Source organism: Oreochromis aureus, linkage group 9 (assembly GCF_013358895.1).
Source record: "Oreochromis aureus strain Israel breed Guangdong linkage group 9, ZZ_aureus, whole genome shotgun sequence".
Lineage (NCBI taxonomy): Eukaryota > Metazoa > Chordata > Actinopteri > Cichliformes > Cichlidae > Oreochromis > Oreochromis aureus.
The window spans coordinates 29,837,397-29,909,485 of NC_052950.1; the positions used below are offsets into that span (position 1 = coordinate 29,837,397).

At 40.4% G+C, this 72,089-nt stretch overlaps 1 protein-coding gene and 3 long non-coding RNA genes across 8 annotated transcripts; 3 read left to right on the forward strand and 1 right to left on the reverse strand.

The window, feature by feature from the left end:
• Positions 1 to 3,565: 3,565 nt before the first annotated feature.
• On the forward strand, positions 3,566 to 34,344 carry LOC116321264. Of its 2 annotated transcripts, XR_005614381.1 has the most exons (11): positions 3,566 to 3,620; positions 3,709 to 3,785; positions 5,867 to 5,919; positions 24,914 to 24,993; positions 31,148 to 31,338; positions 31,437 to 31,550; positions 32,313 to 32,518; positions 32,636 to 32,760; positions 33,220 to 33,409; positions 33,514 to 33,614; positions 33,757 to 34,344. It is a non-coding gene; the product is annotated as an uncharacterized LOC116321264 (long non-coding RNA). The 2 variants fall into 2 exon arrangements; XR_005614380.1 differs by having other exon boundaries at positions 31,437 to 32,518.
• LOC120441919 lies at positions 10,377 to 14,649 on the forward strand. Of its 4 annotated transcripts, XR_005614384.1 has the most exons (5): positions 10,377 to 10,397; positions 11,246 to 11,444; positions 11,529 to 11,640; positions 12,388 to 12,545; positions 13,913 to 14,649. It is a non-coding gene; the product is annotated as an uncharacterized LOC120441919 (long non-coding RNA). The 4 variants fall into 4 exon arrangements; XR_005614383.1 differs by lacking the exon at positions 11,246 to 11,444; XR_005614385.1 differs by lacking the exon at positions 10,377 to 10,397 and having other exon boundaries at positions 10,996 to 11,444; positions 13,916 to 14,649.
• Positions 34,345 to 46,874: 12,530 nt separating the features above from the next.
• On the forward strand, positions 46,875 to 47,673 carry LOC120441918 (serine/threonine-protein kinase/endoribonuclease IRE1-like). Its single transcript, XM_039617439.1, has 3 exons — positions 46,875 to 46,985; positions 47,089 to 47,261; positions 47,340 to 47,673. Exons 1-3 carry the CDS (start codon positions 46,877 to 46,879, stop codon positions 47,565 to 47,567), a joined length of 510 nt encoding a protein of 169 aa, XP_039473373.1. The 5' UTR covers positions 46,875 to 46,876; the 3' UTR covers positions 47,568 to 47,673.
• A 2,189-nt stretch (positions 47,674 to 49,862) lies between these two features.
• LOC120441920 lies at positions 49,863 to 52,865 on the reverse strand. The gene is made up of 3 exons (XR_005614386.1): positions 51,200 to 52,865; positions 50,752 to 50,887; positions 49,863 to 50,489 (listed from the first exon to the last, which is right to left on the reverse strand). It is a non-coding gene; the product is annotated as an uncharacterized LOC120441920 (long non-coding RNA).
• Between the last annotated feature and the right edge of the window lie 19,224 nt (positions 52,866 to 72,089).

The window sequence follows — 72,089 nt, forward strand, 5'->3', positions numbered from 1 at the left end:
ATCATGACCAATTGGCTAATCCACCACCTTTCATTGTTTACACCGTTACAAAAACAAACAAACAAACATAAAAATGAAAAGTCACCATCGGCCCACCGGGCAAATCCCCCTGTATGCCCAATGGCCAGTCCAGCTATGCGGTCAGCTGGTGGGTAACAGGATCTCCGAAAACATCAGAGCACTTTTGCAAATTTATGTCTTGATAAATGGAGCAGATATTTCAAATTTACACAGCACCATTCTCACCGGAAAATATCTTAAACGTTTACTTTATCATCCAGAAAGAGTAATATTTCAAACTCTGCCACTCTTCATTCCTTCGCCACTGCCTCGTTTGTAGTGATGTGCGAATCATGAACGAATCGTTCAACACTCAAGAGTCTGTTTACTGCAGGGGTCTCAAACTCACATGAGCCGCGGGCCACTTCTGGCACCGTCATCTAATTGGAGGGCCACTTTAGTGTCCAAGTAGTACAAAAAAACAAACAGGAAAACACCCACTAATATTTCCTAAATTGTAGTGCTTGTTTTATTTAATTCCAAATATTGTGTAAGAAAGACAAAATGGCAAACATGAACGGATTTTTTTCTCACTCTTAACTATCTGAAGCCTTTAAGTTTCATTTGTCATATGCAAGTTAGCACAGGATCAACATTGCAATGAAATATATTTGACGAGCAGAAGACAGTCACTCAGCAGTATAGTACAATATAGTAGACAGGGCTTCAAAATCGCTAGCCCGACGTCCCGGGCTAGTGATTTTCCAGTCGGGCTACCAAAATCTATCTCAGCCCTGCCCGTCGAGCTATCATAGGAAGAAAAAATATATGTCAGTGCTTTTGCATCCTTTCGGAAATGTAGCTGGGTAATTATGTCATTGGCATCGGTGAGCCACTGTCAATATGTGACATATTGAAATCGCATTTGAATTTGCGCTTGTTTTTTTGCTTTCACTTTGCGATCGCGCGAACTGTGTATAGAAAGCGGCAGTACTGATTTTTGAGTGACGATAATTTGCGCACCAATTCCTCTGACATCGTCTTATCACTCATTAGCTTACTATTCAAACCTGACAAGTGAAATCTCCCACAGTAAGCTTAAACATGTGAGAGGTTGATTGCGCAGAGGATCGCTGACCGTTATGTGAGTGCGTGTGCAAAAGCAGCAGGATATATATTTTAGTTCTGCTGAGCCAAATAAGGCAGGTCAGGGTGAAGAAGTGACAGCCAAAGAAAAGCCTACCACAAAACGGAAAAGTTATGACAAATCAGACTATGAGGCAAAAAGAAAGTGCAGCTTTATGGTTTAATGGACAAAAGAATGTCTGTGGCTGGAATATGACAAGCTAAATAACCAGGGGTGCACATAAGTGGTCCACAGGTGCGCATTCGCTGTCAAAATAAAAGACAAGCACCAGATAAGAAGTTGCAACGCGCGTTTGCGTACATAAGATTTTCTGGAGGAGGACAGACATTTGTTTAGAACTCTGAACCATAGGCTATGGTTCTTGGCCACAGGTGGCAGCAGTGGACTCACCTCCATTGGAGACTGCTCCAGCTGCTATGTGATAGTCAGTAGATAGATTCCAAATTGAAGATCATATGCAAGTTCTGGGGACTGTTTATTACCAATCACTGTGTAACTGCTGTAAATTCACAGTAACTGCCATCTCCTTACAAATGTTTATTGGATTAACCACACTTATACAGACTGTATATAACTACCACCTCTAAAATGTTTGTTTGCAGAGAAAAGACACAGACAGACTATGCTTACAGGATGTGATGTGACAACACTAATGAAATATTGTTGTGTCATTTTTGTTCAAGACGTTTTGCTTATGGGCAAAAAATATTAAGATCATGATGAACAGGGGTGGTGATTCCTATGACTTTGTGTGTATAATTTGGAAAAAATTTTTACAAATGTGGTCCAAAATAGATACATGATATCATTTCATTCATTTCAAAGGTTTCTTTGCATGACGCACAAACAGACACAATTGAAAGGTACAAATGTGTTGTGCATGAAACGAATTCAAACGTGGTGCAGATGTGTGTCACGAGTTGATCTGGCTGTAGGCTGGGGCACTTGACCAGAGGTGGCGCTGGTTGACTCGAGTCCATGTTGGTGCACACAAAGTAAACTGCTCGCTTTAGTTGTGCAGCAAAAACGCTGAAACCGGAGAAATAAAACTTGGGAGGGGAACGATAACGACAATAAGAGTCTCCCGATCGTTTACTCTTGCTGTCCTGTGAACAACACCGGCGTGGTGTTAATTGTTTGCGGTTTTCGCGATCGCGTCGCGCATGAGGATATCACCAGGTAAACTCGCGACATTTTTAAACATTTTGTTGTTCAACGGCATCAAGACTGACGGAGTGTGTTTGAGATAACCTCACAAGTTTTTTTTGGCGTTTTTTTGCTGGTTTGTAGCAGCTCCTTTAACGCAAGACTGCCACACATCTGTTCGACCAACGCCAGTTAATCTAAACGCCAGTAGATCTGGAACACCGGCTACGAGCCCCCAAAGTATTAGCCAGAGGTCTCCTTACCACGGTTTGGAGCCGCGGACCTGGCCGAGGTAACGAGAGTGCAAACATGTTGAGGGATTGGCTGTGTTAGTTCAGTGACAGATTTACGATGTACAGTCGAGTCTTAATAGCTTACTTACAACTGGGCTCGTCAGGCACTGTTTTTGGCTGCAGTGGTAATTTTTATATTTACATGCTTCCAGCTCCCGTTTCTGCTCGGTAGCACCTCGTACTTTTCGACTTAACTGTTTCTCCCTCCCTCACGCTCATACACACACAGCGGGAGGGGCGGTCCCACACGTTCTCCCTGCAGCAAGGACTACACTGCCCATGAGGCTACAGTCTTAAAGGGCCATGCCTGTAACACTCTACCATCGTATTAAATCATTTTTGTATAATAATTTAAAAAAAAAAAAATTCTTCAAATGCAAATGCAAAAACTGAGCGAGAGGGGCTGCTATTGTGTGTGTATATGGATAACAGCAAACACTGAAATACATTTTCTTGCACACAGCAATTAATTTTGCTCCCTCAAATTTAGCTTTTCTTCACTCAAAATAAATTTCTCCTAAAAATGCAAAACTGGCACCTGCAATTTTTTTTTTTATGTGCGTTCAGAATAGTGGTACAAATATAACGCCATACTTACACACACACCCAGCTGTGGTTTCCTGTTTTGCTACACTCTGAAGAGCCTCGCCTTTAACGGTCTTCTCCCACCCCTCTCACAGAGAGCAACAGAAAACTTCATGAACTCAAGATTGCCTGAACTCAGATCAATGTTACTTTGACACTTACCTCTAGACTAGATAGGCCAGAACAAAAAAACTGAGAAACAAACAGCAATGAGCAGGAACTCTGTAGCTGTGTCCCAATCCAGCAACCGCAATCTTCGTAGTATGCGCAGTTCGCGCAGTGTTGCCAACTCCTCAGTAAGGAAAATCGCTATTGGTTGTCCTAAAAGTCGCTAGAAGTCGCTACATGACGTCATCACCTAATTTGCATAACAACAAATTATGCATTAGGGTCCCCCTGTGCATAGCTGCACGGAATCTGAACAGCAATGGCACAAGCCACGGACAGTGGTAATTTAAATGAGGTTAAAGTTTTTGAATTAGTCCATGTTTACATATGAACAGCAACACCATCCATAGTAAATGTGTCTTCTGTTAGGGTGTGAAGCCAGGACCCATCAACTCCATGATCTTCACTAAGCCGGTACCAAATACGATGGCCCAGACTGGAGTACGGTAATTAGATTTTAAAATTTGGTTTCCTGTGTTACAAATGCATGTTGCTATTTGTTCATACATACATACATGTGTCAGAATAGGTATTAATTTACATACAACATTACACTTTCTGAAGACGGCTAACTCAGTCATGTACATATACATCCCAGTCTCTAACTTATGCCCACTGTTTTACACCTTTTAGTTTTTAGTTTAGTTGTTGTTCAGTATAATAACCTTCTTCCTTACATTATTGTCATTGAGGTTTTCTTTAGGAGTGGCTTCTACAGAGGCATGGTGGGTCCGTTACCAGATCCCTGCTTTTTCAGAATAATGGTGGCATATGCAAAATTTAATATTGAGGACAGACCACTTGTGACCACAATGAACATGAGACCTGATAAGCCCCTTGTGGAAAGTGCCTTTGGGCTGGTGCAGGAGGGCAGTGTTCTGTCATATTAGCAGCCGGTTTTGGCAACCCGGTACATCACACTACACCGTGATGCACCACCAACACCGCACTTGCCTCTGGAGGGTATGACATCTTGCCATCAGATTGTGTGTTTGTGTGCTCAGAAGAAGAGCTTCTGCTTCTGAAAAGCTTGTCTGTAACTCTGGAAATGGCTCACAAAATAGAGGAAGCTACACGTGAGCAAAGCTCTTCGCCTGAGTGGCATCAGCTCCGCAGGCCCAGAGTGACTGCCTCTAGGTTTCGGGAGGTGTGTCACGCCAGAGGCCAGAGCTCGGCAGAGTCACTAGCAGACCGTATATTGAAGGGAACAAGGCAGACAGCAGACATGAGGAGAGGAACTGAGATGGAGCCTGCAATAGCAGCAGAGTATAGTAGGCTAATGAATGTTAATTACTCACCCTGTGGTCTGGTCATTCACCCCATTGCCCCTGGCTTGCTGCATCTCCTGATGGTGTTGTTTTTGACCCCAATGAATACCCCCAGTTTGGCCTTGTCGAATTTAAATGTCCCAATGTACAAAACTTTATTGACTGCAAATATGTGCAAATGGAATGTGGTACCCCAAACTAAAAAGAGCCACGCATATTACTGGCAAGTGCAAGGACAACTGCTCATCAGTGGGATGCAGTGGTGTGACTTTGTTGTGTGGGCACAAGAGGACTACCTATTGCAGGGGTCGGCAACCTGCGGCTCGGAGCCGCATGCGCTCTTTAGTCCTTATACTGCGGCCAGTGGCGGTCCTAGCCTCATTGGCTGCAAAAAAGGTTTGAATATTAATTCAAATTGTGGGCGTACTCAGTAGCGACTTTTGATTTTATAAGTAGCTAAGTAGATTACATGGTGTAAATTGTACTCAAGTATGAGTAAAATTACACACTAGAAAAATTACTCATAAAAGTACAAGTACCCAAAAATCTACTTAATTACAGTAACGTGAGTATTTGTAATTCGTTACTTCCACCCCTGATTAAATGTCCCAAAGTAAAGAGATCTCTGTGAACCTTTAATTCGTCACCCTCTTGTGGCAGCAGCTCGCTACTGTTACTTCCACATGTGCATTGTGGTTTTTTATTATGTTATAATTTAATACAAAACCCTTATTTAAATTAGTGAGTTGAAGTAATATATGAAATATTAGTGTTAGGTAAGTCCCAGAGTTCAGTTTATTGGACATTAGCTACATTTAATAAGAAGATATGAGATCCAAATATAAGCTTATGTCAACACATGTTCATTTTGATTAAGTTTACTGAACAAATTTGAATCATCACAACAACCAAAATGTTAGCAACACATCATAAAGTTTATTATTATAACTATGGCAACCATGTTTATGTTTGTAGCCTGCTAACTCAAATACATTGTGTAGGTGTCACATTCTGAGGACTGTAAGTTCACACACTTTCAGACATTTGCAGAGAGAAGAAGAAGTGTTTTTGTAAAAATTTTACAAGTCAGACGGATTATTTGCTCAAACAGCAACCAGTGCAAACATATTTTGCTGGACTCTAAGAAGGAGAAAGGTTCAGCCTGATATGTCAAGTTTTTAATATTTTTTTTTTTTAAATGTGTTTTTGTGCAACACAGTTCTTATTTAATCACATGCTGTTTGATTTATTTGATTCAGAAAACAAAGGAGGATACTGTGGGTGTTGAAGAGGAGAAGGCCCCACTGAAAAAGTAAGATAATGATTTGTAAATGTGTATATTTGCTCAATATGTGGAGGTTCAGGTGACTGTTGTGATAATTTGTCCAAGTAAAAAATCCCAGAAATGTCATGTGACAACCTCTTTGGCTTCCAGAATTGTGACATCGCACCCATTTAGAATCTTACCACCACTTTGATCCTTTGAGCCTTTGATCCTAAAACCCATAAATAGGAGTGAGAAGCAACAACTTTTAGTTCGTTGTTCGCAGCATTTATGTTCGCAGCATTGAAACGTTTGACAGAGAAGCCTTTCAAAACAATTGGATCCTTTTCAGAGTGACTTTTACACATTCCAACATGTCTCTGAAAAAGCACACAAGAAAAGAAAAGTAAAGCCCAGCTCTCCTCTTCTGGCTCAAGAAGACAATATTCAAGTACAGAAGATGTGCTTGGAAGAAATGCATGAGGAAAATCTCATGAACAAGCACAACAAGCAACACCGCCCAGCCAGAGTACATCTATTACGTCTGGCAGAGTTTTTTTGAACAGCTTAAAGAAGATTATCTTCCTCAGAGAAGAAAATGAGAGAAAGACTGCTGAAGTAGATAAATTGTTCAGCCAGCTTCTTGAAAAGGAAGATATTCAGAAGGAGAAAGAAATGGAACTCCTAGACATGCGTGGAAGGAACTTTGAGCTCAAAGCAAAGCTTGATAAAGCAATAGAAAAACTCAAAGAAATCCTCCAGCAGAAGAAAAATGAGAAAGACAAGGACAAAAAGGATCGGGAGCTGCAATTAAAGCTTGATGAAGCTCTGCAAAAAAATACAGAAATCCTCCAAGAGAAGAAACGGCAGGACATAGAACTCCAAAACTTGGGGATAAAATACAAAGCATTGCTTCAAGAGAAAAAGCAACAACCGATCAAACAGAAAGAAAGCAAGCTTGAAGACTCGGAGGAAAACTACAGAGAGCTGAAAACAAAGCTTGATAAAGCACTGCAAAGAAATAACCAGATTCTTCAAGAAAAGAACAACTGGAAAGAAACCAGAGAGACATGCGGTGCCAACTCCAAAGCATGGAGGAAAAATGCCGAGTCCTGGAAGCAAAACTTGATAAAACTGCAGTGCACAAGCAGAAATATCAAGAGCTGCTTCAAGAGAAAATACAACAGGACATAAAGCAGAAAGAAGACAAACGTTTACTCCAGGGCTTTGAGAGGAAAACCAAAAGCTGCAAGAACTTTGCAAGAAAATGAACTCCAAAGCAGCCGAAATGGAAGGAGAGAAGGAGAAACTGCGAAAACAGTGCTCAGCGATGCAGAGTCAGCTCAATGACATGCTGACAAAAACACCAAACTCGAGGAACTTTCAAACACCTTGAAGTGCAAAAACACTGAGGTGCAGGTGATAAAGCAGCAACTCCAGAAAACAAATGAAGACCTGCAGTGCAAACTTCAAGAAATGGAGAGGAAAAGTCAACAGTTAGAAGACACTCACAACAAATTACAAGAGCGTTATACAGAGATGCAGGAGGCAAAGGTAATGCAGGAGGCAACTTCTAATGAGTTGAAAGAAAGGCTCAAGACAAACAAGCCGAATTAGAAGAAGTGGAGAAAACATGCAGGAGACTTGAGAAGGACAATACAGAAACAATCGATCAGCTGAGAAACCTGATCCTAGAGAAAAAGGTTCTCGTGGAAAAGCTCCTGAAAAGAAGAAGAAACGCTTCCGCTTCTTCTGGAGGAAGGACACTCATGCTTTGTCTGGTTTTTCCACTGCTGATGTCACCTCGTCTTCCTCCACCTCTGTTCCATCGTAATTTTGACCTCCCCCTCTGCTGCCTCCCTCTCTCCTGACACCTTGACACCTCTCCCTCCCTAGCTCCCTTGAACTCCTAACACCTGTCCCATCTCCTCCCCCCTCTCTCTTTTCACCCTCACCCCCAACCAGTCCCGACAGTTGACTGCCCCTCTAGAGCCTGGTTCTGTCATAGGTTTCTTCCTTTAAAGGGAGTTTTTCCTATCCACCGTCGCCTAGTGCTTGCTCAGAGGGATTGTTGGGGTTTTCTCTCTCTCTATCTCTTTCCTCCTTTCTACCCCTTTCCTTGACACCCCCCGCCCTTCTATTTCCTCAATAATTTAATAATAAACACAATTGGCTGCATTTTAAATGTGTCTGATCAATGTCTTCATTCAAGAATGAATTGTCTTTGTCACAGAGTCATGTGTATTTTGTGTTTTCCTCGGGCTGGTGATCCTCGCGGTCGTTCAGCCCAGGAGTCCAGATTATTCGTGTTTTAATCACATTTAGTGTTACATTTTAGATCACCACAATAGGATATCCACAATTTAGGATTCAGGCATTTGTTTTAGTTCGATATTGTAATCATTCTGTGATTAAGTAGTTTACAGAACCAGCAGTTAGCAGCAATAACTTCAAATCAATGACATTTGCAAGCATTTCTTTATACACAGCATTTCAGTCAGGTTGAGGTCTGGACTTCCATGCTGTAGATTTGCTGCTGTGCTTGGGGTCATTATCCTGTTGCATGGCCTAATTTAGAAGAAGCTTTATCTGTCGGACAGACAGCCTCACATTTGACTCTAAAAAACTTTGGCATACAGAAGAGTTCGTTGACTGCAAGGTGCTTTATTGCTTGTGTCTGCAGAAGAAGCTCAAATCACCACACTTGAACCAGCATATTTGACAGTGGGTTTGAGGTGTTTAAGTGTTTGAGTGTCTGAAATACTGACATGTGAATATAATGGTGAGATTTTAATGCTGGTTAGATTGCATACAGACTGCACATTATAAGGTTTTACACTTTTGCATCTGTGACCATTCAAACACCAGACAGTACTGAATGTTTCTTCTTTCTTTGTGCAACTTTACAATCTTAATGTCCATTTTTGGGTTTTTGGGTTTTTTAGGGAAAGAAGGGAAGTTTTATTTTTAATGATCAGTGTCAGTGATTAATCACTACAGTGACACAAATAAACTTGAATTATAGCCATAATCCTGATTATCAGTCAATACAAAACACATTCAGAAGTCATGTTTTCACAGATTTATTTTGATATTACATCATATTTTTAAGAGGAACATTCATTAGGTTTAAACAAAATCATACAAAAGAATTGTAACGCTTGCATATTGTTAACCTAGAAGCACTTTTAGTCTTTGTTAGGTTTATTGAAAAAGAATTTGGCAAACACCCTTTTTTGAATGTCATGCTCTTGCAGGCTGCAGTAACATTTGAGTTTTGTAAGTGCAAAGGTTCATTCAAACAGGTGGTGACATTACAATCCTTGGTTTATGTACATTTTGGAGCTTGTCAACTTTCAGCATTTCCAAAAGCAGAATAAAAATTTGAAAAAAAAATTCAGTAAGCCTGAAGATATATTTACATGTACATTTATTTTCCTTCCTTTTGGTCACACAAATTCTGCCTCTGATGCTTCTGACTTCAGATGTTAGTAAAAAAAAATATTGTTAATTGGGCAAAACTGTTTTTTTAAAAAAAAAAAACATATCAGGAGGTTTATTTTCCCTGACATCATCTAAACACAGGTCCTTTGCAATACTGATAAAGTTTCTCTGTACTTTGCCACATTATATTACAGCAGATCTAGAAGTTGTATCTAAATGGCGATTCTCCGTTAATGAATTTGTATAAGGTCAAGTATAAGGTCAAGTCCTGGATATTTTACTAACTGTAACAACAAACCACTGCTTCCTACTGTATGCATTATAATCTACAGCATCTACAAAGACACCTTCCAACAAACAGCTACACTCTATGATCTCAGCTATGATAATTAAAGGTTTGTGCTTTCTAGACATTCCCTGTAATGGAAAGAGGAGAGGGGTGTGGTACTTCATCACGGCCAGAAGGAGGCACTGTGTAACCATCAAACAAAAGACCCCAGTGTTGATGCAACACGTTCTCACTCCCAACTCGTCAAATGTGTAACGCATGGTCAGGCTCCCTCTGCTTCACTTATCGACGCGCAGGGTACCCCCCTCGCGTCGAGAATTGACGTGCAGGGTCTTCCTATTGAATACTATGCTGCTCCCTAATCGTTGTTTATCGACGAAAAGAGATTTCCGCGCAAGAGCCTGTTGTTCGTATATTTATATATTTCCGAAATCACATTGTAGTGACGTATACTGAACACAATATATTATATAATGTAAACAACTACCTGAGAAACAGCAGATACAGCAGATAAATTAATTATAGGCTATTACTTTTGCATTTATGGAGGGAGAGGTGTATGCTGGGTAATGGCACAGCTAGCGACTGGGTGACTTTATTCACCCGCTTCGGCTGTTATCAGTCCATACAATGGGCGTTATTAGCACAAATCAGTCCCATAGATATGGGCCATCCACCTGCTAGATTGTTCAGAAGGTTGTTCTCATCCATCCAGATGGAGGATCACTAACAGGAGCGTGGAAGACTCCAGAATCCACTCTGGCTGGAATCCGTGGATACAGCAGTGTTACAGGTAAGACCATTTAAACGGACAGCATTTATAGAATGACTATTAAAAGTCAGCGAGTGTCAATAATGTTAATGTGCTTATGTTAGTAATACAGCGAGTGCTAATATAACAGCTTTAAGATGCATTTGTAGATATTATTACGTGTTTTACCGTCTTTATGGTGCTAGCTTAAAGTTACGGTGTAAACGTTAGCTTATATTGTAGTAAAGCTGTTACTGTTTAAACGATGTTAGCACAGAAATATTAGCTTCTGTCATGACTGATGAAGTTACTAGTTAATAAAGTTTCCAGTAAAGTGATTAATCGCAGCCACAGATTAACAGTAAATATCCCGATTAGCTTCAATGCATCTGTAATAAATATGTGCTTCGTTTAAACTGTATGATACTTATACTGACCCAGGGTCAGTGTAAAATACAATCCTAGCTGTGTGAACAAAGCCTGGCTCCTTTAATCCTGCATGACAAACCTCAGGATGCAGGTTATTATTACTCTTTCCTGCTGGCACACCTGTCACACCTGAGAGTCAGCTAGAAACTTACAGTGACGTGGACATCATGCAAAGACTGACAGACTGTAATACTGTAAATGATCAGTGACTCAGGTTAACACTAAACTTTAAACAGTCCCTCTGTGTCTCTGTGTGTGCTGAACATCTAGGATTGAGTCAGGCTGCATTGACTGTGGGACTTTAATGTGTTAAAAGCAGGTTGAAGACGGCTCAGAAACATTTCACGATTAAAATTTACATTTATTTATTAATTCATTCATTTATGGCTGCTGGTGATTTGTAAAGCCTCTACTCAGCTGTATTTTTGTTACTAATTTATGTTTGTTGTTGTTTAACAAAGATTTCAGAAGAGCAAAGATGAGGACTCCTACTTCATCCTTAATAGTTTAACTGGATTGGAAATCAAAAAAATCCTGATTCTTCTTCCACAGAAGTTTCATTTGTCAGTGTGGATCTGCTGAGTCACCTGAAGAACTCATTTCATTCTCCATGATGTTGATTTACAGAAATGTTTCACAGGAACTGATTCCTCCCAAAGGGTGAACTAGTGTGTTTCCATAGATTATCTCTGTATGAATGTACTTCTTAAATGAAGGCAAGTGTTTGTCCTTTTTGTTCCTCAGGTACAGTACGTGATATTAAGGGCAGGCGGTCATCACTGGGGGAAGACAAGAAGCAGATGTACTTCCAAGAGGGAGCTGCAGTGAGGACACAGCCTGGTCACTGAGGTCAGAGGTCAGAATCTGAAACAGCTCAGGTTTATATTCTAGGGGTTATAAAAAAATTCAAATGTATTTATAGAGAAACCTTTAAATAATATTTCAAATAATAGTCATAATTATGATTATTATTAGAAATATCAAACATCTAAGTGGATTTTCTGTTACACGTATTGTCTTAGCCCTGCGATAACTAGCAGCCTGTCTTTGTCCTGTATCAGCTGGGATAGGCTTCATCCTCCCGCAACCCTGAATTGGATACATGAATTTTATTGAATTGTATCCCAATTATGTAATCTGATCTTTTACAAACTCAAGGTATCCAATCAAAATGTAAGTAATAATGATAAAAATGAGAAAGCAGAAATAAGTGTGACATGAATGTAAATGTGTTAGCTGACATAGAGGACAGCTACATGTAGTCTGAAAAACCTTTGTTGTCAAGTTTGCAGGTCTATCACGAGACATTCTTACATAGAAGAGACTGTTAAAGTCTCTAACTCAGTGAAGCATTATTGGTCCAGTCTGTTTGGATAAATATAGTAAGCTGATGTTTGTCCATTTATTGACATATTTTCTTAAGCGCTTATCCAGTTCAGGATCACAGTGGAGCTGCAGCTGGATGTGTTCAGTAAAGAAACCTTACAAAAGTTAACATAAACCTGCATCTCTGTACGTTGTTGTCCACAGGATGAGAAAATCAAACTGGAAGACTGTGGAACATGTTAATAAATGTTTGTGTTTATGCCTGTGTCTTTCACAGGAGGCGCTGAAAGGTTTCCCTAATAGTTCCTGGTGAATCAAAGCAGAACCATAAAGGTTGCTGGACTGCATGATGGCCTTACCCCTGAGCAGTCATCCTGTTAAAGGACCAACCAGTTAGAAGCTGTTTTCAAAGTAGCTGAGCAGATTTCATCTCAAGTAAGCGATTAACTGTTTGTTCATTTGTTCTGCCACTTAAAGAGCATTTAAGGACGTCTTTTGAGTGTCCAGTTGAATTAATTCTACTGGCTCTCATGGCTCTCATGGTCATTTGTGATTATGGACATATTTTTCATGTTTTCAACCATTTAGTAAATTGTCTGTGAAGGTTCTCAGTCATCCAGGTCATCGTAGTCAAAGGAGCCAGGTTTCACAATGGGCTCACCCGAAACCCTGGCTGATTAGGTCCCACACCCACTTTCACACCTTGGCGCATGTGATTAGAGGATCACCAGGGGGTCCTTTGTCCCTCCTTGGGGGGATACTCCCACTGGGTTTAAATCTGGGACTCTCGGCCATTTGACCTTAGAACTGAAGAAGCTTCTCGGATGAGAGGTGAAACGTCTTCAAGCAACTTAAAGAAGTCCAGACGCTTTTCTTTGCAAACTCCTTTGACTCATTTAGTAAATTCTATCTTACAGTCTGAGAAATGACAGTGTTGATATTCAGCACGAAGAGAAAAGCTCACTTGTTTGAATTTATTTACAATCATAGTTTTTATAAATTATGACTGTAAACAGCTTTTACAGCTTTGATATTGTTTGACACTCGATATCAGGTGATGGTATCTAATATAAAGGTTTCTATGTCCCAATGAGCCATTTACACTGACCAGTTCAGTTTAACTGTAACACATTCATTATTTAGATCCAACGTTTCTAAGAGAAATAACTGAATGTAAAAAATGGCAGCCCTCAGGCCAGGTTTAATTGATAGAGATATATGCATGCATTATGAAATTTATGTATCCCAGATCATTTTTATTCATCTAGTCATGGCAGACCCACCCCTTCCTCCCAAGTTAACTGCAACCCAAAAGAACTAGTGGGGGTATTTACACACTCACAACCAGTGTGGGGTAGAAAAGAGCCACCAAAACCTGTCAGCCTGCACAGCTACAGATGTGCTAAAAGCTATAAGACTTAGAAGCTCTGTTTATGGAGAAACCTTCTAAGCCTAACAGGGGACAGGTACTCCTGCCCAATTAACATGATATAACCCCACATACAGCCCAGCCATAAAGTGAACCAAGTCATTTGGTTAAAGACAGCATGGGACCAAATGCATGTAACCAGCCTGCACCAACCTGACATTTCTTCCTCCTGAATTAAATGAATGAATGCATGAAAGTTAAATGACTATCAACCTAAAGCCACTAGTTCCCACACTGGAGTTCCCTGACACTGTGTTAACTCTACTGAGCTTGTATCAACAGTTGTAACAGGCTAAGCTACCTGAGACACTGCATTGAACGATTGTTTCTATCTTAATGGTTTCAGCTCATATGTTCTGCTTTTTCCTTTCAGTAGATCAAAGCAGCTCGTGCTCTGTCTGCTTCCATTCTGATGGTAAGAAGAAGAAGAAGGAGAAGAAGAAGACTTCAGCGCAGTGGTGTTCATGGTCTCAGTGGACAGTCATGGTCACACACTGCATGTGGTTTTAAAAGCAACATGTCTGTTCACCACAACAATGGAGATGTGTAATATTAGAGCAGCTACGGTTTGTTCTTGAACATCAGTTCTGTTTTCTACTTTGACCACTTAGACCAAAAAAGTGTTGTTTTCAGATTCTTTCTTTTAAATCTGTAAAGCACCTGTTCATTTTTTATTACAATTAGTTTCACATAAATGTTAGTGTTTCCTTTATGGTCTTTTAATGCTTACACTAGACTGTACACGTCTACATTAGAGACATTTCTGTTACCTATGTATGAGACTGGGCTGCTTTACTACAATTTGGAAATGGATGCAAAATCGTGCTATTGTTTGTTTTTTAATATGATTCGATTCAATTCAATAAAACTTTATTGATCCTGAAGGTTGACCCCGAGGGAAATTTGGGTTAAGGCCAACACAGGACGTGTCTGACTAAGCAAAGATTAATCTGATCCCATTTCTACCTGTCTCTACTGTTTCAACTGTAACTGTCAGGATATATATTTATTCCAGCTCTCACAGGGCAAAGGAATGACTCAGACGTGTCAAATGTTCTTTGACTTGATAAACAATTTGAAGTTCACAATTTTCTTACAAATAAAACTTTAATGACAAACATGAACAGCTGTGCTTATTTCTGAGACATGATTTTTTTTGAATGTGTTCACATTTAGACAGTGTGCATTTGTATGCTGAAACTGTAATGGTGAACCTGAGGTGATGGTCAACAGAAGGCAAACATATATAAATAGAAAACAATACTGAAGTAATGTCTTTACCCTCTGCAGCGTGTGGACGCTGTGCACACAGTCACCTTAATCACTGTAGTAAACATGCACCGCTAGCTCACGTGACTGACTGTCTCCATGGTTACACCGTATATTGTTAGCTATGTAAACAGCTTCCAAAGATGCCGCCATAGCTCTCTGCAGCTGTAACACTTTCATGCTTTACAAATCATTTCACGTTTTTGATAGTTGTGAAGACAGAATATGTTTTTAAAGTCATGCTGGGCTGTTGCTATGGTGGTTGCTGTGGACTAGGGTGGACCGCGCGTCCGATTCCTGTTATTAGCTGTCCGCCGTAGGAAGGCTGCGTTCCGTTTAGAAGTAGCGACAGGCTGCAGTAACTCGAACTCAAACCCCGCTTTGTTCTGTAATTAAAGGGCTTTTACAGCCGTTCATGACACACACGCACACACATAAAGCACTTTGCCTCACCATGACAATGCAACTTTACTAAAACCTTTAAAGTATCTGATATAGGATAGAAAAATGAAGCAACCAGAGATTTAATGATGAAGACTCTGGGTTCTGTAGTTCACGTTTTACAGTCCTGAATGACTCACTGCACATCCATATAATTTATTGAAGAGGAGTTTAAAATGCACTTTAAATTTACACTGTTGCTGTTTAATTTTTTACATTGTTACTGTGTTATGTCATGAATAAGGTTCACCTGCTGGGGGTTTGATGGATCAGCTGGACAATACAGTCAAAGACAGACTTCATTCATCATATGCAAGAATCCTAGTTGGATTTTTGTTTTCACTCATATTTTAGAACCAAATATTGAAAACAATTCTGACAGACTGGATACCTGGTCAGGGTGTACATTACCTTTCACTCAAGCATCCCAGGACAGAGCCCTGCCCCACCATGAGCCTGGGTGGATACGTGGTTATAATATAAAATGACTGATACTGAATATGAATATTTCATGAAAATCAAATTATAATATGAATTCCTAGGTGTTTGTTATATCCAGCAAGAGATTGATTACATATGTCTGAATTGCTAACCCTAACCCTAGCTCAACAGACCACAATGCCCTGGACTGTCAGTATTATTACATGCTGTGAACATAAGTAGCTTTGATCACAGTTTATGTTGTAAAAGGAATATTGAAAAAAAGATCAACATTGTGATATTATTTCTTCCAAACTGACCAGAAACATGCTTGTCAGACTCTCACAGCACAGGATCAGACTCACTGTGCATGACGGCTCAGGCCAGTAATGTTTGTTAGATTGTCAGTTGTTTAGTGCTTCTGTACAGTTAGGGTCACCGTCTCTGTGTCAGTATAATTAATATGCAGAAAACACTAAAAGTTGATTGTCTTCCAATATTCTAGCATAATTAAAAATCTTTGACTTTGTTAGTACATATTGTTACAGTCCTAATGCCAATATGATTCTTCATAACTCCTGCTTTGAAATACTGAACTTTAAAATTGACCTGATATAAGATAATTTACAGTGGCAGTCTGTCAGGATAATTCTGACTGTAAAATCACTGTATTAATCTGAATCCTTCTGAAATGTGCTGTGAATGAATGCTGATGCAACTCACTGTGGGAAAGCTGTTAATAAATGAATCTGTGACACATGCAACACATTCACAGAGGAAGAGGACACAAAGGGAGGACACGCAGAGGCTGTGTTAAAGTCAGAAATCCAAATCTTTAGTCAAAAACAGGCGTCGGTTACAAACAGGAAGACAAGCAGTCCATCAAACAGTCTACAGGGTCAAACATACACAGAATTCAAACAGCAGTAAAAAATAACTGGACACTGGAAAAACTTAAAGCAATGTGAGACGCAATTAAAGGAAGCAGCGCAGTATATTCACTGAATTATCATCAATTACAAAAGAAAAAAACGACAATTTCTAAGGATTATTTTCTTAATTGCGGGTAGACTGTGGCTGGTAAAGATGGAAACATACAGACTGTAAACTGTGTGAGTTTGGTGAACTTTGTTAGTAACAAATGAGGTAAAAAAAACCAAAACAGACAAAACACAGAAAGAGGCTCTCAGTATTCATTAATAATTAGAAAGCATCTAAACATTCTGGTCGTGGATTTTTACAGTTTTAGGTCCACTCGCTGTCATCATTAAAATCATCATGATCAATGGCGAGGTCCTGAGGTGGGTGGGGCCGTCTCTGGTGATGTCACCATGAAGGAACAGCGTCTGGCACGTGTTGGTGAAACATCCCAGTACACTGGTGTAGTTTCCTCTCCAGCTGTTCGACATTTGACACTTCAACATTAAGGGGAAGAAGAAGAAACAGTGTTAGGTCAGGTGACCACATGGTTTCTAAAATAACTGACAGGAAGTAACCAGGCTGTTAGAAATGGATATCATGTTTTTAAAGTTACTGTAGTTAGGTAACTCTACTTACCAAAAGCAGAGCTGCTGAATGTTGCAGGAACTGATCATGTGTGGTGATCATTCAGTGCTGCTCCTGTATGGAAGAAATATAGTGTCATCAGAATCCAACTATTTTTAGACATTGAATTTAGAACATTGAATTTTTAGAAGCAACTGCACACTTTATATAATGTACATATTTTCTTTTTTTACAATAATAAAACAACTTGAAAACAAACAAGATAATATTCATGTTATTTACATAGTCATATATAACTGGAGGCCTGTTGGGGGGATGTTGAGTGCACTTTCTATATTCTTGCTATTTCAGTTTCAGAAAGAATATTTCTGACATCGTCCTGAATCCGGTGAGCTTTCTGGAGTCAATTTATACCATAATGTTTGTAAAAGTTGTGTAAGAGCTGATTGTGATCATAGCTACCCTTGTATTTGATGTTTCTGTTAAAAAGCAATGACTTGATGCTACAGTCACATGTATTTATTCTGGGGCAATGGTTCAGTGAAAGGCTTTGTTTATTTTGTAATTTGCAAGACTTTGGAATATGTGCATATAGACTCACCAGTCACGTTTTAGGTACACCTGTTCCACTATCATATGGCAGCTACTCAATACATTTATCCACGTAGACATGGTCAAGACGACTTTCTGAAAATCAAACTGAGCATCAAAATGGGGAAGAAAGATGATTTAGGCAACTTTGAATGTGGCATGGTTGTGGAGTATTTCAGAAAATGCTGATCTGCTGGGATTTCTCAGCACAATCATTTCTAGGGTTTACAGAGAACTGTTCAAAAAAACCTGGAAATATCAAGTGAGCAGCAGTTCTCTGGGTAAAAATACCCTTTTGCTGCCAAAGGTCAGAGGAGAATGGCTAGACTGCTTAATGTTGATAGGAAGGCAATAGAAACTCAAATAACAACAGGTTAAACTGAGGTGTGCAGAAGACCATCTCTGAACACATGAGATGCTGAACCTTGAAGCGGACAACTGCAGAATACCACATCTGGTGCCACTCTTTCGGCTAAGAGGAACAGGAAACTGAGGCTACAATGACAGGGGCTCACCAAAAAATGGACAGCAGAAGACTGGAAAAACGATGCCTAGTCTGATAAGTCTCACCTTCTGCTGCAACATTTGGATACTAGTGTCAGAATTTGGCGTAAGCAGATGAGCACATGGTTCCATCCTGCCTTATATTAATGGTTCAGGATATTTTCTTGGCACACTTTGGGCCACATCATTTAAACACCACAGCCTGCCTGAGTATTGTTGCTGATCATGCGCATTTGCCATGTTACAAAACTCAAATGATCAGAATCAGAATCGTGTTTATTGGCCATGTATATGTGCAGACACATACAAGGAATTTGGTTCCGGTAGATGGTGACTCTCAAGCACAGCAATGTAAATCACGCACACACACACACACACACACACACACACACACACACACACACACACACACACACACACACACACACACACACACGTCTATATATACACATTACACATGCATACACATACATACACAAAGCTGTGTAAACCAACTATAAATAACCAATCTAAACTTATATACATAGAATACAGGATGACAGAAATGAAATGAGGTGGAATGAATACTACAGAATGTACATAAGGTGCAGTTGCAGTCTGGCAGTGGGAGCAGTGTGACAGGTCAACTGTTTAGGAGGGAGATGGCGAGGGGAAAGAAACTGTTCCTGTGTCGGGTGGTCCTGGTCTGCAGGCTTCTATACCGTCTCCCAGAGGGCAGCGGGTCAAAAAGTCTGTGTCCAGGGTGTGAGGGGTCTGTGATGATTTTCCCTGCCCGTTTCCTGGTTCTTGAGAGGTACAGGTCCTGGATGGAGGGCAGGGGGGCGCCGATGATCCTTTCTGCTGCCCGTACAGTCCGCTGCAGTCTGCTCCTGTCCTGTTTAGTGGCTGCACCATACCAGACTGTGATGGAGGAGCACAGGACAGACTCAGTGACTGCAGTGTAGAACTGGATCAGCAGCTCCTGTGGAAGACTGTACTTCCCCAGTTGTCTCAGGAAGTACATCCTCTGCTGGGTCTTTTTGAGGATGGAGTTGATGTTGGTCTCCCACTTCAGGTCCTGGGAGATGGTGGTACCCAGGAACTTGATCTCAAGCTGGTTTCTTGAACATGACAATAAGTTCACAGTTCTCAAATGGTTTCCACAGTCACAAGGTCTCAGTCCAACAGAGCATCTTTGGGAGGGGGAAGAACAAGATTTTTGCATCATGTGAAACAACAAGTCAGCAGCCACTGCAGCAAAGCTATCATGTCAACATGGACCAACATCTGTTTCCAGCACCTCTTTGAAACTAATCCAGAAATGATTAATGCAGTTCTGAAGGCAAAAAGGCGTCTGAGTAATAACAAGGTGTACCCAGTAAAGAAGCTGGTGTACTTTGGTGTGATGAATGAAAAGAGAAACAAAGACTGTTTTCTAGTTTTACTGGAACCACTAGAGGGTGTGTAACCAACAACTGCCTACCCCACTGGAAAAATGCCAGCATCCAACAAAAAAGCCTCATTCCCATTAAAACAGCATCATTTTTCACAAAACTGATGTAGAGCTTTATTGAGGTATGATAACTTCAATTTCACAGCATAACTTCATCATGCTGTGAAGCCTCTGTTCTTGTCTTCGAAGTACTTTGATTAAAAACAACAACAACAACAAAGAAACTCACAGGTACTCCAGATGTGGTAGCCTTGAGAATGCATCATCTCTTACAGTTGTCAGGGAATTGGAATTCAAAAGCCTGCAAAAAATAAGCAAACAAACTACTACAGTGCAGCCAACTGCAGAAATGCAATGCTTCAGGCTTTTCTCTGAAACATAGAACAGATTAAAATGTTTCATCTTCACAGTAACACAATCAGTTTGGTTCCAAAAACAGAGCCAAATGCTGTTAGCACAATTCTTATAGCAAAGTCCAAATAAAATTGAGTTAAATTAGGTATTATACCACCATAGTTTATGGCCTCTTGTCATTTAAATTCACAGTTTTAATGAAAAATGCCATCATTTTTTGCGGTATGTGGGTCATGTGTAAGCGCATTGTGTGGGCCAGATCCGGGCCATACCAATTTTGCTATGTGGGTTGTTGTGTTCTCCCACTCAGCTGTGTTCCTTTTTTGTGTGTTATCTGAGAAAAGTTATTGTTTTGAGTTGTTGCTCCTAAACCTGCTTTTAATTTCTTTAGAAGCTTAGCAATAAAGCTGTTAACTCATTAATCTTTGTGTAGGCCTATATCATTAGAGTAACATTTAAGTGTAAACCAAAATCATACAAAAGAATGGTAAAGCTTGATATCATTCACATTGAAGCATTTTTCTACAGTCATTGGTAAGGATCCACTGCGATCAGTGACATCAGAGTGACGTCTTTTCTATTTCATTTTTGGACGTACAATTTTGATTCACTGACGCGCCAAGCGGTCTGTCTACGGAACGTCTAATGTTGACATCCAGAGGACCTCCGTGTACCGGCTAATTATAGTCCAAATGTGGTCGTTGTGGATGTCTTTTCAACATCAAATGTTTTTATACTGCTTTTATCGGCTCTGTAGTCACGTTTCCAAAAGGTGGAGGGCATGTTTTCTGTACATAATATGCAAAATATGCACATCAACAAAGATTGTCAAACAGATGGTCCAGTTCATACATACACACTTACATATACACAAACTTCTTGTACTTTCCGTCACAACTTCTGTCAATCCAGCTACTGATCACAAACACATTCACTTCCCTCGTCACAGTAAAGCAGCATACTTGTAAAAATGAACCATATATAATTCAAATGCTCTTTTAAACCCATTAAACATATTGTATTAATTTTAAAAGGAATTACAGAATTTTTTAAAGAACTTCAAACATTATTATTTTACATTTTAACATGGAACTCATCGTTTTTAATTTCTTGTAATTATAACAGCATTCATAGATGGTCTTACCCAAAACTCCCTAGAACATGTACAGAGTGTAATTTAATAGTTTAAACACAGTTTTTAGTACAATAAGTGAAACACCAAATGAGCCTGAGCTAGCTATAGTTCTCCACCACTGAGATCTGGGAAAGAGTTGCTAACATGTGTGAACACAGAAATCAAAGGGGTCCTTTTACACATGAATACTTTAAATCACAGTTAAGGTTGTCAGTGTTTCCAAGTTATTATTTTTGCTTGAATGAATCTTTCAGTGTGGCAGCCTGAACAGAATTTTATTTTCTGAAAACATTAACAAACTCAGCCTAAAAATAAAATGAAAAACTTTGTCTTTCAACTGCTCCCTTTAGCATAAAAAGAGTCAAAAAGGCAAACTCGTGTGCCTTAGTAAGGGGTGCAGAACGACAGGTGGTTGCTGTACTTCAGCATGTAGCCAGCACTACAAAAGAGGAGTGAGAGGAGGATAAAGAGGGCAATGATTTTAAGTAGCAGGTCATTTCAGATGCAATGTTTCCATCAGCTCAACAAACATCAGCAAACACAATCTTTGTGTGCAGTGTGCTGCTAGCGAACGGTCCAGCTGCTGTTTTTCACTCAGAGATGGAGAAAGATAAGAAAGACAGGAGAGCAGAGGAAGGAGAGAGGTTAGATTTGAAGGTAAGGACTGCTGAGTGGGATTTGATAAACTGGAAATTAAAATATTACATGTAAGTCCTCACGTTTTAAAATCACATATTGGATCTGTACATGTGACATTACATTTTTCTATGTATTGAAAAGTGCTGCAAAACAAACTAAGCTAGACTAACTATAAAGGCTGCATGAAAATAATCTATAGTTCAGTACAGGATAAACTGGCTTGCAGCTTGTAGTTTAAAATAAAGCAGTGTGTGTGACTGGTGCACAGTGGCTGTGGTGCTCATGGTGAGAGTTGGGTCACATCAAGTGCAGCTGAGATGATTTTGAAGTGAAGCTGATGATGCTTAGATTTATTCACTGAATACCCTTCATACTGTTTAGTATAAACATGAGACAAATAGTGTGCTGTCAGTGTAGACAATGGAAATCAGCCAGGACAACTCATAAAACACCTGCTCACATCTTGTTAAATTCAGATGTGTAAATCCACAAAGAGCAGTAAACCTCAGAGCACCAGCAGCCCAGATCAGCTGATCACAGCCTGTACACAAAGAAAATCTACTGGAGCTCTGAATAGGAATTGCAATTCTTTACCTCTTGCTGCGCCACTGCAACCGATTTTAGAGTTCCCCCACCTGCTGAATCCCACTTTAACTCGTTCCTTACTCATTTTCGCTCTCTACAATGTAGAGATTCTTTAACATTTTTCTTCTTTTTCTCTGCTCATGTTCTACCAAACTGATTCAAGCTGAGTATATTTATGAGAATTAAAATTTAAGGAAGTAAAGTTTTTATTCTCATGTATTAATGTTACTTTAATAATACATTAATATAGAACAAAATGTTGTTCTATATTAATGTATTATTAGCTGTGCACAAAAGTATCTTGTAGAAAAATCCTCCAAAGAGCTACTTTTTACTTTTTTTTACATTGAGTACATTTTAGACTTTCACACTTTTACTTGAGAAAACAAGTTGAATCAGTGCTTCAACTTTTACTGGAGTGGTTTTACCACTAATATCTGTACTTCTGAGTCAGTACAGAATGTCTTTTTTGCCATCTCATGCCAAGGGTATTTAAACTGAGGAATCTCTCTCATGTTTGAATCCATCTTTAATGGGACCACAGAGAAAATATTTGCTGGAGCACACCTCGTGTCCCCCAGAATCCTTACTTTGTCAATATGAATGTTAAACAATCAAATCTTATGAAAATGCCACAACTTGTGTATTTAACACAGACTTAATGCTTCTCCCACAGCAGAAAGGCTGTGTATGTCTTTGCTGTTGTAGATTAGATTTAAGTTCACTTCTTTGCAACACTGCAAACTGGCACAAGGCAGACACTGAGAGGGGAAGCAGGTTCAATGCTGAATGCTGTGGTAGCCGTTTTGGTTCAGGGTGCCTCTCACTCTGTACGAGTCACCGACCCTGGATTCAGCAAAACAGCCCCAGACCATCACACTTCCTCCTCCATGTTTGACAGTTAATGCCACACACTGTGGAACCGTCCTTTCACCTATTTGATGTTATACAAAGATCCTGTGTGATGAACTGGACTGTAATCCCAGCCCTACCTCGAAACCATCCATCATTTCTACTACACTGTTTCGCTGCCCTTATACATGTCCTCAATTACTCTCATGTGAAAAAGTTTTTTCCCCTTTCCTGACTTCGTATTTGTTTTGTATGTTTGTCAGAAGAAGAAGTTTTGTAAGAAGAACAAGCATACAGCACCTGGAACACAATAATTCTTGTGTGTGTGAGTGTGAGAGAGAGAATGAGAGACAGTGTCAACTGTGAGTGTGTCTTTGCCATGAAATGTACTTGAAAATGAGGCTGGGAAACAGCAATAATGCCCCCCACGAGCAAGAGACAGACAGAGATATATTCAGGATAACCGAGCTATCAGCAGATCCACAAGAGTACCAAAGGCCTGAAGCCACACATATCTGCACACTCATCTCTGCAGGAGCAGGAGGGAGGTCCTGAAAGGGGCTCCCATGACCAAGAGTTGGGAAGCCCTGATGCAATGGACAGCCAACCCCACTAGAGGCCGGCTAACCCGGTGCAAGCCGAGATCAAGGTCCCAGAGGTCCCAGCACCCAAGACCCGCCCCCTGAAAGAGCCCCGCCCCGACAGGAAAGAGGTCCAAGCCACCCCAGACACCCAGCACTTGCTGACAGCAAGAGCTTAAAAAACAGCACTTCTCCTGCAAACTGAATGTAAATTGATGATTTTGAAGGGAAATCCTCTTTCATTCTGTTATTTAACCTCCTAGGACCTGGCGTCCACATATGTGGACATCACATTTTGGGTTATTTAGACCAAAATACTCTGTTCTATCAAAATTTTAAACAAATATCCTCATATGTGACTCTCATTTTTCTTAAAAAAAAAAAATAAATCTGGTAATTCTTTGTTTTTACATTCATCGGGCCCCAATATGCCCAAATATCAAAGAGAAATTAAAAATGCATGCTGTGGAAGAGTTCGGGTCTTAGGAGGTTAAACCAGTTTACAGAAGGATGACAGGATCACATCATATATGCAGTACTGTGCAAAAGTCTTTAGCCAGACCTCGTTTCTTTACATTTTGAAAATGTATCACACGATACTTTACCACTACACACAACACGTTCTCACTCCCAACTCGTCAAATGTGTGACGCATGGTCAGGCTCCCTCTGCTTCACTTATGGACGCGCAGGGTACCCCCCTCGCGTCGAGAATTGACGTGCAGGGTCCTCCTATTGAATACTATAGCGCTCCCTAATCGTTGTTTATCGACGAAAAGAGATTTCCGCGCAAGAGCCTGTTGTTCGTATATTTATATATTTCCGAAATCACATTGTAGTGACGTATACTGAACACAATATATTATATAATGTAAACAACTACCTGAGAAACAGCAGATACAGCAGATAAATTAATTATAGGCTATTACTTTTGCATTTATGGAGGGAGAGGTGTATGCTAATGTTATCAGTCCATACAATGGGCGTTATTAGCAGAAATCAGTGCCATAGATATGGGCCATCTCCACCTGCTAGATTGTTCAGAAGGTTGTTCTCATCCATCCAGATGGAGGATCACTAACAGGAGCGTGGGAAGACTCCAGAATCCACTCTGGCTGGAATCCGGTGGATACAGCAGTGTTACAGGTAAGACCATTTAACCGGACAGCATTTATAGAATGATTATTAAAAGTCAGCGAGTGTCAATAATGTTAATGTGCTTATGTTAGTAATACAGCGAGTGCTAATATAACAGCTTTAAGATGCATTTGTAGATATTATTACGTGTTTTACCGTCTTTATGGTGCTAGCTTAAAGTTACGGTGTAAACGTTAGCTTATATTGTAGTAAAGCTGTTACTGTTTAAACGATGTTGGCACAGAAATATTAGCTTCTGTCATGACTGATGAAGTTACTAGTTAATAAAGTTTCCAGTAAAGTGATTAATCGCAGCCACAGATTAACAGTAAATATCCCGATTAGCTTCAATGCATCTGTAATAAATATGTGCTTCGTTTAAACTGTATGATACTTATACTGACCCAGGGTGTCAGGGGAAAATTTCCCAAATAGAAAGCTGCCAAAGTAAAACAGAGACACAGTGAGACAATATAAAAAATACCTGTACATGGGTGAACTCTCGGGAGAGTCACACAGTACTCTTCTTTATTGCAGGTTATATAGGCATGTAGGTTACACAGCAGACGGAGGCAGTCTCCGCCTGTTCTCAGAATATATTGCTTAACTGACAAATGCATATCTTACTAAACATTCTGTCTGTACTATACTAAACGTCTGCTTAAGTGGCATTTTCCGTTGCTTTTTGCACAGGAACTTGTCTTCACAGGCATTTGATAAGCATAGGCAAGGTTTCATGTTTTATCAGGGTGAATCATCATTCAGAGTTTACACAGTTACAAGCAAAGCATATTTGAATAATAAACAAAATCTTTTCACATTTCCCTCCTGTTGTTTAACTTTCACACTAGTTAAAACACCTTTGGTTTATTATCTGTGCATGATTTCTTGCAGCGCATTTTTAATCAGCACATCATACATTGGTGTATCACAGCATTTCAGTGTCAGGGGGATTTATCATCATCTTCGTCCATGGGCAGTGTCAGGTATGCCTGCACATGAACTGCAACAACTTTATTAATCATTGATTGTGCACATGGCAAAATACAAGAAGTAAAACAACAGAGTAGGAGTAGAAGAACTCCTACAAAAACCAGTCCTTTCATTAAAAGAGATTTCCAGGAACCACTCAACAGCCAGGTAAGCCAATCTTCAGTGTTCGTGACATAGTCCTGTTGCTGAGCGTCCCTGAGTTGTTTCAGCGTGCGTAAGGCGTCGGTCATGTTGGAAGAGTGAACATTATCTGGAATGTACGTACAGCATGTGTTGTTAAAGAGTATACAGAGTCCTCCTTTCTCAGCCAGAATCATGTCCAGTGCGACTCGGTGTTGCATCACAGTTATGCGCAGGGCATCAATCTCTTCATTTGAATCAGCTTCATCATCAGTGTCTGTGTCAGTGTCAGTGTGTTCTAATAACGTCATAGTTTTTCTTTGGCTGACAGGGTCTGGTGTAATGGCAGTTGCTATCAGCCTGTTGATCAGGGCTCTTACGGTCCAGTCGTTGCCAGTGTAGGTGAAGACTGTGTCCTAGCCTTGGTCCCAGTCCGTGCTTGACAGGTACCAGTCATATTCGTTCCACTTGTCACCTTGATAGCCTCCAATGTGGAATGAGTTTAGTGGGATGGCTATTGTCAGGAACACTGAGAATACAAACATGAAGCACAGGGTTGTGACTGTTGTCAGCTGGCATCCTGTTGTCCAATATTGACGTCGTCTATGTCCATCTCTCCTTTCTCCCTCAGTGGAATCTTGGGTTCTTTGTCTAGCATCTCCATTCCTGTGAGTGTTCTCCTTCTCGACCACCAGACATACCCGTAGCCTCTAATGAGTAGACCTCAGCCAGAGGTGGGATCACGAGTGTTGCCACTGATCACCCTACCCCCACCGAGCGAACACTAGAGGTTGGGGAGGACCAGAGTCTAAACTTATCACTCACTTTAAGGAGATGTTGGTGGGTCTTGGATTGGCTCAACCTTCTTTGTGTGGCTTTGATGAATCCACGAGGGTCGTTCAGCAATCCTGCATGCTGTGGGTGTTGTGAGCAGGACCTGGAAGAGACTGGGAGAGAATCACGCGGCAGTTGGTTGCTCAAAACTATTTCTTTGTTTTCCAGTAGTTTTGTCATCCACTCTGCTGGGGTCGATACTGCTTTCATATAGCCTGAACTGCCATCCACATGCAAATGTAATGGTTTCTCATAGTCTGGCAGTGCTGTTTTGTTTTTCTGTACCTTTACTGCATGCTCTGCATGCTGTAAAGCATCAGCTAGACTTCCGGTATTTTGAGTGACCCAATGTTTATCTACGTGGGCGCGGACCTTTGGGAGGAGGCCTTTAGAAACGCTGTTTTTAGTTGTTGTTCAAAAGGGGTGTTCACGCCTCATCATATTCTAGACCTGAGTTTTGTCTAAAGACTGGTCGTAGTCTGTCTAGGAAGTCAGAGGCAGACTCGTTTTCCTTTTGCTTTGTTTCTCCTATTTTTTCGTAATCTGGGTTTGGCGCCTGAATTAGCGGAAATTGCCCTAACGGGCCTGGAGGCCATGGCGGTGGGTCTTCGCGGGTCATTAGGTCCAGTTGTTGTCTCGCTGAGACATAAGGGTCTTGTGGTTTCACAAAGGGATTTTTTGAAACAGGGGGATAAGGATTTGGGGGGTATGGTTGCTCAGTATCAGGGGGACTTGGGGCTGAGGGAGGTGGTTGACAAGGAGGAGGATTGGTGGTTTCAGTAGGTGGCTTTTCGCTTTGTTTATTTTGCTTTTTGTTTCTTTTCTCTTCACGCTTCTCACTTTCCTCCTGCCATGGTACAAAGAAACTTACGTATTCGAATATGCGCAGGTTTTTCTTTTTACCACTAGTCTTTTCTATCTCTGCGTGTAGGCATTTACTTAATTGCTGTATTTGGCCAGGGCTACAGTTCCCCTCCCAGGCGGTGCAGTTTGTTTTTTTGGGATTTCTCCACCTATTTGCGCTTATCTTTCCTGCACCAGGGCATTTTTTCTCTAACCATTGTTCATCTGCAGTCAATTCGGGTTTTGTAGATTTATTTCCCATATTTAATTTTGATTTGTTTTATTCGATAGTTCTTTGTTTATTTTTTAGTTATTAATACTACCAACACATAAACTTCACACGCGGTACTTATAATCCTATTTTAGTTGACACGCTCCTTATTTACCATTCACTCTTAGAGTGAGATCCCTGACTCCCAAGGTGAAATGAAACCACTAGCTCCAACCTCTTCTTTGCTGCGGAAATGGGCCCACACAGGACAAGTTATTCCGTCTTACACAGGCGAGCGTTTACGTGCGGGTCCACACAGGGCCCGGTCCACACAGGACGTTTTTATTCAAACTGCGGAATGAGCCCACACAGGACTGCCAATTCCGTCTTACAGGCGAGTCTCATGAAACGAGCCCACACAGGACTTTCAGTTTCGTTTATCCGACTTTTTGGCCCACACAGGACTAGTCTACTGAGAGTCGTGTCAAACTAGAATCGATTTCTAGACGCAATGTGTTTTTGAGTGCTTAGTAATACACACACACACCTGCGGCGCTTTCGCTGGCACGAGAACAGAGAGAGGTGGCTGACACGCCCTTCTACTTTTGAGCTATTCTCAAAAGCGGTGTCAACTTTATGTGATAAAACACGACCTTCCTCTCGATTCACCAGTACTTCAGCAACCGACAGTAAACAAATCAGTGGAATAGTTCAGCCTCCTTATTGTGCTGTAGAAATCAACTTATTCCACCAAAAAAACAATAAAAGACAGACAGTTTTAACGCGCGTTCACGCTACCAGCTTCCTTAAAGCGAGCGTAGTGCTTCCAGCCTTTCTTAGGCGAGCGTTCACGCTACCAGCTTCCTTAAAGCGAGCGTAGTGCTTCCAGCCTTTTAAACTGCGGAATGAGCCCACAGGACTACCAATTCCGTCTTACAGGCGAGCTTATTTTTACCCTTTCGGGGAGCTACCAATCATTCTTAGACGAGCTCAATATTTATTTTACTGCTTCCAGCCCTCTGCGGGCGAGCTGACTACCAGTCCTCAGGACGAGCTTAATGCTTCCAGTCTGTCTTGGACGAGTCTTAAGTTTCGTTTTCGTTTTTGCGCAAACCTTTATTATCTCAAAGTGGTCTGTCCTACCTTGGCGCTGGTTTCTTCAGATGCACCTGATCAGCCCCCGACGGTGCGGACCGCTTGTAAAACGTTGCAACGTGGGCTTCTCGTACCGACGGGACCTGGTGAGGTGCTTTCTGTGAGAGCTGCTTTAAATAGGCTGTCTCATCCGGCTTCGAAGGACCAAGAAATGTCAGGGGAAAATTTCCCAAATAGAAAGCTGCCAAAGTAAAACAGAGACACAGTGAGACAATATAAAAAATACCTGTACATGGGTGAACTCTCGGGAGAGTCACACAGTACTCTTCTTTATTGCAGGTTATATAGGCATGTAGGTTACACAGCAGACGGAGGCAGTCTCCGCCTGTTCTCAGAATATATTGCTTAACTGACAAATGCATATCTTACTAAACATTCTGTCTGTACTATACTAAACGTCTGCTTAAGTGGCATTTTCCGTTGCTTTTTGCACAGGAACTTGTCTTCACAGGCATTTGATAAGCATAGGCAAGGTTTCATGTTTTATCAGGGTGAATCATCATTCAGAGTTTACACAGTTACAAGCAAAGCATATTTGAATAATAAACAAAATCTTTTCACACAGGGTCAGTGTAAAATACAATCCTAGCTGTGTGAACAAAGCCTGGCTCCTTTAATCCTGCATGACAAACCTCAGGATGCAGGTTATTATTACTCTTTCCTGCTGGCACACCTGTCACACCTGAGAGTCAGCTAGAAACTTACAGTGACGTGGACATCATGCAAAGACTGCCAGACTCTGTAATACTGTAAATGATCAGTGCCTCAGGTTAACACTAAACTTTAAACAGTACCTCTGTGTCTCTGTGTGTGCTGAACATCTGGAATCAGGTTGAGTCAGGCTGCATCAGCTGAATCTGTTATTTGTAAATATCAATATTTTTTATTCAGGTGTGGGGATAATATGTAAGACTGCAGTGAAGAGATGTACCAGATTAATCCCTGGCCAAAGGTATCATACTTAAATCAGACTACTGATCCAGCCACATCAGCCTTTTGTGAGGTCTGTTTAAAGTAGACTTAAAATGAACTGCAGGTTCCTGAGAGGTGGACTGTGAGCACAGAAACACATGTTCATACATACAGCTGCAGCAAGCTTACATTAATTTTAAATCGATTTGTTACTCTGATGTCTGTCTCTCTGTTAGTCCTCTGACAGACTGGTACCTGTCCAGGTGTGCTCTACCTATGACTACTGGGACAGGCTCTAGCTCCTGTAATAGAAATTTTCTATTATTCTCATTTAAAGTATTTAAGTGCTTATGCATATGCTTAGTTGTGACACTGTTATAGACTGTTCAGTGAAAGTTTCTAAAACTAGATGAACTTACTTCAGCATCAGCAGTTTGAGAAAACAACTCCCTTTACAGGTGCTGATAAGGCCAAGGGCACAAAACAGCTTAACCATTGATCTGTTAGGTTTCATAGCGAGGCGCGTGAAGTGTGGTATGATCAGTTTGTAACTTCCTCCCTCTTTCTTGGAATGCATAAAGGAGTAGGAGCACGACTTCTGTGGCAGAGCTGGCATGACTGTGAACTGTGATGTTTGATGTGTGTTGGCTCTGCTGCATGCAGTAATAAATAGCTTGATCACAGCTCTTTCTGTGTTGCAGACTTTACAAAATTCCATGATACCCCCCCCTCCCACTGTGAACCTGAATTGAATATTCAGAAGAAAATGAATGGATAGACTGACATTTGTTTAAATACTTCTAGAAATCTGAACTGTTGGTGTGGTAATAATATTAGAGCTGGCAATCTTTCTTACTGAATCTCTACTCTGAGTCATGTTACCTGAGATTAATTCTATGTTTACCTGACAGCCTGGACAAATGTGCTCTGTGAAGGATGTAAATCAAATCAGATCTTAACTGCTTACATTTAAGGAGCCTGGTCATATTTAATTGTAATATGAACCAATGATTTTCTGATTGCTGATTCTAAGAGAGTCTTTGTGGAAATCCTGTTTGGCTTTTTGTCATTTTACTTCTCTTTTCTGTTTTCCAGAACAGTTCGCCACAGTCGCTGTCCACATGGGTCAGTGGGACCAAGCAGCACTGTGCTAATGTGGGACTCTGACCAGCAACATCCAGCAAGACCCAAGCAGCGTTTTCTATCTCCCAGCTGGAGTTTTTTTGTTTGTGACGGGAGAGTCAGATTTTTGTTGAGGCTGGAGGAACAGCCTCACAGTTGCAGAGGTAAGTCAGTTTGTAGAGATCCCTCCCACCCTGGCTTTTATGTGGCAGATTTCTTATCTGAAACAGTAATATTTCAGTGACTGCTGCTTATACCACAGGTTAATACACTCTACTGATCCCTGATGGGAGAATCATCACCTCTGCCAACAAAGAAGCCTGGTGGATATTTGTTTGCAGTCTGATGATGGGACATCATGCTCTGCATCTTCAAAGTTTGTCTCTTGATTATTATTCATACACAGTAATGTGAATTATGCTTATATCTAGCCTCTTAAGCCCCACGCCCCCGGTACCGGGGGCAAAAGGGAGGAGATCACGTTTAATCGGTTATAACGCCGGTTGAGAAATATAACTCCAGACATGTGTGGTATCCACAGAAACCTCAGAATCTCAGCTACAATGTCATATAAACCATTTCTACAACCACCAAACACACCGCAAACAAGCCGCGATTAAACGAGCAGTTACGTAAATGCGCAGAAGTCCGCTAACACGCAAACGAGAACCAGACATTCTTCAGACTTCATGTAACCGGTTATAAATAGGCTGGCTAGCTTCCAGGGCTATCACTGCGTAAACACACAAAGTTTGACCACGATCGGACTAAAATTCACCGAATTAGCTGCAAAAGAAGAAAAAAATTAGGCGAGAATAAAATCTACTTCCTTTTTCTGTGTTCCAGTCTCAGTAACTTTGACACAGTAATATCCGCTTTAATATTTACACCTCTGATTAAATGTCCCAAGTGTTAGCTTCATTTTGATACCAAGATTGTAAGGACGGAGTTTGTAATTGCAGAGAAATAATCAATTTAATTGAGGCATTGCATTTTCGAGCAGGAAGCTCAGAAAACCCCTTGGGGCTCAAGAGGCTAGTATAACTGGACCAACCTGGTGCTCTTCATTTATGGAGGCTGTTGAGTCTGAATGTTGGATGTTGTGTATCTCGTGTTCTCTGGGCTTTGTTGTCCTCAGTCTTTTTGCAGGATCAGAAAACAAAACCAGGAGGCGCGTAAATGTTTCTTCTCCAGTTGGATGATGATAAGACTGTGACATGGGATGCCACCTTTAGTCTTGTGATGAAGCAAAGCTCAGGAAGAAGTGTGATTCAATTGTACCCACATGTGTGCTGCTGAGAAGGATGTACAGGGGCACCTGCAGCCAAATCCAAGCCTCCTCAGGTTAGTTGTAGTTGCAGAATGCTATAGGACTGAGACAGCTGAGGCATCAAATGTTTGATTAAACGGATGAAAAAGAGAAGTTTCTTCCCTGTAATTATCACTTTTTAAAATCTGTAGCAACTTCAGGTCTGTCAGCGTGCTGAGGTCACAGAAACAAGAAAAGCAGCTTCAGACTTCAGAGTGTTGTTTACAGTTTTCTGACATCATGATCTCCCCTGAAGTTTATCACTATTAGGCAAGCAGTAAGTCCACAATACTGTAATGATGATTCTGACTTTGGTCATGGTTGCATAATATTTTAATAATATACAATTATTTTTTGTAATTCATATTTTTTCTGTTAATCAAAAATTTACTTTGTGAAATTTGTATTTGAGAATGCAGAATGTGACAATATATTTTTGTTCAATATTTAATTTCTTTCAGTTGCAATTGTTAAATCAAAAATAAATAAAAATATATTCTAATTTAGCAAACTAATTTATCAAAAATATATATACATATATCTGTATTAGTTTTTATACATTAATTTGACACCTGTATTGAAAATACCATATTGTATTCATACAGAATCAGTTTGGTGTCATTGTTTGTCTGATTGCTGAAACTAAGAGCTAGTTTTGATCTAAAGTATCCAAAGTTGAGCTCTAATGTTTCTTCACCCTTGTGTGTGTGATATGTGATTTCCTACATGCTGACAGAGCAGAGCGGCAGTTTGTGCTCACAGATGGTGACGGTGTGGAGAGACGGTGGTGTTTCCTCAGAAGAACTAGCAGAGTCACAAAGGGCACGAGTCCATCTCACCACCTTGACTTGTTGATCAGTGGATACACTTGTCTCCCCTTTAAAGGAGATACTCTTAGAGAGAGACGATCCGAGTCATCCTTAAATGTTAGTGCTTTCAAATACACAAACATTTTTAAAGGACAAAATCGAACATCCCACTTTGACTGTAATACAATTAAATCTTTGCATGTGTGTTTTCAAACTCTCAGATGGGCAGGATATCACTATTAGACTGTCTAACCTGCAGGAGCAGCACTGAATGATCACCACACATGATCAGTTCCTGCAACATTCAGCAGCTTTGCTTTTGGTAAGTAGAGTTACCTAACTACAGTAACTTTAAAAACATGATATCCATTTCTAACAGCCTGGTTACTTCCTGTCAGTTATTTTAGAAACCATGTGGTCACCTGACCTAATGCTGTTTCTTCTTCTTCCCCTTAATGTTGAAGTGTCAAATGTCCAACAGCTGGAGAGGAAACTACACCAGTGTACTGGGATGTTTCACCAACACGTGCCAGACGCTGTTCCTTCATGGTGACATCACCAGAGACGGCCCCGCCCACCTCATGACCTCGCCATTGATCGTGATGATTTTAATGATGACAGCGAGCGGAACTAAGACTGTAAAAATCAGAATGTTTAGATGCTTTCTAATTATTAATGAATACTGAGAGCCTCTTTCTGTGTTTTGTCTGTTTTTTTTGTTTGTTTTTTTTTTAACCTCATTTGTTACTAACAAAGTTCACCAAACTCACACAGTTTACAGTCTGTGTTTCCATCTTTACCAGCCACACTCTACCCGCAATTAAGAAAATAATCCTTAGAAATTGTCGTTTTTCTCTTTTGTAATTTTGTAATTCAGTGAATATACTGCGCTGCTTCCTTTAATTGCGTCTCACATTGCTTTAAGTTTTTCCAGTGTCCAGTTATTTTTTACTGCTGTTTGAATTCTGTGTATGTTTGACCCTGTAGACTGTTTGATGGACTGCTTGTCTTCCTGTTTGTAACCGACGCCTGTTTTTGACTAAAGATTTGGATTTCTGACTTTAACACAGCCTCTGCGTGTCCTCCCTTTGTGTCCTCTTCCTCTGTGAATGTGTTGCATATGTCATGCAACACACAGATTCATTTTATTAACAGCTTTCCCACAGTGAGTTGCATCAGCATTCATTCACAGCACATTTCAGAAGGATTCAGATTAATACAGTGATCTTACAGTCAGAATTATCCTGACAGACTGCCACTGTAAATTATCTTATATCAGGTCAATTTTAAAGTTCAGTATTTCAAAGCAGGAGTTATGAAGAATCATATTGGCATTAGGACTGTAACAATATGTACTAACAAAGTCAAAGTTTTTTAATTATGCTAGAATATTGGAAGACAATCAGCTTTTAGTGTTTTCTGCATATTAATTATACTGAAATGGAGACGGTGACCCTAACTGTACAGAAGCACTAAACAACTGACAATCTAACAAACATTACTGGCCTGAGCCGTCATGCACAGTGAGTCTGATCCTGTGCTGTGAGAGTCTGACAAGCATGTTTCTGGTCAGTTTGGAAGAAATAATATCACAATGTCGATCTTTTTTTCAATATTCCTTTTACAACATAAACTGTGATCAAAGCTACTTATGTTCACAGCATGTAATAATACTGACAGTCCAGGGCATTGTGGTCTGTTGAGCTAGGGTTAGGGTTAGCAATTCAGACATATGTAATCAATCTCTTGCTGGATATAACAAACACCTAGGAATTCATATTATAATTTGATTTTCATGAAATATTCATATTCAGTATCAGTCATTTTATATTATAACCACGTATCCACCCAGGCTCATGGTGGGGCAGGGCTCTGTCCTGGGATGCTTGAGTGAAAGGTAATGTACACCCTGACCAGGTATCCAGTCTGTCACAGTTGTTTTCAATATTTGGTTCTAAAATATGAGTGAAAACAAAAATCCAACTAGGATTCTTGCATATGATGAATGAAGTCTGTCTTTGACTGTATTGTCCAGCTGATCCATCAAACCCCCAGCAGGTGAACCTTATTCATGACATAACACAGTAACAATGTAAAAAATTAAACAGCAACAGTGTAAATTTAAAGTGCATTTTAAACTCCTCTTCAATAAATTATATGGATGTGCAGTGAGTCATTCAGGACTGTAAAACGTGAACTACAGAACCCAGAGTCTTCATCATTAAATCTCTGGTTGCTTCATTTTTCTATCCTATATCAGATACTTTAAAGGTTTTAGTAAAGTTGCATTGTCATAGTGAGGCAAAGTGTTTTATGTGTGTGCGTGTGTGTCATGAACGGCTGTAAAAGCCCTTTAATTAAAGAACAAAGCGGGGTTTGAGTTCGAGTTACGGCAGACTGGCGCTACTTCTAAACGGAACGCAGCCTTCCTACGGCGGACAGCTAATAACAGGAATCGGACGCGCGGTCCACCCTAGTCCACAGCAACCACCATAGCAACAGCCTAGCATGACTTTAAAAACATATTCTGTCTTCATAACTATCAAAAACGTGAAATGATTTGTAAAGCATGAAAGTGTTACAGCTGCAGAGAGCTATGGCGGTATCATTGGAAGCTGTTTACATAGCTAATAATATACGATGTAACCATGGAGACAGTCAGTCACGTGAGCTAGCGGTGCATGTTTACTACAGTGATTAAGGTGATTGTGTGCACAGCGTCCACACGCTGCAGAGGGTAAAGACATTACTTCAATATTGTTTTCTATTTATATATGTTTGCCTTCTGTTGACCATCACCTCAGGTTCACCATTACAGTTTCAGCATACAGATGCACACTGTCTAAATGTGAACACATTCAAAAAAAATCATGTCTCAGAAATAAGCACAGCTGTTCATGTTTGTCATTAAAGTTTTATTTGTAAGAAAATTGTGAACTTCAAATTGTTTATCAAGTCAAAGAACATTTGACAAGTCTGAGTCATTCCTTTGCCCTGTGAGAGCTGGAATAAATATATATCCTGACAGTTACAGTTGAAACAGTAGAGACAGGTAGAAATGGGCTCAGATTAATCTTTGCTTAGTCAGACACGTCCTGTGTTGGCCTTAACCCAAATTTCCCTCGGGGTCAACCTTCAGGATCAATAAAGTTTTATTGAATTGAATTGAATCATATTAAAAAACAAACAATAGCACGATCTGTGTGATTTTGCATCCATTTCCAAATTGTAGTAAAGCAGCCCACTCTCATAAATAGGTAACAGAAATGTCTCTAATGTAGACGTGTACAGTCTAGTGTAAGCATTAAAAGACCATAAAGGAAACACTACTATTTATGTGAAACTAATTGTAATAAAAAATGAACAGGTGCTTTACAGATTTATAAGAAAGAATCTGAAAACAACACTTTTTTGGTCTAAGTGGTGAAAGTAGAAAACAGAACTGATGTTCAAGAACAAACTGTAGCTGCACAAATATTACACATCTCCATTGTTGTGGTGAACAATGTTGCTTTTAAAACCACATGCAGTGTGTGACCATGACTGTCCACTGAGACCATGAACGCCACTTCGCTGAAGCATTCTTCTCCTTCTTCTTCTTCTTACCATCAGAATGGAAGCAGACAGAGCACGAGCTGCTTTGATCTACTGAAAGGAAAAAGCAGAACATATGAGCTGAAACCATTAAGATAGAAACAATCGTTCAATGCAGTCTCTCAGGTAGCTTAGCCTGTTACAACTGTTGATACAAGCTCAGTACAGTTAACACAGGGAACTCCAGTGTGGGAACTAGTGGCTTTAGGTTTGTAGTCATTTAACTTTCATCCATTCATTCATTTAATTCAGGAGGAAGAAATGTCAGGTTGGTGCAGGCTGGTTACATGCATTTGGTCCCATGCTGTCTTTAACCAAATGACTTGGTTCACTTTATGGCTGGGCTGTATGTGGGGTTATATCATGTTATTTGGGCAGGAGTACCTGTCCCTTGTTAGGCTTAGAAAGTTTCTCCATAAGCAGAGCTTCTAACTCTTATAGCTTTTAGCACATCTGTAGCTGTGCAGGCTGACAGGTTTTTGGTGGCTCTTTTTACCCCACACTGGTTGTGAGTGTGTAAATACCCCCACTAGTTCTTTTGGGTTGCAGTTAACTTGGGAGGAAGGGGTGGGTCTGCCATGACTAGATGAATAAAAATGATCTGGGATACATAAATTTCATAATGCATGCATATATCTTTATAAACCTGGCCTGAGGGCTGCCATTTTTTACATTCAGTTATTTCTCTTAGAAATGTTGGATGTAAATAATGAATGTGTTACAGTTAAACTGAACTGGTCAGTGTAAATGGCTCATTGGGACATACAAACCTTTATATTAGATACCATCACCTGATATCGAGTGTCAAACAATATCAAAGCTGTAAAAGCTGTTTACAGTCAGAATTTATAAAAACTATGATTGTAAATAAATTCAAACAAGTGAGCTTTTCTCTTCGTGCTGAATATCAACACTGTCATTTCTCAGACTGATAGAATTTACTAAATGGTTGAAAACATGAAAAATATGTCCATAATCACAAATGACCATGAGAGCCAGTAGAATTAATTCAACTGGACACTCAAAAGACGTCCTTAAATGCTCTTTAAGTGGCAGAACAAATGAACAAACAGTTAATCGCTTACTTGAGATGAAATCTGCTCAGCTACTTTGAAAACAGCTTCTAACTGGTTCCTCCTTTAACAGGATGACTGCTCAGGGGTAAGGCCACGATGCAGTCCAGCAACCTTTATGGTTCTGCTTTGATTCACCAGGAACTATTAGGGAAACCTTTCAGTGCCTCCTGTTAAAGACACAGGCATAAACACAAACATTTATTAACATGTTCCACAGTCTTCCAGTTTGATTTTCTCATCCTGTGGACAACAACGTACAGAGATGCAGGTTTATGTTAACTTTTGTAAGGTTTCTTTACTGAACATATCCAGCTGCAGCTCCACTGTGATCCTGAACTGGATAAGCGCTTAAGAAAATATGTCAATAAATGGACAAACATCAGCTTACTATATTTATCCAAACAGACTGGACCAATAATGCTTCACTGAGTTAGAGACTTTAACAGTCTCTTCTATGTAAGAATGTCTCGTGATAGACCTGCAAACTTGACAACAAAGGTTTTTCAGACTACATGTAGCTGTCCTCTATGTCAGCTAACACATTTACATTCATGTCACACTTATTTCTGCTTTCCCATTTTTATCATTATTACTTACATTTTGATTGGATACCTTGAGTTTGTAAAAGATCAGATTACATAATTGGGATACAATTCAATAAAATTCATGTATCCAATTCAGGGTTGCGGGAGGATGAAGCCTATCCCAGCTGATACAGGACAAAGACAGGCTGCTAGTTTATCGCAGGGCTAAGACAATACGTGTAACAGAAAATCCACTTAGATGTTTGATATTTCTAATAATAATCATAATTATGACTATTATTTGAAATATTATTTAAAGGTTTCTCTATAAATACATTTGAATTTTTTTATAACCCCTAGAATATAAACCTGAGCTGTTTCAGATTCTGACCTCTGACCTCAGTGACAGGCTGTGTCCTCACTGCAGCTCCCTCTTGGAAGTACGTCTGCTTCTTGTCTTCCCCCAGTGATGACCACCTGCCCTTAATATCACGTACTGTACCTGAGGAACAAAACAGGACAAACACTTGCCTTCATTTAAGAAGTACATTCATACAGAGATAATCTATGGAAACACACTAGTTCACCCTTTGGGAGGAATCAGTTCCTGTGAAACATTTCTGTAAATCAACATCATGGAGAATGAAATGAGTTCTTCAGGTGACTCAGCAGATCCACACTGACAAATGAAACTTCTGTGGAAGAAGAATCAGGATTTATTTTGATTTCCAATCAGGTTAAACTATTAAGGATGAAGTAGGAGTCCTCATCTTTGCTCTTCTGAAATCTTTGTTAAACAACAACAAACATAAATTAGTAACAAAAATACAGCTGAGTAGAGGCTTTACAAATCACCAGCAGCCATAAATGAATGAATTAATAAATAAATGTAAATTTTAATCATCAAATGTTTCTGAGCCGTCTTCAACCTGCTTTTAACACATTAAAGTCCCACAGTCAATGCAGCCTGACTCAATCCTAAATGTTCAGCACACAGAAACACAGAGGGACTGTTTAAAGTTTAGTGTTAACCTGAGTCACTGATCATTTACAGTATTACAGAGTCTGTCAGTCTTTGCATGATGTCCACGTCACTGTAAGTTTCTAGCTGACTCTCAGGTGTGACAGGTGTGCCAGCAGGAAAGAGTAATAATAACCTGCATCCTGAGGTTTGTCATGCAGGATTAAAGGAGCCAGGCTTTGTTCACACAGCTAGGATTGTATTTTACACTGACCCTGGGTCAGTATAAGTATCATACAGTTTAAACGAAGCACATATTTATTACAGATGCATTGAAGCTAATCGGGATATTTACTGTTAATCTGTGGCTGCGATTAATCACTTTACTGGAAACTTTATTAACTAGTAACTTCATCAGTCATGACAGAAGCTAATATTTCTGTGCTAACATCGTTTAAACAGTAACAGCTTTACTACAATATAAGCTAACGTTTACACCGTAACTTTAAGCTAGCACCATAAAGACGGTAAAACACGTAATAATATCTACAAATGCATCTTAAAGCTGTTATATTAGCACTCGCTGTATTACTAACATAAGCACATTAACATTATTGACACTCGCTGACTTTTAATAGTCATTCTATAAATGCTGTCCGTTTAAATGGTCTTACCTGTAACACTGCTGTATCCACCGGATTCCAGCCAGAGTGGATTCTGGAGTCTTCCCACGCTCCTGTTAGTGATCCTCCATCTGGATGGATGAGAACAACCTTCTGAACAATCTAGCAGGTGGATGGCCCATATCTATGGGACTGATTTGTGCTAATAACGCCCATTGTATGGACTGATAACAGCCGAAGCGGGTGAATAAAGTCACCCAGTCGCTAGCTGTGCCATTACCCAGCATACACCTCTCCCTCCATAAATGCAAAAGTAATAGCCTATAATTAATTTATCTGCTGTATCTGCTGTTTCTCAGGTAGTTGTTTACATTATATAATATATTGTGTTCAGTATACGTCACTACAATGTGATTTCGGAAATATATAAATATACGAACAACAGGCTCTTGCGCGGAAATCTCTTTTCGTCGATAAACAACGATTAGGGAGCAGCATAGTATTCAATAGGAAGACCCTGCACGTCAATTCTCGACGCGAGGGGGGTACCCTGCGCGTCTATAAGTGAAGCAGAGGGAGCCTGACCATGCGTCACACATTTGACGAGTTGGGAGTGAGAACGTGTTGCTACACAATGTAGGGAAAGTTAGGATCTTGGCCTTATGTTCTCTAGGAATCGACGAAGGAGCGAATGACACACAGCTAAAAGAACAGTTAAGATTTATTTAAACAAAACCATAAACAGTCATTCAACAGTTCACAACAGTTCCAATAGTCTATATTTGTCAGTCCGTGTATTCAGTTTCATAGTCCAGAGTTCAGAGTTCTTTTCAGTCTTTTCAGTTCAGGTGTGTGAAGTGTGTGTGTAGTGTTAATGTTAGTGGTACTACCCGGGTAGTGTATTGTTTTGAGATCTCATAAGCTTATCTGTCAAGAAGTAACAAAGTTGTCACTTCTAAGTAGGCTGGAAACCTTCCTGCATCGCAGCTGGGGATCCTGAATCCTGGCTCGCAATTTTAGACTCCAACAAAAACACCAACCTGCACAGGGCAGTGAACACATTTCACATGAATATTATAAAACAACTTAATCAACACTAATGATCAAATACCTCTCACTCTTTGTATATAATGACGTAATGCAAAGCTGGACTTTTTCCTGTTTCTTAAAGACATGACTTTCAGATGCTATTCGGCTATTGGTGGAGACAGTGTGGGTGGTTTAGACCTGAAAAATCTTTTGTCCTCCACTCAAACAATTTCATGAATTTCTTTTAAGGACACCCCAGTCTGAGATATGCTGCAATAAATTTTGGGTACTGAAGAGAAAAACTTTGAAAGAGCTTCAGAAAGCGTGGAGGAAAAGCAGTGCTTGTTTAATCGAATGTAATAATACACATTGATTAAAAGTCCCAAAGTAAAGCGATCTCTCTGCTTTCTTATCAAACAGCTTCTGTCGTAAAGCTTTGCAGCAACCTTTACTTCGCCGCCATCTTGTGGCAGCATCTGGCTACTGTTATTTGCACATGTGCATTGTGTTTTTCTGTTCAACTATATTTTAAAACAAACTCCTTGAATTGATTAGTGGATTGAAGTAGTATATGAAATATTAGTGTTAGGTACGTCCCCCATTTCAGTTTATTAAACTTTTATATTGCTGACATGTCTTGGAGATTTACACTGACAGCAGGTCTGCATTACATCATTATGTTGGAGAGGCTGATGGAGGTTTAAACTCCCTCCACTACGCTGTTTATTGGACATTTAAGCACAGTTTTCTCATTTGTCTGAATATTTGAGCTGAATCAGTTTTCAATGTGTAAGTTGTAGATTTGTTCCCCCTATGGAGTCCACAGCTTCATGCAGTCCTTTCAGCTGACTTTCTTGAGGCGCTGAGTGCAGTTTGAGTGCATTACAGCAGACTGATCTTCTGTGTTGTCGTTGAGTTTCCAGTGTGAGTGCACGAAAGGATCTCACAAATGAACATGTGGTCCCTGACACTCCAGCCACCTCTGCTGCCCCAGCCTCACCTCCAGCTGAGGCTCAGAAAAACACAGCAAAGAAGGCTTCCTGGTGGCGCAAGAAGTCTGAGGATGTTGTTTGTGAAGGTTCTCAGTCATCCAGGTCATCGTAGTCAAAGGAGCTTGCAAAGAAAAGCATCTGGACTTCTTTAAGTTGCTTGAATACGTTTCACCTCTCATCCGAGAAGCTTCTTCAGTTCAGAACTGAGAAGCTTCTTCAGTTCAGCAACTTGAAGCAACTCAAAGAAGTCCAGACGCTTTTCTTTGCAAGCTCCTTTGACGAAGTCTGAGGATGTTCTGGAGAAGGACTCAGCAGGTCCGAAGCCTCCAGTCTCAGCTGTACCTGATAAAGAAGCCGTGGCACGTGAAACATTCCTGCCACCTTCTGCTACAGATCTGAGGTATGAGGTCCTTTTACTGTGTTCCTGTTTAAAGCTGATTTATTGCTTTGTGTCTCTTCTCCTGTAATTTCATCACTGTAACTGCACTGTTTGTGTCTTTTTATCACGGTAACATCAGCACTGACAAATGTGAAGTCAAGGACGCTGGTGTCCAGACGGAGGTTTCGTGCCCTCCCAACTCGCTGCTGTTTTTCTGCACAGTACGTTCTACAGAGCCGAGTGTGACACGTGAACAGCTGTTATAGGAACATGTGGAGTCTGAATGTTAGGATTGACACTCACATGTTTTGATTGAACTAACTGGTGATGTGTTCCCCAAAGAAAAAGGTGACCTTCGATGATGAGCCGCTCTGTCCTGAAGTCCCTGAGAGAGATGAGCCAGTTTCCAGGCCGTCTACCCCAGCAGGTCACGGTGGGAGCCAGGGGGCTACGTTGGACACAGAGTATGGATACCGCTCAACCTCTCTGACCTCCTGCACAAACATCCTCTCCCAATGAGAGCTGGACTGCCTCAGGTAAGAGTCATGCACACACACTGAATATGGAGCCAGTGTTCAGATGAATATCAGGTTAAAGTCAGTGATTTGAAGAACAACAGAGGAAAATCCTCTGACTTGCTTCCTCTTTGTGCTCGTGTTTAAGATTGCCTAACCTGAAGCATACATGCTACATGGGCCCTGCTCTGCAAACTCTCCTCAAACTGAGAGTCTTTACTGAGGAGCTCTGCAGCCAGCTGCAGCTGTGGAGGTTTCACCCAGAGTGCCTGCACATCAGGTACAGCGCAGACACCGTCGCTCTTTGGTTTCTCCACCAATTTGCTGATCAATGTGAAACACAAACTAACTTTGTCTCTTCTTCACTTCTGCTGTTTGCAGTCAATTTGTGGACATCAAATTGAGCCGCTTCAACAACGACAGCTGGCACAAAAGCTCTGTCCTGACTGCCTTTAGAGACACGGTTGCTGCGTCTCATCCAGAGTTTGATGATGATGATCAGAAAGTGAGCAGCTGTCTTTTTGCACTACGCAGCACACTCATCTCTGCTATAGTTTGTACATTTGCACATGAAACTGTGTTTTGTTCTGTCTGTGTCTGTGTGCAGGACGCCCACGAGTTCCTCGTCTGTGCTCTGGACGTGCTCCAGTGTGAGTTCTCTAAGCTGCAGGCTGAAGCAGCTGCCTTGGACAAACCTTCCATCTGTCCAGTTAGAGCTCACATTGGCTTCACGATTTTGAGCAAAGAGCTGCAAAAAGTAGGAACACAGTAAACTTTGAATGTTTTCATGATGTTGCTGATATTTCTTAATCACCGTGAGTCTGCAATGTTTGAAATGATGTGATTCTGCAGATGTGGTGTGCAGTTCTTTGGGTGGGAGGACTAACTCCACCTCTCCTTGGACCTGGTACATCGAGGCTCAGTGAGCCAGTGCCTGGACTCATACCTGAAAGTAAGAGCTCGTTTAGACTCCATTCTGTGAACGGGCTTGCTCCCACAAATATATGAATTCATCTGTGAAAGAGTTCAACTCTAATGAACCTTTTCCTCCTGCTCCCTGCTGCAGGGTGGCCTGTTGGACTATGAGTCCCAGTGCGGAGCCAAGAAGATGAAAGAGGAGCTGTCTTTCTTGAACCTGCCCAAGTGAGTAACATCAGATCGGTCCCCAAAAGCCTCAAACCACCACAGTTCAGTCGGTGTCGGCCTAACAGTTTCTTTCATGTCATGTCCTCCTTGTGTCTTCCTCTGAGCCTCTCCTCTCCATCTCATCTCTTCCAGTGTGCTGATCCTCCAGCTGAAGCGATTTACATTCACTCCATCCTTCACAGTGGAGAAGAAGAACAGTGCCATCGTTCTGACGCAGCAGCTGGTGATCAGCAAGGACTCAACCTTTAGTGAAGGTAAGGGAAAAGGCACACAGTTCATTTCAAGCACAGATGGAGCCCATTTCTAAGCTAACGGGTGGTGCCGCTGCTCTCTCCCGCTATTCGTTGGTCAGCCTGATCAGCCATTTGGGCTCCTCAGCTTACAGTGGTGAGTGTGTGCTTTCAGACACATGTGCTGAATGCAGGTCAGCTTGACGGCGCTCATCAGATTAGCGGAAGAGACGACGTCACAGAGAACTGGCTCTCCCAACGCCACCAGGATCAGGACCTTCGATGACAAATCAGGTGAGTTGAACACTACTTGAAGTTTGGAAAAATGTGCATCAGTGTTTGAAAAGTAATTGTATTTCATAACAGGAAAAAATAAAATAAAGGTAAAGTTTTGAAAAGTTTGTGTGTTAACTCTTTTAAGCCAACAGTAATATTTAGGGAAATTGTGATTTCCAAAATCAGATTGACTTGACATGGTATCTCTGTGAGGGTGTATACTGTTGATATAGACTGCAATTATCTTATGGAAACACAAATGTTCCTTTTAAGAGCATTCTGAAGTCTTTGAAAGAGTAGTTCAAAAATGAGAATTCGGAGGGCTTTTACTTTTAAAATAAATATGAGGGCTTCAGGTACATATACTGCTGCAGTCCTCACTGTTCAAACCTTTACTTTTTTATTTTATGTGTTACAGAGAACATTGTAGGTAAACACATGTGTTACTAATTATAATAATAAAAGTTTTCTTTGGGTATAGAGATTTTATTAACATGATTAGCGACACCAGTAGAAACAGTGGGCTCTGTCTGCTTGATTAAGAAAACCACACCGATGTTATTGTTTGATCACAGCAACATAAATCTTGGTATACATGTCAGCTGGGTCATCATGAAATCAAGCAAGCCTTCTACTCGACCATCTCCAAGTTACAGAAAAATGGGAACATTATAATGATTGCTGTGAAAAATTAGCTTGACATGTCAAATACATTTGAAGATGCACACTTTCAGACCTTTCTTTTACACACTGAAAGAAATGTGTGAAATATATACATGAATATATTTCCCTAAAATAAGACAGGATCTGTAATTTGGGACACATACATCAAAAAATGTCTTAAGTTTTTCCTAATTATAACATGGGGAAAACGGCCAGCACTTCTGCAAAATCCCATATTTGGTTACGTATTATTAAAAATCTCAAATTACAGAAGACAACTGGTGATAATTTCTGAATGCTATATAGTTTTATTACACAATTCAGTAAAATAAACAATGGAGAATACTTTTTAACAGGAAATTCAGTCACAAAGAAAATGTTATTTTCATTCAATTTTCATGTTTGATAGAACAGCTATAACTAGTTATATCACAAAAACAAAGTATCGGTAAATTGTCCTGTCCACGTAGAATAAAATACTGGCGTTTCGAGATGGAACTTACGTCACTCCAGTCTCAAATCCTCATAACATTTAGAATATTTTGTGCTCCACTATCTCTGATTTTTATGATTCAAAGTTTGAATATCACAGTATACAGTGATTTCTGTTCATTTTACCTTTACCTGTAGATATCTTTTTTTTAAAGGCCCACCAAGCCACATTCAAGCCATTTTTCTTGCACATTGTAATTTGAGCAAATATTTGAACATGACTGTCTCAAAAACTATTAAAGATAAATGCAGAAAGTTTAGTTATAACAAAAGCAAAAGTGATGAAATTGATGAATTATAACTAAGGATGTCAGTGTTTGCATGTGAATTATATATAATATACATGAATCTTCCAGTCTGGTAGCCAAAATAGAATTATTCACTTCTGAAAACCATTATAAACTGTTAATATTCTTTAAACTCAAATTTTATTGATATTCTTTTAGCTTTTCTTAAGATTAAACTGGAACCAGATTTTGCATTACTTGGCTAATTTCAGTGATTTCTCTTTCACAGGTAATCTGAAGGAAAAAAATGAGTCTTATCCCTGACGAGCAAGTGGCAGTCGCCCCATCAACATACATTCCATTGACAATTTTAGCTGTCTGTTTTCATTGCATAGTGTTAGTGTTAGTATATTGGAAATTAAAGAGCATTCTAGTTAATGGAGTTTATCCATTTAGAAAGTGTGGGGAATCAGAAAAAAAAAAACTGGCTTCCAGTCAGCAAGAGGTGGAAGGACAAACTGGAGAAACTTGTTGGCTCAGATGACAGTAAAATATCCAGGATCAGAAGCATTATTTATGTGAATGATGCAGAATTCAGAATAGCGAAGGGAAGTGATGGCACTGAAGTCTTCTTGGGGCTGAGAGAGGACGGCACAGAAGTTGCCATCAAGAGAATGTCTAAAAGCAACTATGAAGTGCTGAAGAACGAAGAAGGAATCCTACGACTCCCTGAACTCGATCATCCTTATATCGTACGATATGTTGATTTTCAGGAGGACGAGAACTTTGAATATCTTTGTCTGCAACTTTGTGAATACACATTGGAAGAATATATCAGGAACAATGACCATGACCCAATGATGTTAAAGAAACTTATCAAACAAATTCTTGAAAGTCTAAAGGTGCTTCACTGTGGAAATCCTAAAATTCTTCACCGAGATCTCAAACCCCAGAACGTTTTGATTGGTAAGACATGTTTGAAATTCAGGGAAAAACTAAACAAAACCTGTCTGGTAAATATAAATTAATGATTTAGTTTAATGAGTTTTGTATGTTGTTCCTCCTGCAGATGTTACTGGGAGGGCAAGATTAGCTGATTTTGGCATAAGCAGACGCTTACTCAAAGGCCAAACAACTTTACGTACACGCAGTGCAGGAACCAGATGCTGGATGGCCCAAGAGACTTTAGCAGAAGAAGCAGAAGAATCTGTGATATCATACAAGTCAAGCACTGACATCCAGGTAAAGTCTGCTACACAAACTTTATTAACTGAAAAATGACTAAACGTACCTAAACTGATAATATGTGTTATTATTAAGGTGGCAGGCATGCTGATTTATTATATCCTGTCTGGAGGCCACCATCCATTTGGTGACATATCCTTTAAATGTGAGTCCAACATTTATGATGGGAAGTACAGTTTGGATCATGTTCAAGATGTGGTGGCAAAGGATCTGATCGAGTGGATGATCAACAAAGAGCCAAAGGAAAGACCCAAAGTAGAAGAATGCTTAAACCATCCCTTCTTCTGGACGTCTGAAAAGTAAGGAAGTCATGCTGATCGATGACTGATAAATAATTTTTCCTGATTACTGGAACAAGTTGGTAATTTTTGCTGCTCCAGCCAGCCAGAGAATCCCCCGCCGCCCCGCCCTCTCCTCCCTGTGCCGCAAGCAGCAGGCGCACCTCGCAAACGGAGGGCGCCCTTACTCCCAGCAAATGGGCGATAGAAAACCGATCAGTGCCTATGCCATTCCCAATATGCGCTGGCATGATGTCGGGGCAGCATGAGTACGAGCAATTTTTTTTTTTTGCCGATGCCCGTGATGCCGCCCCCCACCACGATACCGCCCCGGGCAACCGCCCGTATCTAAAACCGCTACTGACTGCGGCTCCGCGTGGTTTGGGAAAATAAATTAGAAGTATTTAGCTGAAGTGTATTTTATTTATGTTAGTTCTTTTTTAACTTGCAGTTCTAAATTGGAAGATTATTGTGATATTGAAATATAAAAATAAAATTATATTCTATTATTTTTTCATCGCTCAAAATTAGCGTCACATTCGCGGAAGCCGGTATACCCGCCGAAACGCCGTGCATTTATCGAGACTTTCAACCCCAGGTAGGCCAATTATGGACCTTTAGATCCACATTATGTCAGCAGCCATTCTCCACCGTGAACTATGTTAAAAACAAACACCGCTCACGCCTCACAGATGACAGCCCACAGTCCCGCGCAAAGACGAAAGTGACCTCGCACAGCCCCGATCCGCAGACGCCGCGTGCAGAGGCCCAGGAGCAGAGGTCCCACTGTAAACACATCACGGCAGACCCGACGATGTCCGCATGAACACGCTTTTCAGCATCTCTTTATTGACCACCTTTCACACACGGTTGCTGTACGCATACAGCCGGCTGCAGCCCACAGCCCGACACACACCAACACAACAGCACAGACGTAAAGGCGGCGAGGCGTGATTGCGGGTCCCGCTCAGGTGCGTCCGCCTCCCCTGCAGCGGCGCTGCAGACCACGCCCCGCCGCACACATTAACCAGGTAAAATACATATTTGGGCAGAATTTTGCAAATATCTATTTTTCATCTTTTAGCAGCATAGTGCTTTTTTCCAATTATTTTTTAAAAGTCAGGTCAAGGCTCCAAAATCCCAAAGGCAACATAAGGGTGGCGGCTCACAACAGTTTTTGTTTGCTACTTGGATCGTTTTAGTTTAGCTGGGTGTCTTTGCTTTTGTTATATTTCTTTAAGAGTTCAAAATGTGTTGATTACATAAATAAAATGTAATTTTCTCTCAAGCACTTCATGAATTTTATAAGCAACACACCTTAGTTGTTCACACAAAGCATAAAGGTAAAAAACAATATATACAGTGTTATCTTCATTTTAGATGTCAAAAAGTATTTGCGGCTCCCAGTGTTTTCTTTTGCGTGGAAACCGGGTCCAAATGGCTCTTTGGGTGTTAAAGGTTGCAGACCCCTGACCTAGTGCAAAGAATATACATGGATACAGATGTGCACAATGCAATCAGAGAAAAGGCTGACTACTTCTTTTTTTTACATATATATGCCAAGATACTCACATGTGTTTGGAAAAATGAACAGTGAAAACATAGCAAAAAGGAAAACAGATCCTTCAGGCTGGCTGGAACAAAATAACTGATGTTTTATTTGCAATATATTTCATGAATTCTTTTGTTGTTACTTGTTGTTACATGTTACTTTTATGTGAAATCAATAAACTGTTATTTAAGCAATGGCATCAATTTCATTTTTTTTAAAAACACACATTAAAACATTGAATTTCTGTAGAACTTATTTACATGGTAAGTATTTAACACTCCACTTTAGACAATAACACAACTGAGGGAAGAAAATGACAAATGGTATTTTGGATGTTACAAAAGCATTATGTCACTTATGATTTTAAAACGATTTAGTGATTTACTTTATAATTTTGATAAACAATTTTGTTGAATCTGAATAGTAATATAGTAGTATAATTAATCAGTATTATTAACATTCAACATTTGCAATGAATTAGAATGATCAATAACTGGAACTCAACTATCAGCACTCAAGTACCAGTTCTGTAATCAAGTATTGTCAGCTGAGAAGGAAGAAATGCAACTGTAGTGGCCTCAGCTGCAGGTCATTTTCCATAAGTTGTACTGGCACTGGTGTCTTGGGAAAAGTCCATCTTGTTTCACTTAACCCATTTTTTAACTAATGCTGTGTTCTGGTAATTTGACAGCATACATGCTACTGCAAACAGTTGGTTGATATTGTAAACATGTGACATGGTAATGATGCTATCAAAAGTTTGTTCTGTTTTATCCTCCTAATGACTCGCTCCACATGTACCCTGAGTCTGGCTATGGCCTGCGTCTCCTTAACCTGGTATGCTGGCATCTGCTTCTGCTTAGATAGAAAAGGTGGGCAGTACACTTTGCATTTACAACAATCGGTGATTAGGAAGCCCTTATCTACCATCACTGCCATGTCTTCAGTCAACTTCTCAGCAATGCCTGATTGTTTGAATAGTTCCTTGTCACTAACCGAATCAGCATACAGATTAGAGATGAATGTCACTGGACCATGTGGAGCTATGCCAACCAGGGCTTTCATCGTGCAGTGGGATTTGTACGAAGAGTACATTTCACTTTGGAGAAGTGGTGAGGATGGTGTCTGACACCTCAGCTCTGTACAGTCAAGGATCATCTGGGTGTCTGAGAAATCTTTGAATTCCTCAGGGAGGTAAGCTTGCACTTCTTCACATGTAAGCCAAATGCATTGAGACCCCAGTGCAGTGGCAAGAAAATTCGTCCATGTTGCAATAATGCGGCTCACTGTGGACTGGTGTATGTTAAATCTGTGTGCCAGGTCCCTCTCCTTCAAACCAACTGACAGGAAAACCAGGAAAAGAAAGAACTCGTCAATTGGCTGTAGCAGCTGCCTCTGGAAGGTGAAAACAAAAGGGAAAATGTTACTCCTTAAGCTATGAACTAGTAAAATTATGCTTTTCTTGGCTAAATGTTTTGCAATGGTTATGCATACCATACTGTACCATGGGGTAAACAATGAGGTGCTGTAGTACACAGGTGTATGTATGTAAAGGATGCTGAGTCTAGTATGCTATTGTACATTATGTAATGTTATTGTACATAAATACAATAACATTACACCTCTAGTTCTAACTACCAACAAACCCATAACCTACCGTTGATGTGCGTGCAGGTGTCAACACTTCTTCGTTCCTATTGGCAGCTGACTTGGCTCTTGAAACCTGGATCATTTTATAGATGCAAGGCTCAATCAAAAACCAAAATGCCATCAAATGATCATAGCTTGGAAATCTATTCATGAGAGAGACATACATCGTGTCAATCATTAATTAACATTACACACTGACGTAAAAATAATGTAAACTGTGACAAATATGCTAATGGTATGCTGTATAACATAGTCTGATTAAGAGTCTATTTGGTGTTGTATTTTACCTGTAGCATATTGTTTAAATACTAAAGCATCTACATGAAACACACAATCAGCAGAGAAAAAGTAAATATCTATTTTGTTTTCATTAAGACTGGAAACACTTTTGAAATTTAACTGATGGTGACCTTGGTATATTTTAAACAGTTAGCTTGAATAGAGCTTAGGTGTACCTGGTATAGAATCGGATGTCAGTGTCGGAGCCAGCAAAGCGCTGTAACCCAAATTCTCACTGGACACGTAACTCCTGCATTTCCTTCCTCAGAGTCTCCACGTCTTTGGACAGGTCTTCTGCAGCTGATGCAAATATGTCCAATGCAGACGGCTCAGGGACTGAGCAGTAGTCATGATCTATTGTAAGACCGTGCTCTTCTTGATCGTCAGGAGGAAATAGTTCAGGGCGTCGCTCCGTTCTCTCCCAAACACCACGCCGCGGTGGTTCAACTTTATAGCCATTCCACTCAAAAAGTGTTGGTACAGCACCTTTAATAAGCCGCCTTCGACCATCAAGGGTTGTTGGCTCTATGAGTTGATCACTGGCAAAGTGTCTGCTGCAGACCCTGGTGTGAGAGGTAATCGTGAAATGATCCCAGGGTATATTTACCAGCCGTTGTCTTCTCAAGTCGGAATGGGTCGGAAAGGCATGAAAACTTAGTATACCGTTAAATTTGGCTGAAGCCGAACAAAGTGGGACACAGCAATGCTCGGAGTATTTCTTCTCCTGTTTTTGAAAATGTTCTGTTTTAAATATTTTTCCTTTTTATACTCATTCTGAAGTGACATTAGCATAGCTACCGATAGATAAACAAACATACCGGAAACGTCCAAGCGGTAGTATTTGGAAACGGAAATACGTCACACGCCCTAGTGCAAGTAGTCCATTGATGAAGGCACGGACATTACAGATGTTGCACAACTGGCAATTTTCATCCGTGGAGTTGATGACACATTGACCGTCACCGAGGAGTTTGTGGAGTTGGTACCGATGACAGATACAATGACCGCAGCCGATATCTTCACCGCTCTCATCGGCGCGCTGGACAGGGTCGGAGTGGACTGGTCCCGCGCTGTCAGCCTGGCTACAGATGGTGCGCCCTCAATGATCGGGAAGAAAGCAGGCGTTGTAAAAAAGTTCAAAGATAAAGTGCAATCTGCAAATGGAGGACGTGATTTTTGGACTTTTCACTGTATTTTGCACCAGGAGGCTTTGTGTTGCAATTCACTGAAAATGGATAACGTCATGAAGGTGGTCATCCAAACTGTTAATTTCATCCCATCCAGAAGCCTCAATCACCGTCAGTTTGACAGCCTTCTCAGAGAGAAAGACCACATCTATGGCCTGCCATAACACACTGAGGTAAGATGGTTGAGCCGAGGTGCTGTGCTGAGGCGTTTCTTTGATTTACGAGATGAAATTGAACAGTTTATGGAAGAAAAGGGCAAACCAGTGTTAGAATTTCATTCCACAGAATGGATGCAGGACCTTGCATTTATGGTGGATGTTACAGAGCACCTGAATAACCTGAACAAACAGCTGCAAGGACGCAACAAAGTTGTCACGCAGTATTATGACAGCATACGTTCTTTCAAGTTGAAGCTGTTATTGTGGGAGACGCAGCTCGCTGGTGGTGATGCAGCTCACTTCCCCTGTCTGAAAAATGTGTGCATGATCCAAAGTGTGGCAGATATGAAGCAGTTCAAAGATAAAATAACGGGACAGTTTGAGCAATTTCAGATTTTTGGTGAACTGGAGAAAGACTTCAAAGTTTTTTGCTCGCCGTTCACCGTGAAACCCTCTGATCTGCCCGTCAGGTTCCAACTTGAAATAACAGACTTGCAATGTGACTCGGATTTGAAGGGCAAATTTGCCGCAGCTGGCTTGAAAACATTCTCTCAGAATCTCTTGCCAGGTTACCCCAACTTGACAGCTCTTGCTGCAAAACTGTTGTGCATGTTCGGAACCACGTATCTTTGTGAGCAAGTTTTCTCTGTAATGAGCATAAAGAAAACAAAGTGCTCAAGGCTCACGCACAGGCACTTGAATCACATCCTGAAGTTAGCTGCTGCTCAGGATGTGAAGCCTGCTATTGATGAGCTGGTAAAAGCTAAAAGATGCCAGGTATCAGGAGTCAAATAAACTATGCAACCCCACTTAAAGTGCTGCATGAGACACCCTGATGTAGTTCTGTGATCTGTGAAACAGTTCTGTGAATCACTGAGGCACTGTGTGCTTGTGTGTTCTTTGTCCTCAGAATTTTCAAATAACTTGAGGTGTTTTATGATTAATAGCTATGTTGTGCCTGTACTATTTTGAACATACTGTCCACAGGCTCTAGCTTTATTTTTACGTTGATCGTATTAAAACAAAGAAAACAATCTGAAGTTGTTGTTTTTAAGTTATATATACAATGACTTTACCAGTCCGGCCCACTTGAGAATAGACTTTTCTCCATGTGGCCCCTGAACTAAAATGAGTTTGACACCCCTGATTTAATTCCTTTGCAACTCCAATCTGGAAAGTTTATCATATTATTGTTTTGTAATATGTCAGGGTTATTCCAGATAGGTGTATGTTTGCATGGGATTAATGAAGACTCTGTCATTTTTAGAAACTCCCACCATGCTGTCAGAGAAGAGCTGATGTTGATGTTTTTAAAGCATTCATGTCGTTTGATGTTTGAGCTGATAAATGGTAGGTCTGAAATTTCTAGATTATTACATAGTGCCTGTTCTACATCTATCCAAGGTTCATCTAAGAAGGTGTGTTTAAACCATCTAGAGATGAACTGAAGCCTGTTGGCTAAAAAATAGTGATTAAAGTTAGGCAGATCTAATCCTCCTTTATCCTTGGTCCTTTGTAATGTTTTTAAGTTAATGCGTGGGGGTTTATCTTTCCAAAGGAATTTAGAAATATATGAGTCTAGAGATCTGAACCAATCTTGTGATGGCGTATTTGGGATCAGTGAAAATAAATAGTTTATTTTTGGCAAGACCATCATTTTTATAGCGGCGATTCTTCCCATGAGTGATATGGGTAAAGATTTCCATCTAGCCAGATCGCCTTCTACTTTCTTTAAAAGTGGGATGTGGTTTAATTTAGTTAATTCTGAAAGCTTAGGAGAGACATTAATACCTAAATATTTTATATTTCCAGATTGTAGTGGGGCAGAAGAAGAATTATGGAAGGAGCAGTTAATTGGAAGAACTGTAGATTTTGAGCAGTTAATTGAATAATCTGAGACTCTTGAGAAAGAATTTATCAATTCAATCACCCCAGAGATATTGGTTTGTGAGTTTTGGAGAAAAAGTAACACATCATCCGCATAGAGACTGATTTTATGTTCTACATTCTTGCATTTTATGCCCTTAATTGTTGTAGCCTGTCTAATTGCTGCTGCTAGTGGCTCAATAAAAATTGCAAACAGTGAAGGGGAGAGTGGGCATCCCTGCCTGGTGCCCCTCAGGAGACAGAAGCTGGAGGATGTTTGGTCATTTGTTCTGACACATGCTGTTGGGGAATTATATAATATTTTTAACCAGTTTATGAAAGAGGTTCCAAAACCAAATTTGTTTTGTTGCAAATAGAAATTTCCAGTTAACTCTGTCAAACGCCTTTTCTGCATCAAGAGACAATATTATGGTTTCAATGTTTTTACTGCACGAGTAGTCTATTAAATTAAGTAATCTACGTGTATTAGTTGATGAGTGCCTACCTTTTATGAAACCAGTTTGGTCAGGATGAATTAAAAGGGGGGTTATTTTCTCTAATCTCTTTGAGAGAGCTTTGCAGATTATTTTAAGGTCTACATTTATAAGGGATATTGGACGATAGCTTGAGGGATATACAGGGTCTTTGCCTGGTTTTAGTAAGAGACTGATATTTGCAGAGTTCATATTTGGTGGTAGTCTACCATTTTCTTTGATTTCCTGCAACATTCTGTAAAAAACTGGTGCCAGAATCGTCCAGAATTCTTTGTAAAAATCTGTTGGAAAGCCGTCTGGACCTGGAGCCCTGTTATTGGGCATACTTATCAGGGCTTCCTGGAGTTCACCTGGCGTCAGTGGCGAATCCAGTGCCATTGCTTGAGTGTCTAATAATTTTGGAAGAGTTATGTTGTCGAGAAATTGATCAATTTCGTTTTTAGATGGGTTTATTTGTGGTGTATTTCATAGAAATCCCTAAAAATGTTGTTTATTTTTTGAAGATCATATATTGTATTCCCAGATAAATCTTTAACAGCACATATAGTTGTTTTTTCTTTATTGATTTTTAACTGGTTAGCAAGAAATTGTCCGGATTTGTTACCGTGTTCATAATTTTGCAGGTAAGTCTTTGTACTAAGAATTTAGTCTTTTATTAATAATTTCATTTAATTCTAGTTTTGTCTTGCATATTTTGTTTAATATTTCTTGATCTTGGTGTGACACATAGGCTTTTTCTAAGGATTTGATGGTTTTTTCTAGTTGAAAATATTTTTGTTTTCTTCTTTCTTCTTATGTGATGAGAAAGAGATTATTTTACCTCTCATTGCGGCTTTCCCTGCTTCCTATAGAATAGAAGCAGATGTTCCGGGAGTGTCATTAAAGCCTAAATATAGAGTCCATTCTTTTTTAAAGTATTTGATAAACTCTTCATCTTTGAGCAGTGATGTATTAAATCTCCAGTTTTTACTTGGCGTAGTATTATTCTTGTGCATTAGTGTTAAAGATACAGGAGCATGGTCGCTGACAGCTATAGGGTGAATCTCAGTGTCTGAAATGTCACTCAGCAGTGAGCTGCTGACCAAAGAATAATCCAGACGAGAGTGTTGGGATTTAGAGATTCTTTTATTGCTATCATATAATCTGCCTTATGATGAATGTATTAATAACATGTTTTAGAGTATTATTTTTACAGTAATATTGTTTACAGGGTTCAGATTGCATTGAATATGTTTGTCATCACATTCATTCTATTTACAGGTCTAGTTCAGTTTATACACATTGCATATCTGTGCTTGTTTAGAGTTGATGTTCTATCCAAGAGGGTTTTAAGCTTCACTGGTGAGAGTGTCCAGGTGATACATGTTGAGGGAAGATGAGAACATAGCAGGTTAATTGCATGCATGCTTACAATACACATAAATCTAGTAGCAGGCGTGAGCGAAGGCCCAAGTGTCTTCTGCTTCTTATTTGAGACTTGCTGTAATTCTGTCTACTTAGAGATTGAGGACGAGGGTCAATTATTAGCCCTTAGAGGCCCTGAAGCTTGAAGTTATTACCTTAAAAGGAAGGTGTTATAGAAAGGAGAAGTTATATGTCTGTTTATAGTTATTAGAGATGTACAAGATGTACCCTTGTCTGTAAACAATGACTGTACACAATGTATTTTTGACCTGTATTTGACGTGTGTGTGGGCGTTAATTTTCTATGGTATAAAACCAGTATTCGATGTATTTTTGTCAGAGCAAAACAGGCCATATGCTGATGGTTGTTCTCCGTTGTCAATAAACTCATCGTTTGATTGCACTTGTCTGGTGCCTCTGTCGTTTGTTGTCTGGTCTGCAGTTGAATGATCTCGCTTCATTTGGTGGAGGATGCGGGCAACTAAAGATCAGCAGAAAAGAAGTACAGGTGTTTGTTGTCGGCGGAGGCCGAGGCCAGATCAGGTGATCGAACGGCAGACGTCACGGTGATCGCTTGACTATTGGGCCCGCAAAAAGGTAAGGCACAAACCTCTTAAACTGAAATTGTGCTGTAGTGGATTATAATTCTAGAATATGTAGTCAAGTGGTCATCCGTTGATCTCTGTTTTGAGTTTTGTTTGAAACGAAAACCTTTGTTGCAACGAAAGTGAAACTTAAGAGTAGTGTTGTGTTCACGGTCGCTCGGAAAAAGCAGTACTGAGCTAAAAGTAACTAGAGATTGAGTTGTGATTAAGGAATAAAGAGATTATAAGTGTCTAAAAGTCATGGAGCCGGAGGACTCCACCCCCGGGAAAGACGTTTCCTGGGTATTAAACTGGGGGAAGGGCCCCACTGAGATTTTGTGGCCTCAGATATAGCCCTGGTGATCGCAGAGGATCATTGTTAGGGAGACACTTAAATAAGAGAAAAAGAATAAATACCGGACGCGAAGGTCCGAGGTGTTGATATATGATCTAAGAGAATAAATACCGGACGCGAAGGGTCCGAGGTGTTGATATGTGATTTAAGAGAATTCAAGTCAGCCGCGAGCCGATCAGTAAAACAAATGTGGCCGAAGGTTGGATCTGATATGAGGCAAACAGAAGACCCGTCTAAAAAATTAAAAGGTACGCACAAACCTGTTCAATAAGCAAATTTGTGCAAATTGGGTGAATTCTAAATTATCTGTTCGCTGAAGTAGATGATCTTAACTATTGGCGCAGTAGTGGTAAAACTGAATTCTTGAGAATAAAGTAAAACGTCGAAGTAATGAATGAGAAACTTTGAAGTAATGAGAAGCTTTGAAGCAAGGATAATGAAACTTTGAGAAACAGACAGTACTGAGTTAAAAGGTTATATGGTATTTCATGGTAAAAGAGAAAAAGAGACCAATGCATGTTTAAGAATAAGAGAATATAAGAGTTATTGGTCAGCTTATGGTTTAATAAGTGTGAATAGCTAATGATCAAGAGGATCATTTTGGGAGACGCTTATTTGTAAGTAAAAGGATTAAGTTCGGACGAGGAAGTCCGACAGAAAACACCTGGTGTTGTCAGGATGTTTAAGTGACACAGAAGTTCAGAAAATCGAGTCAGAAATGGTTTTGTGGCTCTTGGTAAACTGATTTTGAAGGAAAATCAGTGTTTATTGTGCTGAAGTAACAGATCTGGTGGTTTGAGGAAAAGAAAGAAATCAGTGAATGGTTGATATACTTACATGAATTTTGGTGGATCCGCTGAGGTCCAGAAAATAATCAATGCGGGCTGTGTTGGTTCGAACGTTGATAAATGATCCAGGAAGAATTGCCCTGGGTCTGTGTCTGTGTGTGTGTGTTGTTCAGTGACAACATGCGCAGTTTAAATTGGGTGCTGTTCCTTCCTCTTTTTAGTTTCAAAACTCAAAGGCTGTTGCATTAAGAATTACTGTGTGAGGAACGGCTTCACTTTTGACTAAGGGAAATAATATGCTTACTTTTGGGTCTATGAAGATCTCGTAACATTCCGGTTGAGATGCCGGGGTAAAAAGAGTGAGCTCAGACGAGGGAGTCTGAGAAAAAGACACCGTGAGTTGAGCAAGGTGTTTAACTGACTCAGGATTTCAGAGAATCGAGTCAGCTGTGATTTTGAGTTTTAATGGTAAGTTGATTTTAAAGGAAAATCAATGTTTACCATGTTGAAGTAATTCTGAAAATATTACTAGGTGAAGAATAAGTTGTGTAAATGTGGACACACAATTGTGTTGAGATTGATGGATCGGCTGCGGTCCATCTGATAAGTTAATACTGGGTAAACTGAGAAAAGAAACTGTTTTTAAATCTTCACTGGCTGCAGTGAGATACGTGTGCTGAAGATTACTGGACCCGGCGAGGTCCATATGATGAAGTTCTTGGGCAGATAAATGACAGAAACAGTTTCTGAATTTTGAGGAGAATTCTGAAGCACTGAGGTTGAATTTTCTCTGTGCTTGGTGCGCTGTGTGGACTTATATTAGAGTTATAAGTCCAAAGGTTATGACCTGGAGGTCATTCATGGTGTTTAAAGAAGAACAGGAATTAGAAAAGGATATTTAATGTCATATTTTGTGTGAATTGAGGAAAACTCACCACAGGTGTTCACCTTTTTTTCATTTAAAGGGACACAGACATTAACACACACACACAGTTCTTGGGTGTGAGTTACTTCCTCTTTTAATTTTAAACTGCAACACATGTGTGCATTGAACTAGAATTTCAGCAGAGGCTGGAATGCAATAAAATAAAGTAGAATAGAATAAAATAGAATACCAATACTATATACAGCTGAGTAAGAAAATACAAAATACAACTTTGTCAAAGAAAGAATTGCACATATAGCAGTCTTAGTCTTAGTATGAGGGTTCTGGTAAAGTACTAGTTCTGGTAAAGTAAAAGATTATGCTCAAAGTTTTATGCCCTGGAGGCTAAGAGTCGTGTGTAGAGAAGAACATGACTTGGAAACGGACATTTAAGGTCACATTTTGTCTAAGATGGGGAGAATTGTCCCATATGTGTTTATTTCTCTTCTTTTTAAGAGGACAGACGCACTGAGTGTTGTCTATTTCCTCTTTCTGATTCTAAGCAAGCATGTTTGATAAAATACTCTTAGGAAAGCGTATTTTGAGTGCTTCTAAGTGTGTGAATGTTGTGAGTACTTGATTTGAAAGATTCTGTGTGATTTGTACAAAATAATGAATAAGTAATAATAATACTATGTAGGTACATAGCAGAGTGTGTGCTTGAAACAGGAAGTCTGATTATAGCTTGTGAGTTAGAGAGACGTTGCAACATGAAAACAGAGCAATTAGAGACTGAATGTCTTAAGAAAAAGTAATAAAATATATTAATTACATGTTTTAGAAAAAGAAAGACTGAGAAACTAAATACATGAACTAACATTTACATTAATGAATAGAAAACGCACGTACACAAATTACTACAGGAGAAATTATTGTTGGGAATAATCAAGAAGTGAGATAGCTTAATATACTGATGAAATGAAGAAAACAGCTTACACTCCTTTGATTTCCAGAGCCAGTGTGTCCCCTGCCCTCATAGCACTCGTGCCCAATTGGCCCCAGTATCAGGCGAGCATGGAAGGCTGGACAGCCCATGACGGGTAAGATCCCACCTCGAAACCCTGGGACAACCTAAGGCAAGGCGCAGTCACGATTGCTTGAACCTAAGTCCCTAAGTGAGCTTGGACTCACTGGTGGAGACGGGACTTCAAGGGTAAAGCCGCTGGGGCAGAGGGGGAAATGCTAAACAAACATGTCATTAACAATGACGAGTGATGAGCCAAAGAGGGGAGACACTCACTGTCTTTCAGGGTGAATTGTTCCCTGAACCTGAAATCAAGCTCTAACTTCTGGCTGAGGACAAGGAATGCTGTTATTTAAAGGGGAGATCAAATTTGGGAAAGAGAAAAACTGACTGTTTAAGTGGAACCTTGTGAGGGAGTCTGAAAAAACCACGAAAAGAAACATATACACAATCACACACACAAATAGAAAATGCGTTAACCTTAGAATACAAAAGAGTTCATGAAGATCAGATAGCAGGTTTAGTATAGGAGTCTGTTTATCATCTTGTCCAACTCGCTTAGTGTGTAGTAGTTTTTAGAAGAGAAAATTTAGAATTTAGTGTTGATGGTGTGCAAGTTGTGTGGTGTTTAACGAGATTTTCTGTGTTTTGAGCAGGTGAAATTATGTTAAGTTGACCCGAGAGTGTCAGGACCCTGAAGAACTTGTGGCAAAATGTTCTGTGTTTAAGATTGTTGAGGTTGTTGTTGTAGTGAGGGGTTATTTCTATCGGTTACATTTGTGTGGTTTTCTTATTTTAATAGAGGGAGTTTTATCAAACATGCACATGTCTAAGGGGGTCCATCATTTTTGTAACAGTGCACTTAGAAAAACCTGTCAGGTGATTTTGTTTTGTGTTTTGATGAGCTAATAATCAGCTCTCTTTTTCTCATTTTTGTTCTAAGCAGGCCTGCAAAAGAGTGGATAACAGCGTTGAAAATTCTCGGGAGAACAAATATAAGGTGACCTTCTCCAGATTACAATAGGCAGAGGAGAAGGCTGAGTCTCTGTCTAAAAGATTGCCGCGAGTCAATCCAGTCTAAAAGCAGAAAGAATTATTTCCCTAAAAACAAAGTAAAACAAATAAATGAGTTGATGTTGCTGAGAGTGAAGACTGAATATTTGTGAGATAGTCTCCACTGTCAGCAATACCTGATGTTAATGTATGTGAGTGAATGTGTGTAAATGGATGGTGACTGGACGGACGAGGCAGACCATAGGTTGGACCGACTGGACACTGAGATAAAGACTGGACTAAGGTTAGACACATGACTGATAACTGTTCTGTTTTAAGTTCTCTTTCTTATAACACAGGTTGGATCATAAGTGGGGAAAAACTGAGTATGAAATGTGAAGTTCTGGTTAACACACAGGTTTTGTTTCAAGGAAGTTCCAAGGAATGCAGGCTGTGGATGGAGCCAAGAAAAGATTTGACATAATGACTAATTTGATTTCATTCCTTAAACACAGGTTTGAAGGGCCGGAGCATGAATATCTAATATGATATGACTAACCTTTTTCTTTTAATCTCCTAAGCTCGAGTGAAGCATTTTGAGTTTGTAACACATAAGATGTGTCACAAAAGGGGGAGTTACAGGATTTAAGGTTTAATTTGAAATGGGTTTTAGGATTACTCGATGACGTTTGGGGTTTTTGATAATTTAGATATGGTAAAATTGAGGCAGAAATTGTTTTGTGGTTCTTTTTGATCTGTTTTTATGCTCAGATGGTGATGGTTTATATCTTACCCTGGGTGTGTTTAACAAGGCTAACAGTGTTGCTCACACACATGAAGGGCATGGAGATTAAGTAAAGTTAATATGAAGGACAGAGCCCAGAACATGATATGGTGAAACAACTTTGAATGATTAAAGGAACCTTAGATGAACACAGTAGATTAGTGAGGTGTAGCAGAGAGAGGCTTTTTGTTTTTTGTCCTTGACAGGAGAAGATTTCAGGACCACAGCGACCACAGGGGTGGCGAGAATCCTGGAAGCCTGAGATCGAACGGAACCAACCAGAGAAAGGAGAAAAACAGAGCACAAAGACACCTAGTTGTTTATATTGCAAAGAAGTTTAGAAGCTTGTTAGACACAGGTTATAATGGGAGCATAAAAGTAATGAGAGGGACTTTAGGAATAGCTGCAGGATTTATATGTTATGAAAATGGCCCAAATACAGTGTTCAGACCGGATATGCGCTACCCGTTAAAGGGGGCGAAGAAATCAGGCCTAAGTTTTAAAGATGAAATGGGTTAACTCGATAGAGGATGTTTCCAAAGGTTGAGAAAATAATGTAGGACCTTTTACCAGGAGAAAGCTAATTGTATCTTTTACACTTTACAGTGTGCACTGAGGGAAGTCAGGAACAGTTTAAATTAGGATCGAAAAAATTAAACTAGGAGAAAAGGGGGTGTAGCAAGTAGATTCAGGGCAGCTCACAGCCTGGCGTAAACGCAAGGTGCTGTCACACAGCTTAAGTTATTTGCCGGAGGTTTCTTCCTACTAAAGGGGAGTTTTTCCTTCCCACTGTTGCCAAAGTGCTTGCTCAGTAGGGGGTCACATGATTGTTGGGTTTTTCTCTGTATCTATGAAGCGCCTTGAGGCAATTTTTGTTGTGATTTGGCGCTATATAAATAAAATTCAATTGGATTGTATTGAAGTAAACTTAAATGTTATAAATTAGGAATTAGTTCATTTCTCAAGTGAGAAATGAAAAAGGGGGACTGGTGTTAGGAATAAAAGAAATATTTTTAATGTGTATCTGCTCATTATCTTGTTTTATGTACTTTAATAATGAAGGCTTATAGAGCAAGGCCATCTTTGACTCACAAACAAGTGCTCAGCCAGACTGAAAAACAGGAAGTTTTAGTGCACAAGGCATATTAATAGATATAGACACAAAAAAGAGGAACTCCCCATATAAACAACGTTTAAGCCTGTGTGACGTGTAAAGTACCGAAATAACACCATATAAGTCACAGCTGATGATTCTAATGTTAGAGAGCTCTTGCAATTGGCGTCTGAGCTGTGCAGAGGTCTCTCACCCCCGGAAGATGATTGAATAAAGAAAGACAGGTACTTATGTATGTCAGCATAAGGTTGAGTCCAACAGAAGCAAGGCACCCTACATGCATACAGCATGCAGCAGGGGTTGCCAAAATAATATAGAAAACAGCAGATGTAGTGAGAGAACACCCACTAAAAGTTCTGACTACACATAGTGTGGTGGCATATGTGAACTCGCAGGCGTTCACTATGACATCATTAGCACAACAGAGACTGAGTAAAGTTTTAGATGCTCCAAATCTGACATTTACACATGAAGGAATCAATATGGCAGATTTAATGGGAGCAGGGGAACCTCATGACTGTACTAAGAAAGCAGAACTCGAAGGGAAAGTCAGGGAAGATTTAAAAGCAGAACCTATCCCTGGAGCTGAGGATTGGTTCATAGATGGCTGCTGTCATCGTGATGAAGAAGGATCGAAAGCAGGCTATGCTATCGTCTGCAAACAAGGAACTGAATTTGAGCCTACGAGGAACTCCGGCAGTGGAAGGAGCCACGCTGGACGGGTCCTTACAAGGTCATTGCCAGAACAACTACAGCAGTTCAACTAAAAGGGAAAGGCGATACCTGGTATCATTGGTCGCAGTGTGCGCCAGCACATGAGAGCTTGCTAGAGGAAAACTCGTCTTCAACTAACACAGGTGTCAACGATAACGAGCAGAGGCAAAATAAATCCTCTCACCTGTGCAACGGGCCAACCAGTAGTCCACCTGGGAGGCCGAAGAAAGAAGAGCAGCAGCTGAGAAGGTCGCCACATCAGAAGAAAGGAGCGGTGACCAGTTGAGAACTCCAAAAGCAGGGGAGTTTCATTCCAGAACACAAAGTTTATATAACATGATGCAAACACACGAATCAGAGACACGTAATGAGAAAACTGATTAGAATGTTCCTTACAACTACATGTTTATTGTATGCAATGATATTAACTATGGCTGTGTTGTTTATTGTCTATATTTTGCAGGGCACTCCGGACCACTTGTCTGAACACGGAGGCCAGTCCAGCACAGCACTTCCTGAGACTGTAGTTCCCAAAATAGGATCGGTAAAAAGACAAAAGCGCGAGGTGTCAGGTAAAGGTGATGAGTGTCTCAGCATGAATAATGGCATAGAGTTGAATTATGTTAAAGGGTCTACCAGCTCATTCACGTTTGATTTGTGTGACGTCATTAAGTGTACAGGAGCCAGCAGTAGCTGGAGAGCGTATGATGTATGGGTCTGCAATCACCCCATGATATGCTTAGGGCAAATTTAGTTGATGCAAAGTCTAAGCCGCTCGCAGAAAGCTTAATCACCATTCTGACTGATCAGATGGTAACTTCGAGAACAGTAGCTCAAAAGGAACAGGAACCAAAAGGGAGATTGCTTCTGACAACAGATTACTCTAGACTGAAGCCGCAGGATTTGATTGAGCGTGCCACCGGTTTCAAGGACAGTAACCTCTGGCTTGACTGGGTGGCTCAAAATGGTAGAGAACAACATGTATCTGACTGTGTTGCCTGTGCTTCAGCTAGGCCACGTTTGTTTACAGAGCCCACACCGTTGCATTTAGAGGATGAGTGGGGCTATGAGTGTATGTTACAGTTAACTAGAAGTGCAGTGAGTACTGGCAACTGTACTTTGTTGTCCAGACTTTTCCCTCCCATTTCAAAGCAGACAACAGTGGGACCATTTATGCCAAAACAAGATAACTACACATGTTTTAAGTTCTCTACAGATAATGAAAAGTACAAGGTGGGAGAGATCGACCCAACTTGGTGTGCTGTCACACTCACGGGACGAACCACCAACAATGTAAGCGATTCTGGCACGGTAATTGGAACATGGTCAAGAAGTGGGCTCTATTATTATTGTGGGGAAAATACTCTGTTAGTCCGTGTTCCTATGGGAAGCGTAGGGACATGTGCGATGGTGCGACTGGGAGCTCCGCTCATGCTTATTGGGAACCAGGTAAAGGCTATTCCACAACATAACACACGTACCTTAGCCGCAAGACGTAAGAGACATATTTTGGCAAAAAGAGGGACCCGGGGTACACATGCATATGACCCTAGGTTAAACTCTCCGACCTGGATAGACTCTATTGGAGTGCCCAGGGGAGTTCCAGACGAGTACAAGCTGGTAAATCTGGTAGTTGCAGGATTTGAAAGTATATTTCTTTGGGTAACACCTAACAAGAATGTTGATCGCATTAACTATGTTCATTACAACCTGCTGAGACTCTCTAACCTAACCAGAGAGGCCATGGTGGGGTTCGCAGAACAATCGGGTCCGAGTTCACTGACGGGGGTGCAAAATCGAATGGCCCTTGACATGAGAGGGGAGGCGTATGCGCCATGTTCGGAGACATGTGCTGCACTTTTATCCCTATTAATACTGCCCCAGATGGCTCAGTAACCCGAGCTCTGGAAGGCCTGAAAACTTTGTCTAAAACTAGGCATGAAAACTCAGGTATCGAAAACTCGCTGGAGTCCTGGATGACATCCGTGTTTGGACAATGGAAAGGTGTGGTTATGTCGGTAATATGTTCCTTGGGTGTATTTTTGGGAATGCTGGTCATTGTTGGATGTTGTATCATTCCTTGTGTCAGAGGATTGTTGGTAAAAGTAATGGCGAGGGTTGCGAACCCTGGCTGGGTTGAGGGCATCTACCAGATGAACCTAGAACCCATAGAGTGGGGCAGGGAGTGATACAACACGAAGTGTGGTGACATTCCTTGTTGGAATGTCAAAAGAGGGAATGTTGGGATTTAGAGATTCTTTTATTGCTATCATATAATCTGCCTTATGATGAATGTATTAATAACATGTTTTAGAGTATTATTTTTACAGTAATATTGTTTACAGGGTTCAGATTGCATTGAATATGTTTGTCATCACATTCATTCTATTTACAGGTCTAGTTCAGTTTATACACATTGCATATCTGTGCTTGTTTAGAGTTGATGTTCTATCCAAGAGGGTTTTAAGCTTCACTGGTGAGAGTGTCCAGGTGATACATGTTGAGGGAAGATGAGAACATAGCAGGTTAATTGCATGCATGCTTACAATACACATAAATCTAGTAGCAGGCGTGAGCGAAGGCCCAAGTGTCTTCTGCTTCTTATTTGAGACTTGCTGTAATTCTGTCTACTTAGAGATTGAGGACGAGGGTCAATTATTAGCCCTTAGAGGCCCTGAAGCTTGAAGTTATTACCTTAAAAGGAAGGTGTTATAGAAAGGAGAAGTTATATGTCTGTTTATAGTTATTAGAGATGTACAAGATGTACCCTTGTCTGTAAACAATGACTGTACACAATGTATTTTTGACCTGTATTTGACGTGTGTGTGGGCGTTAATTTTCTATGGTATAAAACCAGTATTCGATGTATTTTTGTCAGAGCAAAACAGGCCATATGCTGATGGTTGTTCTCCGTTGTCAATAAACTCATCGTTTGATTGCACTTGTCTGGTGCCTCCGTCGTTTGTTGTCTGGTCTGCAGTTGAATGATCTCGCTTCAAGAGTAGGAGTGATGGACATGTGAGAAGAAAGAATATTCCTTACCGTTGGGGTGAAGGGAGCGCCATGCATCGCAAAGACCAAAGTCGCTCATATACTGTTTGATTATATTTGTGGACTGCCAATTACGCTGAGTTCCTGCTGTATTGAGCCTATCCATTTCTTCATTTAGTCTCAGGTTGAGGTCGCCTCCAAGAACAAGTGTGCCATCTAAGTGTTCAGAGAGTGCACTGAAAAAAACGTGGAAGAATAAGGGGTCATCAACATTTGGACCATATATACTTACAATACATAGCTTTTGGTTAAGTATAGATAGTTTAATGATTAGTAATCTGCCCTCTGGATCTATAACTGTGTCGAATATTGTGAAATTAATATTTTTATGTATTAAAATTGCTACTCCTCTTTGTCTAGAATTATAACAGGCTGAGAACACATTAGGAAACTCAGGTGTTTTAAGTTTATTCAAACCTGTGACAGACAGTGTTGGTCAAGTTACTTGAAAAAAGTAATCAGTTACTAATTACTGATTACTTCCCCCCAAAAGTAATCCCGTTACTTTACTGATTACTTATTTTCAAAAGTAATTAATTACTTAGTTACTCAGTTACTTAGTTACTTTTTAAAAACACGATTTACAACCTGAATAGGTGATAAAGCGATAGATCTTTCAGCCCAATTCTACTTTTTCTGCATAATCCATCATACAAAAGGTAATCAAATGGAAAAGTCTCTTTTTAAAACTTTAAACTTTAAATCTTTTAACTTTATGCATCAAGCAAAAACTTAATTATATGCAACATTCTCTGACTGGAAGAAATTTGTTTAACATTTAAACCTATTTTCTGCACATTCCAGCACATAAAATAAAATATTTTTTTGTGTTTACACTCACTCTTTCAAATAGATGCAAGTAAAACACAGCAGAAAATAAATAAAATCAAAGACTAGCGGTCCTGTTGCTCTATTTTCACCTGTAAAGCAGGACTGGGGTAGGTGGAGGTTTACCCTGGTGCAGGTGTGCCGCAGCGGTCAGTGGAAGAATCCACGAGTTTCTCTGTGAATTTCTCATTATGTCGTAGCACACTCGCTGCTTGCTTGGAAGTTTAGGGGGGTTTTTTTGCTGTAAAAAGAAGTTTTCTTCCCACGCACAATGGACACTAATGTTTTTGTCACTTTTTATGGAATCAAACTCAAAATAAGGTCAGTACTTCCACGCTTTAAATGCTGCATGCTACACTCTCTCCCGCACTCGATATGTTATGATCTGCAGACAGCTGTTGTCACGAACGTAGCACTCGCTTACGTCACTGTCATGAGACATTCTCGCAAAAAATCACGGTTTTAGTAACGCAGTAACGCAGCGTTCCTACGTGAAAGTAACGGTAATCTAATTACCGTTTTTGCAATAGTAATCCCTTACATTACTCGTTACTTGAAAAAAGTAATCAGATTACAGTAACGCGTTACAAGTAACGCGTTACTGCCCATCTCTGGTGACAGACATGTGAGTCTCTTGTAATACAACAACATCTGCCTGTAATTTTTTAAGTTGGTTAAGTATTTTTAACCTTTTTTCCCTAGAGCCAGCTCCATGCACATTCCATGTAACAAACCTTAGTGCGCCCATAATTGTGTGTTTGTGGCTAATGACATGTGTGTCTCGCTTAGATGGGTGAGGAAAATGGAAACAAATCATTTTTTTGTAAATAAAGAGAAGAAAATGTGAGGCGAGAAGCTCCATAGGTCTGACTATGTATGTGCATAATAACTAAAATGAGCAAATGTGTACGTGTGTGTGTGTCCTATATCTGTGTGCGCTGTGTCCTGTTGTAAATGTGTTGCCTTTAAACGCAGGTGTGTGCGTGATCGTGCCGAGTGAGCATGTAGAAATAGAGGGTGTTGTTTGTGGATGGGTAGGGAAACAGGTGATCGCCGCAGTGATAGAAAAGAGAAGCAAAGAAACCAAAGAGCAAGGTGAGCGACAAGAGAGAGAGAGGGAAAAAGAAATAAAAACGGACACATTCCAATTAAGGCACTGGCGGAGAGTGACGGTGACATTATACTAAATTAGCAAACTGATATTACAAAATTCAACAGATGTTAATGCAAGAGAGTGTGAGTGAAAAGAATAGTGTAGCAGATTCTTATCTGGTGTGCGGTCAATACACCCATGGAGTGGTGCCGGGGTCGCGGTAGAGCTGTCCGTCCACGTAGAGCTGGTCCATGGCGATGACAGCCCGGGAGCCTTTCTGGATAAAACTACGTCGGACAGGGAAGAGGACCCTGCGTCGTTCCAGGATCTCTCTGGGGAACTGGTCATTCACGCTGAAATCCGTTCCTTTCAGCTCTCTGCCGCGACTCTTCACCTGCTCCTTCTGCTTCCACGTACGATTGTTGGGTTTTTCTCTTTATCTATTATTGTAGCATCTACTGTACAATATAAAGCGCTTTGAGGCGATTGTTGTTGCGATAGAATTGAATTGAAGAGATGTCATCGTGGATATCCCTAATCACGGCACTAGGTTAACTTAAGTAGAACAACGTGTGAGCAAACTTGAGACAGAAAATATGGACCTGTGAGATACGCTAATTACCAGCAGAAAACTCTCCAGACCAAAGTCATGGACCTGGAAGGAAGATCACGTTGCAACAATCTCCGTATATATGGAATTAAAGAAGGTGCTGAGGGGAATGATATGATGGCATTCAGTACAGCTTCATAAAGAAAGAACTTGCCCTTCTGGAAAATGAGGATTTGCAGTTTCAGCGTGCTCACGGATCACTGGGACCAAAGCCGCAAGACACAGTGATTGCAAGGTCTACTCAGGTTAATGTTCAGAGGTATGACATAAAAGACAAAATTCCAAGAGCATTTGGTATACCACTGGTATACCATTTAAGGTAACCGTTTTTCATTTTTATTTAAGAAGAGAATTTGTTCCACCGTGTGATGGCTGAGTCTGCTTGTTTTTATGGAGTAATTTCTCCTACCTTAAAAAAACCCCTCTCAGAAGAGGCTGGAGTGCACAGAAACTGGTAGAGATGCAGGTATCTGGTCGTCCTGGGTTCCACAGACTATCAGCTAAAAAGAATAAACACATTAAATTGCTGCACATTTGTAGAATAACATTTAAGATTACTTTAAAAATAAAATATATTTTTTATTACATTAAATGTAAAGAGTCAAATGGTAGTCTTTCTAAAGTTATTTCATGATATTTATATTATGAAAAGCAATTTTTGACTTTTTTTTTTTACACTTTTAGATAAAATAAACACGCAAAACACAAAAACAAACAACAAGAACACAAATTTGCAAACCCAACCAAAATTGACCAAAATCAAAAGAAAATAATACCACACGACAGAACCTCTCCTCTGCCTCTCTGGCTCCATATCTCTCAATAGAACGATCTGTGGTTTGCTATCTCTCACCATCAGAACACTCCACAAATCCTGCGAATGATTCACTTCTTTATAAACACCGTTGGCAAGTTAATTTAACTGACTTAGTAACTGAGTTACAACATTCTAAAAGCAATTATAACTTGAAAAGTAACTATTGACTTACTTTAAAAAAAAAGGTTTAACCCTTTGGGCTCCAGGGTATAATTGGCCATGTTTAACTACTTTTGATTTTCCCTCTATATTTTACCAAGTAGAAAAGTTATATTTTTTACTGTAACAACCACAAACATGTTTACTGAATCATATTTCATAACTTTAAATGAAACTGACAATTTTAAAATTATATGCACAAGTTTTGCAAACAACGTTATTTGCTGCCATTTACCTTTTACCCCTTTTTTAATAACCATTTCAAGCTATTTACAGAACAATCAGGTGTTCTGCATTCAATAAGATCCCACACAAATTATTTGTGCCACTCCAAATATTTCTGTCCACACTACAGGTGTATCACTCCTGTTTCTACCTGGAGACAGCAGTCGCCTCATTGTTCTGTCACACAACACAAAACTATCCACAACACTACACACTAACTACACAAGACAACACATGAACTACACACTCCAAACACGCTAAACATCACAAATCTCTCACATCTCAAAACTCGCTCTCTCTCTTTTTCTGCTGTCTCTCTCTCTCTCTCTCTCTCTGTCACTCCTAAAACTTCCCCCTCTTCCTAAACAACCAAATGTCATGTTTCCATATCATTTTTTGATTGGTCAACGTAATGGATTTTTCCAACAACACTGACGGGCTGTTTTTTGTTTGCTCATAAGCAGGGAGTGCTTGCCAGCGCTGTCCTTAGACAGTAAACGTGATGAAACTTTTCAGAAAAAAATGCCACGTATATATTGTTTATCATGACTCTGGTTTTACGTGGCCTATCAACACAATTTAAAAACTGGTATATATCACCTTGTTGCTTTGTCATCTTGAAGTGGTCATGTGATTGGCTTACCACGACTACTTTATTTTTCCTCAGTCAAACAGCAGCACTAATGTGATTGTTTTGCCCCCTTAGCTCCAGGTGTTGTGCCTGTTTGTTGAAAAAATAGTAACGTGACCGCACCGCATTTTCTTGTTAGTAACGGTAATAGCGGTTTTGTAACGATAGAAATAGTAATTAGTTATATTACTCTTTACTGAAAAAGTAACGCCATTAGCTGCTTATAAACCACTGAATCAGGTACGTTCTAAATGGGGGACCGTGCCAAGATGGGGGAGTGAATAGACGCTCTCTACCGAGTTCTGCACAGAAAGTTCGTGAGCAATGGTAAAACCTCAAATTTATGCTGCTAACACTAACAATTCACTAAACAAGAGAAGATACAACAATCTGTCAGGGTTCCTGGGTCGTTGACCCAGTGCTTTCAGTTTTGTCACGTTTTGTTTCTGTTGCCATATCAATGTTCTCACTTCCTGCTTTTCCTGTGTCAGCTCGTCTCTTGTGTCATTAGCCAGATTGTGTTCAGCTGTGTACTCACCGGTCTCTTATTATCATCCTCATCAGTCTGTGTATTTAAGTCCTCTGTTTCCACTCGTTCACTGTCGTGTCATTAATGTTGATGTTGTCACTGCTGTCCATTCCTTGCGTTTGCCTTTCAGTTCAGATCAGTCAGCCGTTCTTTCAGTCCAGTTATTCAGTCAGTCAGCCATCTCCTGTTCTTGCCATTTGTCCCTCACAATAAACACCCTGAACCTCTGCCACCACATCAGATCAATTGCTCTGGGCTCCTTTGATCAGCTCCATCATCTAGTGGGGGTGGGGGGTCTTAGTTTGGTCCCACCTTCACTGTTGTGATTGGTGTGGGGGTAGGGACAGGCTTAGGGCATCGGGGGGTTCCCCGGGAGCATCTTCCTTGGGGGGCTCAACCCGGGGTAGCGGTCATGGCCAATTAGGGGCTCTGTTGGCTCTTAGGTGACGGTTTCCTCGTGGCTGCGAGCAGCAGGGCTAGGGGAGGGTCTGTGCTGACGGACGTGGGTTACTGACCTGGTAGCCTGGCTGCCCCTGGGTGGGTCCGGGATGGGCGTGAGGTTCTGGGGGCGCTCCGTCTTTGGGCTGGGGCCCTGGCCAAGCCTCAGGGGCTTGGGTCCTGGTTGGTCTGTTGCCGGGGTTGTGGGCGGGTGGGTGTATGGGGCCCAGTCCTGGCGCAGGGTGCCGCCTGTGCATCGAACCACCTGGGGGCTCTTCAACTGGTGGGGAGGTTGTCACATCCTGCAGGAGCTTTCTCTCTTCAGGAATTCTCTCTGCAGGAGGGGAGATACAGGA

What these genes read in the sequence shown, in the direction of transcription:
- LOC120441918 (XM_039617439.1), top strand. Translation starts at nt 46,877, where the DNA reads ATGATGTTAAAGAAACTTATCAAACAAATTCTTGAAAGTCTAAAGGTG. An exon ending in ACCCCAGAACGTTTTGATTG is followed by an intron (nt 46,986 to 47,088) that starts GTAAGACATGTT and finishes TTCCTCCTGCAG; the next exon opens with ATGTTACTGGGAGGGCAAGA. An exon ending in AGTCAAGCACTGACATCCAG is followed by an intron (nt 47,262 to 47,339) that starts GTAAAGTCTGCT and finishes GTTATTATTAAG; the next exon opens with GTGGCAGGCATGCTGATTTA.